At 32.1% G+C, this 71,089-nt stretch overlaps 8 protein-coding genes across 15 annotated transcripts in view; 7 read left to right on the top strand and 1 right to left on the bottom strand.

The window, feature by feature from the left end:
• The window catches only part of LOC114403297 (cell division cycle 5-like protein), a 12,063-nt gene extending 9,165 nt beyond the window's left edge, over positions 1-2,898 (top strand). The window contains exon 5 of the mRNA XM_028366162.1: positions 1,840-2,898. Within this exon, the coding sequence (XP_028221963.1) occupies positions 1,840-2,556 (717 nt within the window). The 3' untranslated portion in view covers positions 2,557-2,898. The remainder of the gene's footprint in view (positions 1-1,839) is intronic.
• A 1,636-nt stretch (positions 2,899-4,534) lies between these two features.
• LOC114401308 (probable low-specificity L-threonine aldolase 1) lies at positions 4,535-9,868 on the top strand. Of its 4 annotated transcripts, none has more exons than XM_028363799.1 (10): positions 4,535-4,787; positions 5,789-6,242; positions 6,660-6,771; positions 7,672-7,722; positions 7,923-7,994; positions 8,084-8,258; positions 8,331-8,389; positions 8,611-8,711; positions 9,431-9,497; positions 9,633-9,868. In XM_028363799.1, the coding sequence occupies exons 2-10, from the start codon at positions 5,800-5,802 to the stop codon at positions 9,675-9,677; spliced, it is 1,125 nt and encodes a 374-aa protein (XP_028219600.1). In that variant the 5' UTR covers positions 4,535-4,787; positions 5,789-5,799; the 3' UTR covers positions 9,678-9,868. The 4 variants fall into 4 exon arrangements, with proteins under 4 accessions (XP_028219600.1, XP_028219599.1, XP_028219598.1 ...); XM_028363798.1 differs by lacking the exon at positions 4,535-4,787 and adding an exon at positions 4,821-5,031; XM_028363797.1 differs by lacking the exon at positions 4,535-4,787 and adding an exon at positions 5,609-5,661 and having other exon boundaries at positions 8,084-8,216.
• A 9,242-nt stretch (positions 9,869-19,110) lies between these two features.
• Positions 19,111-20,799, top strand: LOC114402630 (protein LIGHT-DEPENDENT SHORT HYPOCOTYLS 4-like). The gene is made up of 2 exons (XM_028365277.1): positions 19,111-20,313; positions 20,471-20,799. Exon 1 carries the CDS (start codon positions 19,708-19,710, stop codon positions 20,287-20,289), a length of 582 nt encoding a protein of 193 aa, XP_028221078.1. The 5' UTR covers positions 19,111-19,707; the 3' UTR covers positions 20,290-20,313; positions 20,471-20,799.
• Positions 20,800-36,875: 16,076 nt separating this feature from the next.
• On the top strand, positions 36,876-40,029 carry LOC114403684 (RNA-binding protein 42-like). Its single transcript, XM_028366794.1, has 7 exons — positions 36,876-37,216; positions 37,313-37,490; positions 37,744-37,841; positions 39,071-39,167; positions 39,487-39,572; positions 39,665-39,742; positions 39,851-40,029. Exons 1-6 carry the CDS (start codon positions 36,986-36,988, stop codon positions 39,716-39,718), a joined length of 744 nt encoding a protein of 247 aa, XP_028222595.1. The 5' UTR covers positions 36,876-36,985; the 3' UTR covers positions 39,719-39,742; positions 39,851-40,029.
• A 1,981-nt stretch (positions 40,030-42,010) lies between these two features.
• Positions 42,011-45,617, top strand: LOC114401780 (pentatricopeptide repeat-containing protein At1g08610). Of its 2 annotated transcripts, none has more exons than XM_028364369.1 (3): positions 42,011-42,131; positions 42,545-44,478; positions 45,288-45,617. In XM_028364369.1, the coding sequence occupies exon 2, from the start codon at positions 42,652-42,654 to the stop codon at positions 44,419-44,421; it is 1,770 nt and encodes a 589-aa protein (XP_028220170.1). In that variant the 5' UTR covers positions 42,011-42,131; positions 42,545-42,651; the 3' UTR covers positions 44,422-44,478; positions 45,288-45,617. The 2 variants fall into 2 exon arrangements, with proteins under 2 accessions (XP_028220170.1, XP_028220171.1); XM_028364370.1 differs by lacking the exon at positions 45,288-45,617 and adding an exon at positions 45,064-45,275.
• Positions 45,618-46,428: 811 nt separating this feature from the next.
• LOC114401238 (pentatricopeptide repeat-containing protein At3g04760, chloroplastic-like) lies at positions 46,429-48,594 on the bottom strand. Its single transcript, XM_028363703.1, has one exon. The coding sequence runs from the start codon at positions 48,448-48,450 to the stop codon at positions 46,720-46,722; it is 1,731 nt and encodes a 576-aa protein (XP_028219504.1). The 5' UTR covers positions 48,451-48,594; the 3' UTR covers positions 46,429-46,719.
• A 2,351-nt stretch (positions 48,595-50,945) lies between these two features.
• LOC114403825 (probable serine/threonine protein phosphatase 2A regulatory subunit B''delta) lies at positions 50,946-60,148 on the top strand. 4 transcript variants are annotated; one of them, XM_028367006.1, is made up of 13 exons: positions 50,946-51,504; positions 52,328-52,567; positions 53,240-53,345; positions 53,589-53,685; positions 55,536-55,641; positions 55,890-55,980; positions 57,290-57,431; positions 57,542-57,689; positions 57,869-57,978; positions 58,591-58,747; positions 58,994-59,119; positions 59,227-59,378; positions 59,611-60,148. In XM_028367006.1, the coding sequence occupies exons 1-12, from the start codon at positions 51,355-51,357 to the stop codon at positions 59,365-59,367; spliced, it is 1,614 nt and encodes a 537-aa protein (XP_028222807.1). In that variant the 5' UTR covers positions 50,946-51,354; the 3' UTR covers positions 59,368-59,378; positions 59,611-60,148. The 4 variants fall into 4 exon arrangements, with proteins under 4 accessions (XP_028222807.1, XP_028222806.1, XP_028222805.1 ...); XM_028367005.1 differs by having other exon boundaries at positions 59,561-60,148; XM_028367004.1 differs by having other exon boundaries at positions 59,556-60,148.
• Positions 60,149-61,914: 1,766 nt separating this feature from the next.
• LOC114403826 (phosphoenolpyruvate carboxylase kinase 1-like) lies at positions 61,915-63,227 on the top strand. Its single transcript, XM_028367008.1, has 2 exons — positions 61,915-62,721; positions 62,810-63,227. The coding sequence occupies exons 1-2, from the start codon at positions 61,944-61,946 to the stop codon at positions 62,854-62,856; spliced, it is 825 nt and encodes a 274-aa protein (XP_028222809.1). The 5' UTR covers positions 61,915-61,943; the 3' UTR covers positions 62,857-63,227.
• Positions 63,228-71,089: the final 7,862 nt, after the last annotated feature.

Below are 71,089 nucleotides of genomic sequence, written 5' to 3'. Positions count from 1 at the left end.
GCCTTGCATTGTTGACTGAATGTTGTGGTCGGGTGTGGTGGTGTACGCCGGCATGTCCCTGTTCCCTTGCGACTTCCCATGCCGCATCAGTATTCTTCTTGGAAGCACACCAACCATATCTTCTCTTCTCTTTGCATTCATTTTCTTTCACCCTCACAATTTTGAAAATAAAAGAATTTCAATTGAAGTATTTGAAATTCTTAGAATTTAAAATTTCTTAGAATTTTAAATTCCCTCATCCAAACACACTCTAAAGGATTTAGGGAATTTGGATTATTTTCTGGGTATTGAAGTAAGACCTCAGCCTAATGGTGCCCTCATTCTAACTCAGTCCTAGTATATAAGAGACCTGTTGGCTAAAACCAACATGGATGAAGCTAATTCCATCTCCTCTCCCATGGTTGGTGGCTGCAAGTTAACCAAGTCAGGGTATGAGTCCTTTTCTGATCCCACCCTGTACAGATCTGTTGTGGTTGCTTGGCAGTATGTAACCATCACTCGACCTGAAATTAGTATTTCTGTCAACAAGGTCCGTCAATTTATGTCTGATGCTACTGAACAACATTGGGCAGCAGTAAAGAGAATCCTAAGATACTTGGCAGGCACTATTAATTTTTGTGTAAGCTTTCTCCCTTCCTCTACTGGACCTCCATTTTCTCTATATGCTTATTGTGATGCTGACTGGGCCTCTGATCCAGATGATAGAAGATCCACCTCAGGAGCTGCAGTTTTCTGTGGCTCCAATCTAGTCTCTTGGTGGTCTAAAAAGCAATGTGGTTGCTAGGTCCAGCACAGAAGCTGAATATCATAGTCTGGCCTTGGCTACAGCAGAAGTCACGTGGATCAAATCACTATTGTCTGATCTTCGTATTCCTCATGCAACTCCTATCATTTTGTGATAATATGAGCACTGTTGCTCTTGCTCATAACCCTGTGATGCATTCTTGCACCAAACATATGGAGCTTGATTTATTCCTTGTCAAGGAGAAAGTCATTGCCATGCATCTTCAAGTTGTTCATGTTCCAGCTGTTGATCAAAGAGCAGACATCCTAACAAAGTCCCTTACTATTGCTAATTTCACTACTTATAGGTCCAAGCTCATAGTGGTTGAAAAGCATTTTGCCAACCCCTAATGAGCTTGCGGGGGTATATGAGTATACTTACTCAGTGTAACTCTTCTTTTCTTCTAGTCATGCTGTTAGTCTAACTATAGTTGGTTGACATTAGTTAGGACATCTGTTTCACAGCTGTCACTAACTCAAGTTAGTTGACAGTTACTGTTATGTAACTGCTATATAAACTGTATTGTACTCAGTTTCACCTCACTTTGGGTTGAATACAATCAACAATTTCACCTCACTTCAGTTTTCTGAAATTCCCTTTCTCTTGGATTCTTTTACTACATTTCTGTTTCTTGTGGTGTCACCTTCAATTATCACTAGTGTTGCTATTTTAAATGCAGTCTGTTGCTGGTTGTGTTTTGTTGCTTAAGAGATTGCTAGCTAGCTTGTATTAATTTTATTATCTATATTTGAGAATCTTTGTTGTTTGAACGCCCTCTATAAAGTTGGTTTGTATTTGCCTCAATAAATAAACTAAACTGAAAAGTGTTGTGACTGAAAAATAGTTGGAAATCAACTCGTTAGTGGGACACTTCCATGTCGAAAATGGTGGGAAGTGGGGGAGAAAATGAACAAAGCAGAATTCCTTTGGTTTTGTTTTGCTCTTTGGACAAAATAGATATTTCTTGTAATTCTAGATATTCTTTTCTTTGTGTGGCCTGAGTGCTTGCATACTCAATCTTGAATATATTATAATTTGGCTATTGCATTTTTCAGATGAGAGTAAAGAAAAGCCTCTGGCCGCAAATTGAGGCCACTTTCAAGCAGATGGATGTTGCTGCAACTGAGTTAGAATGCTTTAAAGCTTTGCAAAAGCAGGAGCAATTAGCAGCATCACATAGGATAAACAATCTGTGGGCTGAAGTACAGAAGCAGAAGGAACTTGAGAAAACTTTGCAAAATAGGTATGGGAGTCTAATTGAAGAGCTGGAAAAGATGCAAAATGTCATGGACCAATGCAGATTACAAGCACAACAGCAAGAAGAAATTAAAGCCAACCATGCTCGTGAGTCAACTGAGACCCCTGAGACCAAGGCTGATGGAATTGATGTACAGGGTACAGCAAATTGTGAAGCTGTACCTCACTCGGTAGAGCATGGACGAGCTCTAGCAGTTGAGTCTTCTGCTGATGGAACTGCTGACCAGCAAGTAGATATTGTGCATGACCAGGCTACTTCTAGTGTCAGTCATGACATGGATGTGGATTCTGATAAATTGGCAAATCCTACACCAGCTGCAGAGAATGTCGATGAAAAAGTGGAAGGTACCGGCACCGGCACCGGCAGCTATACTGACGATGGGGAGACCATGCTGGAAATGGGTGCTGCAGTGGAAGTAAGTAGCCCAAATCATGATGTAGTTGTGGATGCTGTAAACTCACATGATAACAACAGCATGGAAGAAACCAATGCTGTTGGGGAGGAGACGTATTAGGCCAGACACTGCATAGCCTGTTCTGATTTAACTATGGGGGATGTTAGAGCGAATGTTTTAACTGTATAAATTGCTTGGAGAGTGAGTCCTCTTTTGTTGGAAGGTATCTAAAGATGAGTTTAGTTGATGGTAAGATTTGGTAATGATCCCTAGTCGAAGTTTGGAACATATTATGAACCGATAAATTGCATGAGCTTTTTGAGATGGTTGCCCGTTTTTATTTTTATTTTTTCTCAATTTTTGTCCTCTTCTATATAATGGATGTTGGTAACGTGCTCTTTACATTTAAGAATGATACATGATTTTATATCAATGAATTAGAGCTCGGTTCCTATTGTAAAATTGTGTACTATTTTTTACATAAATTATTCATTGGTCTATGTAGGTAAATAGTCATATACATTAGCATTTCAAATTTTAATAATTGAAATGTATCTAATATTTTTTTTCTCAGCAAAAATAGATAGTATATTAATTGAGAAGATAAAGTATAGTCAATTTTTTTTTAATAATTGAAACGTATCTAATATGGTATAGTCAATTTTATCTTATAGTTGAATAAAGTCTTTGTTTTTTTCAAAATTAAGAAGATAAAGTAGTAGAAAGAAAGTGTGTACATATACCCAATAAAAAGTGTGTACAATGTCTTGTATAGCGTGGATAAATACTTTCTTTTGGATTTAATTCATCCCCACTAATAACAAGACTAAGGGCAGACTTAGGTTATATATTGGGTCGGGTGTTGACCCCTAATAAAACAATGGGAGTAGATGAAATGCTTTTTATTTTATTTTATTTACCATATAAATTTTTTAAAGACTACTCTAAATCTTCCATAACTATGTAACTCAATCAATTCCTGATAACCTGATGGACATCATTTGTTTCTTTTTATTTGTTATGTAGCTTTATTTTTTTTATTTGTGTCACTTTGAAAGTTTAAGATAGTACCTACTACCTATTAGAGTATTTTTCGTATTTATTTCATTACCGTTGTCCATTGATTTCTTGTGAATGTAAAGGTCCCCAACAACTATTTACGTTTTTCAAACTGCAGTTATTGCTATTGTTGTGTTTGAAAATTGTTTGAGGTTAATAGGAACGTTAGCTTCACTAAGTCTCCCCCAAGGTTTATCTTTAGATTTTTCTTCACGATACCTGTCGCAAAGTTTTACAATGTAGTATATGTCTTAGCCGCCAAAATTGTTTACCTAACCTAAAAGGCTGCTCTCTAGTCGCTATAAAGATAGGAATCTGAGTTTGAGATGACTGGTACGTTCATTATTTATGGTAACACTCAAGTAGTCAAGTAGATGTGTTCATTCCAACAGCCCCCACTCACATAAATATAGCTAATGAGCTGCCTCCTTTAAAAAGGAACCAACAATATTGGATTACACTTATCCAAAATAATTATTGTTTAGCTAAAAAAATCATCATGCATTGCAAATTGTAATTAAATAATTGTATAAAAAATTATATATTGTCAGCACATATATTATTTTTCATTAAAAGTAATAATTTTGATAAAAATATAATTCGTATAATTGCAAAGTGTAGTATTTTAAGAGTTTAATAATAGTATATTGACAATTTTACAAAATGAGTATTATTTATTGAATTTTAAATTTTAATTTAATTATAAATAATTTTAAAAAATTATTATAAAAGTCAACATACAAAACAACAAATGGAATGGAATGATTATAAAATTATATTACAATATAAATCAAGTATTATTTGTTTCTCATATTTTAATATATATTAAAATTTTAAGAGAAATGTTAGCAATACAATTTTAATACATTATCTATCAATAATAATAAAGAGTGTTAAAAAAAAGTGTTGTTAACACTGTAATTTCAAATGAGATTTGATATTTTAATAGTAAGTAGGAAGATGAGAGCTACGTACATATAGCTGAGTGGATGCCAACATGCATAATAATTTGAAATAATGGCTAAGATGAGCGTTCTCTCAAAAAGTTAAAAAAGACAAACCGAAGGATGGGCATATTCATTCACGGCACGATCGTAAGAAAGCATCAGGTTTCAAAAAATCAAAGTAGTGAATAATTACAAAGTACAAAATGGTCCCTATATAACTGTCCTTCCTGGACTCGCGTTACGATAAAAGCTTTTGTTTCGTTTCCTGCGCTGCATGCACTTTCACTCCAAACAACTCAATCTGCTAGGGGTGCTTTGCTTGCGATCTTGTTGGAGGTTCTTCTGGTAAATTAACAATCTCCTCAGAAATTTCATCACACACTATCACGTTTTTGTTTGTTGATCCTTTCTCAACCACTGAAACCAAGTAATAATGGCGTGTATATACATTTCTGGTTGCTGATCTTGGCTTGCCTTATCCTAAGAACTGTTCAAAATTCTTTATAAGGAGAACGAAACAGTGTTTGATTTCTGTAGTTCACGCCTTCGTGGGTTGTCTTGCATCATTGCATGCGTAATGTCCTTGCAGGTATTGCGTGTGTTACTATAGCGTCTTTAACTGTGGTTTTTCATTCTTAACGAGAGAGAGAGAGAGAGAGAGAGAGAGAGAGAGAGGTAATTAGCTTTTCATAATATATATCTATAATATTTGGTTTCTGAAAGTAGGAAATTGGACAACAATTTGACTTAGAGAAGAGCCTTTCGTGTCATGCTCTATTTCGTGATATATCTTTATTATTATTGTAGTTGTTGTAATTTTTTCTTGAATTTCGTTCTGAGTGGAGACTATTTCAACATCATCATTCCTCCTCTCATTTTGCGGGAAAGGTTTCGGTCATTTCTTTTTTCCTTGCTTTTTCTTGCTAGAATTGTTCAATTCGGCTCCTATATTCTTGGGAATTTTGTAATTTTTTTTTATATATTAATTTAACGCGGATTGTGGAAATTACTACTGATACACCTGTGTTTCTGTCTGTAATTTGTTATTCATAGAATTTTGTGAATAGTGCTGTTATAATCGAAAATACTGATCATTTGTGGCTTAGGAAACTTGTTTTTTTTTTTTTTTTGTTTTTTTTTTCTTTTGTCACTTGGTAATTTGCTAGTGCTTCTCAATTATTGAATTTGAGTCCAACAATGGTGGCAGAGAAATGTCACTGTAAGCATCAGTTTGTTTAAAATTGGTGATTTGATTCTTTTGAAATTAAATTCGTGGAAATGATGAGAGACTGAGAATGGGGATTGACTTATTTTTTATTTTTTATTTTACTTTTTGCTTGTTTTAGTTCAAGAGAACATGGTAACTAGAATTGTGGATCTTCGGTCAGACACAGTTACAAAGCCAACCGAAGCAATGAGAGCTGCTATGGCAAGTGCTGAAGTTGATGACGATGTTCTAGGCTATGATCCAACTGCGTTTCGCTTAGAAACAGAGATGGCAAAGACAATGGGCAAGGACGCAGCTCTTTTTGTTCCATCTGGCACTATGGGGAACCTTATATCTGTACTTGTCCATTGTGATGTCAGGGGGAGTGAAGTTATTCTTGGAGACACTTGCCATATCAACATTTTTGAGAATGGAGGTATTGCAACTATTGGGGGAGTGCATCCTAGACAAGTGAAAAATAACGATGATGGAACCATGGATATTGATTTGATTGAGGCTGCTATCAGGGACCCAATGGGGGAGCTATTCTATCCAACCACCAAGCTTATTTGCTTGGAAAATACTCATGCAAAGTAAGCAATATTTTTTGGTTTACAACATTTCTCTTAGACTCGCTCTCATAGTGATCTTCATGCCACATAAACATGTATAACCTTTTCATAATGTGTATATTGGTTGATGAGTAGAAGTGCTGCCTATTACAAAGCCTTCAGTGATCACAGCAGAACATTTTATTTGTTTTTCCAGCACTGCATGATTACCCCATGTGTTGTTAATCAAGAAATGTGGCTGTGTTTTCATAATGCAGTGACTTCACTTCATTGTTCCGTTTACTGTTGCTGGTAATGAGTAATGACTACCATACAGCTACTAGAATGATTTCAGGCCTGGCAATTTGCTAAATTTTCTTTTGTTTTAAAAGTCCCATCCTGTTGTTAATTGATTCAAATTTATAGCAACATTATGACTCGTATTTTACCTGAATGCAGCTCTGGTGGCAGATGCCTCTCAGTTGAATATACAGACAGAGTTGGAGAGTTAGCTAAGAAGCATGGACTGAAGCTTCACATTGATGGGGCCCGTATTTTTAATGCATCAGTTGTAAGAAATTTTGTGTTTTACTTATGCTTTCTTAAAAATATTTATAATAAAGCTTTATAGTGGCACATTTGATTTTGTGTAAAAAATATCTCACAGCAAATGATCTCCAATAATAATGAACATAGAATGTGCAGAATCATGTCCTGATCTGGCATTGTTAACTGCAATGAAATGTTCAATGTCCAACATGAGCATTTTTGCTAGTGTGAATATTAGGGGGAAATTTTAAGTTTAATAACACAGCAGGGGTGTATAACCACGACCATAATTTGAGACAGATCAGCTGGCAATGACCATCTTGGTTATTGGTTCTGTGTCTAACAGAAAAACAGAACTGGGTAACATGAACTCCTTTTATACTCAACTTAATGGAACATCTTTAACTGCAATATTTAAAAAATGTCTACTTCTAAAATCTCATAATGATTAAACACCTTTTAGTTCCTTATATCTACATTGAACATTGTGAATACTGAAATCTGTTGGTTGCCAATGCCCCACGATATAAAACGGGCTAGTAGTTGTCCTGTGGAAAAGCCTATTGTGACTTTACTTTCTGCCATCCTATCTCAGTGCGTGGCTACTATTTATCTAAGATGAAATCTAACATTTACAGTAAAATAAAATTGAACGAAAAGGTTAGTTACCATTTGAATGATTACATGTGACTTCTACATTTGTTTAGTAAGAAGTGGCATAAGCAGTTAAATATGATCTGACCTCTTCACTGCCTATTTTCCCCTGAGTAATAGTATAATCTTGTTACTTTTTCTCAGTCATAGTGTGAGGTATGAGAATAATATCATGCCTTCAATTATATATCCAGTTTTTTGCTTCCTGTTTGCTTTTTATTTCTCCTTCCTGCTAACATATCCATTACTGAAAACTTTGGTTTTTTAGGCACTTGGTGTTCCAGTGGATAGGCTTGTCCAGGCGGCTGATTCAGTTTCCGTACGCTTTCTCTTTCTTTTCCTGTTTTGATACAATTCAGTATATCTTCTTGGCATTTGAAGTTTTACTTTTATCTGTCTTATTGAAGAAAGTTCCAGAGGACTAATTTTATTACCTATTTCAAATCAAACTTGCTACATCTATACCCTATTGAGTAATAGTAAAGCGAACTGACTTTATTTCTTTGAAAATATGATTAGGTTTGCCTATCTAAAGGTATAGGTGCTCCAGTTGGATCTGTTATTGTTGGTTCCAAAAATTTTATTGCCAAGGTAGTTCAATAATTTTACAGGGAAATTAATAGCAGGTAGATACTTCCTGAGCAACTGATGTTGAAGTCTAGTTTATTATATTTTTTTAGGCTAGACGACTCCGGAAAACCTTAGGAGGTGGAATGAGACAGATTGGCATCCTTTGTGCCGCTGCACTTGTTGCCTTGCAGGAAAATGTTGGGAAGCTGGAAAGTGACCACAAGAAAGCTAGACTTTTGGCTGGTAAATGTCACACAGTTTTAGATGATTCCATGCGGAGTCCTGGTCTGTTCGAGGAATTATAATTTTTTAAAACTCACAAACCTTTTTCTACTATAACTTTTCTCTTCATTTCAGATGGATTAAACGAAGTTAAAGGATTGAGAGTGGATGCCTGTTCTGTGGAGACCAATATGGTGAGTATTTAGAATTTAGTGTACTGTAACTTGTTTAGAATAGTGAAACTGCATTATTGCTCTGATTATTTCTGTTTTGAACGATTACTCTGTCTTGATTACGTTGTTATCTTAGTTCCTGTCCCAATATTGAGCCTACATTACCAAGTGCAAAGAACATAAATGACAATTCTTTATATATCATTTAGGAACAACTAAGTTTTTTCTTTCCCTGATACTAGGTATTTATTGACATTGAAGAGGGTACAAAGACTAGAGCAGAAAAGATATGCAAGTACATGGAAGAACGTGGTATCCTTGTGATGCAAGAGAGTTCATCAAGGTCTTGTTTTCCCTCAACAACATTTAGTCTGTTATAAATAATTGAAATAATTGCAAACTTTACAAGGAAGTCAAGTTAGTACTATTAGTTTTCTGAGGTTTAATGCACTAATTGCTGTTTTTGTTGACTGGTATCTCCCCTTATTTGTATGTTCAAACGTAAGAAGTGAATCAGGATGCTGATCTTTTCTATTTTTTTATTTTTTTTGTCAGCATAATGTCTTCTGTCAAGGTGGCAATGTTTATCCATCTTATAAGTTATAACTATTCAAATGTTGAAGAAATCTTGTTTTGCATCAGTTTAGAATAATTTTTGTAGGTGGACCTTTTCCCTAAGCTTAAAATTCACTCGTATTTTGCCATATTTTCAATTTTGACTGTGTGTATATATTGTATTTTCTTTATATTACCGAGTTAATGGATAAACTTGCAATATTAACGATGATATATAATGTATTACATACATTTTTTTAAATAAAAAAGGAAATATTTGCTGTGTATTAACATTTTTGGTGCACTAAGTCAGGCTTGGGAATAGGAGTAAGTTTGCTAAAAATGTTATTGATGTCCTCCAAAATCTTGTGTAGCTTGCAGCTTGGCCATTTTTATCTACTCTCTCTTTCTATATGTGAATTAATTTGTTCGTATTAGATAACCATTGCACGTTGTGGACAATGTGCTTATAAGCAAGAGACTGATGATAGTGTCTGTTAATTCCAGAATGAGAGTTGTTCTCCATCACCAAATATCAGCAAGTGATGTGCAATACGCCTTGTCATGCTTTCAGGTGATGTTGACTACAAATCAATTAAACTCTTATTGTTCAATGTATCCAATATGCATTTTTTTCCTCCTTCGACTGGTATATATTTTTTTACCGAATACTATATAAGATGAAACTTGCTTTTGTTACATGTTGCAGCAAGCTGTAGCTGTTAAAGGAGTACAAAATGAAATGGGCAACTAGTGGAAGAATTTGAATATGACACGTTGCTGCCATATTAGTCATTAAAAAGGAATTCTCTGTTTCATTTGCCTTTGCTCATTTTATTTTCTTAAATGTACCCTAAATAACACACAAGGATTTACATCTTTGAGGTTGTTCCCTTTTATGAATTATGTTGACTTTCATCGTCGTTCCCCTACTAATTTGGTTCATTGTTTACTGTCCCATTATTAGGTATGTTATGTATAATATAGGATATTGTGCAACGTTAGCAATATATTTTTAGTAGTATATCTTTTAGGTAAATGGTAACCAATGGCCTTAAAATATTGGTTAAGTAACTAAGAACAGTAGACAATTTTTTTTTTTTTAATTCCTTAGGACCCTGTCAGTAAGATCCTATCTTTTATTATTAGGTGAATTTGATATTGATCCCGCTAAAAAATGAGCTTAATCTCTCTTATTTTTATAGCTCCATACCGCATTTTCCACGTAACTCTAGCATTATTAAATTGATGTAGTAATTCATAACTAAAATATTAAAAACTTACTACTATAGGATGATTTCAGAAATTTTTCACAAAAATGTAGCAAATAAATTCTTTTTACTTCTCAAATCATGTATGTGAGACAGTGACGGGTTTGTAATACAAATACATATACGGTTAATTTTATATTGTTATAAAAAAAAGGTTAAGTTTATACCAACAAGTATTTTATATTTAATATGGGAGTTTTTACATTTGCATAAAATTTCAAATATATATTACTAATATATTTAAGAATAGATGATTTTTTAAAAAGATATATAATTAATTCAAGTTAAATTTAAAATATATAAATTTATAAATATATATATATATATATATATATATATATATACATATATATCGAATTTAAAATAATTAAAAAATCTGAGAATAAAAAATAAATTAATTTTAAGAAAATGTATCTTAAATTAAATACAAAATATGTTACATAATTTTATAAGTTTATATACTTGAATTATTGAGATTTAAATGAAGTAATCTTTTTCTAAAACAGAGCAGAAGTAGTATTACTACTCCATTTCGTTCTGATTGCCGCTATGATTCGTATAGAAAATGTCAAACTAAAATAATCCAAGACTGAAATTTTTCAGAAATTAGTTGAATGATAATAGTAGGAGACACGTACAAAAAAAAAGAGAGAGAATTATTTCTTGGACCACATGCTGTATAAGAGCTGTTGGACTTATTGCAGAGGAGGGACGGGCCCATGTTTTCAATTGTTTTAGATATTCTTTTATTAGACAATTGTTCTTTTTTTTTTTCCAAATTTAGGCAATTTTTTATATTATATCTTTGATCTCCAAAAAATTTATATTTCTGCAATTTTATAACTTGTACCCTATGATTTTCTGAAACTTTATCAAAGATACTTAGATATAAATTATATTAATGCCCGGACAAAATTCCTATAACTTGGACAATAGTGGTATCCATGACACAAACATAACATTACTAAATTGGACTCAATTTCTAACTATTTAATTAGTCTTACAAAAGTTAATTGCTTGATCAATATTTAATTTTTAGTTAATTTGTAAATTTAGAACAAATGGTCAACGAAAGTACTATTCATTTTTTTCATATTTTTTTTTATAGAAAATTCCACTCAAAACACTATAGGATATAGTTACATAAATATGAAATGTTTCACATGATATATGTGCATAACTTCTTATTTGATATATTTAAAATAAATAAATACTCTCTTCAATCCTTTATATAAAAAACAAATAACTAATTTATTAAGATCAATAGAAATAGTTAAGTTAATGAATTTTAATTAATAATATTAGAAATTTAAATTTACCCCAAAAATATCTATAAAGTTAATTAATACTTTTTTATTTGTCATATATTGTTGTTTGTCATGTGGTATTTAAGCTAGGATTATATGCTTTCTGTTAGCAATATTCCCCTTCTAGCTGAATGGTCCATCAATAGCATAGGGCATTTGCGATTCTTGGCTCAACTACTCGTTTAGCAGCTCCCAGTACAGCCCCATCATGGTTTCGTGCCACAAAACCCATAAAATTATAGGTTTAATAGTCATGCACCTACAACGGATCAATGATAACAAATAATCGTTGACATGACTTTTAAATAAGTTATCATTAAAGTAAGTAAATTTATCATTAGATAACAATATAAAATTCAATTACACGTTCAATATGTCGGACTATAACCTATTTTTTCATTTTTTAAAAAAATAATAATATTTAATAACACTACACATAATTTAAGGGAGTATTTGTAAATAAGTCAATAAATACAATCACACCGTTGAAGAATGAGTAACATTTCATTAATATATTTTATAATAAATTCAAAGCATAAAAAAATTTAACAATTAATAGTCTAAAAATAGATCTATATTTCTTATCATTAAGACAAAAAAAATAAAATAATTTGTTTCTTATATAAAAAGAACGAACAGAGGGAGTAATATTTTAGCCTATGCAATATAAGGACAAAATTTTAATTTATACAACTAAAGTTTATAATAAATAGATATTTTTAATATATAAATTATATTATAATTAAAATTTGTAATAAAGAAAAAATTGAATATGTAAGTTATATTTTAGACTTATAATGAATAATTCATATTATGATACAGAGTTATTTTTAATTATTAATAATTTCTTTTAAAAAGATATTGAAATTCAATTTAGATACGAAAATGAAAATAATAGATTGAAACAAAAAAGAAGTTAAGAAAAAATTATAAAAATGCTCTTAATGAATTAAAAGTTCTAAAAATAATTTTGTTGACTAATACCTGGTCAAATGGCTCCAAACAATATAGTTATTTTAATTTACATATAATATAAAATAAAATGAAAATGAAAGTTGATGTTTATGTAAGAAATTATAGTATGACCATTTATGTCTTTAGTATTTTTTAGGAGTGAGCAATGGATGGTAGGGATTGATTTATTCTTAACAATATATTAATATCTAATTCAAGTGAAATTAAACTCAAATCTCTCAAATAAGATTTTACGTTACAATGAAAAAATGTGATTTGAGAAATGATTTCACTAATAATGATTATTCACGTTCTTTTTACTTGAAAATTAGTCATCGAAAAGATATATTTCACAACATAGATCATAATATGGTGATGATTCAATATTCGGTTTAAGACAAATATACATTATTAATCAACTTACATTATATATGCTTCTGCTTGTCTTGCATGCGATGCAACCAATTAAGATAACAAATGAATGACATTTCCAATTTCATTTTTATTGGTATTATCGTGTTCAATTCACGCTGCTAATTACACATTAAAGTTTTGTAAATCTCAAATATGTATGATGTGCTAGCTGTTTAATGTAAATGGCATGAGTTAATTTGAGCTCTCCCCTTTGTCTTGGTGGGGGAAAGAATAAGTGAGTCCCGTGGTGGCTATAATCATGCTAATTTGTGGACAGTAGTATAGAAGAAATCTGAACTAGTTTTTGTTGTTTTTGCTCGTCAAGTTTCTTTCATATTTTCATTTTCACTTCACACTTGCTGCAATTTACCTCTGTCCTTAACCTGGCTCAGGTGTTGGTGATTGTGGCCGTTTGTGGTGTCTCTCTTCCTTGGTCACTTTCTTGAGGTAAACAAATGCAGGGACTTGTGGGTAGGGCTCTAACACTACTTAATTGCCCAAAATGCCGAGACTTGGTTCTGTGTGTATGAAAAATCATTGTCTGTATCCCACTCACGTGTGATGAATGTGTCATCATAACGTTGTCAGAGACTAAGTTTGAACCAACTCTCAACTCTGTTCTGTTTCTTTCAGTTACTTCAACTAATATTTCAATAAAATTTAAGAACTGCGTTAACATTAGCTAGCTTCCAGTTTATTTTTTTTTATTGGGTTGCATGCATGGTGTGTTGGTCTGTAAAAAATATTTGGCGAAATTTATTCATATAACTTCTTAAAACATTGAGAATAGGGTAACACTATATAAACTACGTTTTGGGACGGATTTGAGTGGCAAAAAAAGATACATAGAAAGAAAGAAAAATGTAGAGGGAAAAAAATAATAAATATGATAAGTGGTATAATAGAAAGAAGAAAAAAAAAGAAGTAAAATGTAAATGGATTGAAAATGAGATTTAAGAAAAAGTTTATATATGTATAATAACCCCTAACAATTTCCTCATAAACTGCATGACAGTGTGCGTCTTATCATAGACCCTCTCTCCACGTCTAACACTTCAAACACGCTGATAGACGTTTATCCATTCAACCAGAAGTCCTAAACACGGATCTGCTTAATTAATTTACAAATTTAACATTCCGGGAAATATAAAATCCTCTTAAAACAGTTCTAAACAGGCTAGTTGATATTTCATTGCAGTGCTTTGTTTTGACTTTTAATGTGTTATTTACTTTTTTTAAAATTTAAGTAAATGTTATTGTTAAACATATTAATGAATGTCTAAATTATGCAAAATTTGATATACATAATTATAAAGATAATATCCAAGATAATATCCAGTTATTCAACGATTAGATTGAATAACTTCACATATTGCATAAATTTATTAAGAAGTGTGAAAATTTCACCTGTTATCAATTCATCCTTTCCCTATACATATATAATGTCTCTGCCAAAAAAAATAAAAAATACATATATAGTGTCAGGTGTATTAGAGCAGCACTGACATCCTTATTTTGGCATCTTAGCTATTGATACATAAAATTGTTGTAAAAAAAATATTAATATATAAAATGGAAAAAAATCAAACTCTCCAGTTTTTTGATAAAACTGATCAGACATTTATTTTATAATACCACTATTATAATAGAATGTTTTAATTTAAAAATGAAACTAAAATGTCTACTGATCACCACTTTACCTTCCATTCCCATTTTACTTAGTTCAGTAACTATTATTTAACTCTGAAAAAAAAGCTTTTTAAATGCAATTAGTGACTGTGTCTACAATGAAGTGGACAAAAGATTTTAGGATATCAGATGTAACTGTAGAATGCATAATAAATCATTGCTGCAAAAGAAAGGCTTTCTCATTAGATATTTTTTCTCCATGTATAAGCACAACATTATTTAAGAGTAATATTATTTTGATAATAGATATTTTTACAAAACATTTTACAATAAAGAAAAATGAGAGAAAATAAAAAAAAATGCGAAATAAAATAAGTAATATAATAAAAACATAAAAGAGTGAAGTAAAAATATAAATAAAATAGCATTAATCTAAACAGTGGTAATTTCTACATATTAAATTTAAGTTTTATATTTAAGCATGATCCATTAGAATTTTTTTCTTAATAACAGATCCATTAGATAATTAGAAGGAGGGTCTAGAGATGTCGTATTCAATTTGACAATGGAGTGGGTCCCGCCAGGGATTTTGCCCTGTCCCACTTATCCCACTGACGAACAATGTACATGGTGTCATTAGTGTATCTAAACCAACTTCTTTTAATCCACGGTGCAATGAATTCAATTTCATTCCAAAAATAATAATAATTTTATTGAGGTTTCATTTCAGTTGAGTCATTTTCATGACTTTCTTGGGGGCACGTGGTCCTCCTGCTAGACATTTTACCGAATTCTTTGTCTAAGTTTCCTTAATTAAATTTTCCATCAATATTAACAACTGGATCCTACACGCGCTCAGAAGCCACCTTTAGTTTGGCGCCAAATCTCAATCATCTTAACCATATGTACATATTAACATTATTAATACATTTATACACACTATCTTTTTATTTTTAATTTTAGATTGACGACATATATAAGAAGGAATTGTTCTTGAGAGAGCAATCGAGAAAGTATTTGCTTGGATTAGATGAGGCACTAACAAATTTTGCCACCCTCAAAGCAAATGTAGCAACAATTAGAAACAGAGTATACCATACTTTGTTTCCCAGGTATGAAGGCGGGGACCATATTATGGGTATTTAAATGTTTTTATTCTTTCCATTTTAGGTGCAAAGCTAGTTTACTCTAACTACAAAACGTAGATCTATCTATTTATTGGTTCCCACCACAACCACATTGGACATCCCAAAATCACCCCCATGCCGGCCTGCCCCTATTTGTAGGTTTTGATATTACTAATGCAGGAGATCTGTTTCTTACCCTAAGTGGAACACAATAGATGCCAAGACTTATACCATTTATATAAACCAAATTCAACCTACCATAACAGAACATTTAATTACTGGGTCAACAAAGAAACAAAACCAGATCAAATTGCATCTGCAAATTACCTTGGTTAATACAACCTAGCTAGTATTAGTATGTAGGATTAATTATGATTGAGCAAATATATCGCTTAATGAGGGTTTATCTATATAAAAATCAATTGACTAACATAGCACTACAAATATATAGCTAGTGTAAGTTTTAAATTTAAATGTTCATCACAGTGATAATTAATATTGTAGCACAACAGAGAAAATTTAAAACTATTCACAGTTTATGCATTGGATTTTTTTTTTTTTTTTTGTGTGTGAAGGAAACTTTTATACACTGGATGATACTATACATAACTTGCTAAGAAGCAGTTATATAAATAATAACTCTTACATAAAAGATTATAGTCATTCTTATATTGTTAGATTTGCTTTTGTATTTTTTTTATCATCTCATTCAAATTATTTTTTCTCATGAAGGTCCGCCTGTACCATTTTTCTTGATAGAGATGTTAACAACATATTTTTCATTAATTAAAAACTATTGAAAACCATAAAACTTTGTGTGTCTCACTTTATATTTAATTAATTTTACTTATAATCTTTTAATTTCTAATAAATATTAGAAAGAGTGTATTAGTAAATGTATCATCTCTCCACCAAGAAAAAAAAGCATCATCTCTTCCTTAATTAAACGGATCGCTAGATATATATATGATACTGTGCCTCTGTTTATAAATGTTTTTCCAATAAACTGACGTCTATTATGAATTTATGATTAATTTTTTCAAAATAAATCTCAATATTTTAAAAGTGGTTAAACACTTCAACCCGTCCCAAAGAACCGTATATGCGAATTATACAGAAGAGTGAGAAATCTCTGGGTATCGCCGCGGCACCCCTGCCCCTCCTGTCTAGATTGATTGATAGAAGGTGAAAAGTTTAGGGTTTACCATTTCTAATTTAGTGTTATTAACATTAACTTCAGAATTTGCACACATATTGTATTAATATTTTTTTATATGTACATATAAATCTAATTTTTTGCGAATGAATTTTTTATTTCATCAATACATTTGGTATCATGTATTTATTTTAATTTTTATTTATTTTTGTATAGATGTATCTTAAAAATGTTTTACAAAAATTAAAAAAGAAATTTTTTTTTAAAAATATTATAAAAAACATTAAGCTTTGCAATCTAAATATAAAAAAAAAAAAAAACGCAAAAAGTATGACTATACTTTTTAGCCTTATCTGTTTTTTTTCTGTACTATTTACTTTTATATGCTTTTATAACATGTTAAATATACTGTAAAAAACATGTTAAATAAAAAATTATTAAACTTTTTTTGCACACTTTAGATTATATAAATCGTGAGAAAATGTTTTCTATTTTCTGATCCTAAAAGATAAAATTTTATATAGAAAATAGTAAATATAAAAATGATTTTTACTATTTTATAGACAATTTTTTAAAATAAAATAATATAGCATTTATCATTAAAAATAAAATTAAGAAGTAAAAATAAGAAACCTTCTTTTAAACTAATTCAACTTTAATTTTTTTAATAATTGTACTACGTTTTTTTATTTTTTACCAGTACTCTTCACCTTTACAGCTTTTAGGTATGCTATTTTATTAAAAAACATTTGATGAACAGCTAATATGATATCTAATACTTAGGGAGAGAAATAAAAAAAAAAAGAATATAAGTAAGATAGGATTTATGATTTGATAAAATAAGAGAAATAAAAAAATGAAAAAAAAAATTGATTGAATGTTTAAAATAAAGAGAGATTCATCCATCATTATTTTATTTAATTTAGTAGAATTGTTGTCGTTTATTTGCGTGAGTCTCTATCCCCCTCGTAAACTTATTTTTCTTTCCTTCTTCTGCTCTTTCAATTCGTTGTTGCTCTGTGAAGTGAACTTTCGATAATTCGTGACGGCAAATATTCTCACGCACAAGACACACTTCATTCATTCATTTGCATTCCATACTTGAACCACGACGCTTCTGGTTTGTACTCCCCAAAGTTACAAATTGTATCGATACAAATTATTCATGAGGTCAGAACTAGTGCTTCTGAACATCATTAAACTTCAAACATTGAAAAAGTTTCTTGCATCCCAATCGTAGATCCAGAAAAACACTTTGGTTTGAAACAATGTAAAAAGTTTGATTTTCATTAGCTGAAATTAGAAAATGTAAATTAACATTTCAAAATCCCCACCTCAAATCATAGAATCCAAAATGGCATGCCTTTTCTTGCTCATTGGACAGCAAAACTAATCAAGATGCTCATAGCATATAGAGCTTCAAAATTCTCCATTATTACAACAAAGAAAGCTGAAAATAGTTGAAATTAAAACTAGCTTCGTAGAACCACCACCAGCATATACCAAACCTTTGTTACAAAGGACAATGAAATGAAAACAATCCTGGATCTCTATTACTATGTCTGGATTACTATTAATTGTTTTTCATTAATATATCCATCATTGTCGGCAACCTCTATATTTTCAAGTAAGGTGATGAAGAAGAATTAAGATGGACTAGAATGCTAGTCAAACAACGTTTTGATTAGGGTGAAAACGATGTTATAGAAAGAATAAAGATAAAAAGAGTTATGCATTCATGTAAAATACATAATCATTCCATTATAATAATTCCATTATAATAATATATATTATAATAATTCCATTATAATAATATATAATATATATTATGTATGATAAATTTATTAATTTTTAAAATAAATTATTTTAAAATAATTTAAATAATAATTTATAATTGAATAATAACATAAAATTATTATTTTACATTGTGAATACATATTTATTATTAAACTCAAGAATAAATGCAAAATAATAAAAAGATAGTTAAAGAAAAAAAAAAATTTAACTTCAAAAGTAGTTTTACCTTCATTTTATATAAAAAAAAAATCTTCATTTATATTATTAAAATAAAAGTGGAAAGTAATAGAAAGTCTTACATTAGTGAATTGATGTGAAAATCACACTTTACATCTTATTTCAATTCAAATCTTTTGATTTTTTTACCTTTCATACTCTTTCTTTTTACGTTAAACATACCATAAAGAAAAAAAAAAGGAGTAGAATACGATAGTCAAGGGTTAAAACTTAAAACATGTAAGTCACGCGCTGAAAAGTAGAGTGAGGAATGTAGATAATTTGAAATGTCTGGTCATCTTTGGTCACCATCATCACTGCATACTGCCAAACTTTGTCCTCTTTGGGCACAACAGCCTCCTCTCCTTCATGTAACCTTCGGTTCTCTCTCTCCCTTCCGGTACGACATTACATAACTCTCAGTCTCTCGCGCTTTTCTGGAAACAAATACCTGATCCCCTCCTTTAGCTTTACCCAGGAATCATTCCAATTACCACTACACCAACATCCTTTTTAGCAACCATTCTTCCTTAAGTCCTACCCTAACCACACACACACTCTCTCTCTCTCTATAATAATGGAAACCACTCACCGTTCTAGCTTTCATCTGTCACTGCCCAGGTTGCTGTCTTCTCGGTCTTCCCTTTCCAGCAACACCCCCACTTATCTCAGGCAATCTTTCTTTCCCTGCATGATATAATAAATATATATAATATCCTTTTCATTTTTCTAATTAATATCACTCTCAAATCAAATCAAATATCAAATATATATTATAAAAAGAAAACCCTAGCCTATTCCCTGGAAGAACAACAAGTTTTCACTAGCAAAGTAGCAAAGTCAAACCAATCTCATCAGGCTCAGCAAGATCTAAAGCAGATCCAAGGGTTTAAAAGAGGATCATATCAGATCCATGGATTTGGTTTCGGAATCAACAAACGCTGTTTCAAACCCCAGCAGCAGGTACAAGATGGAGACGCCACCCACCCCAACCACGAATCCAACGACGGCGGCGGTGTCGTCTCCGTCTTCGGGAAGCAACAATAGCGGGAGCACTACTACTCCGAGCCGCTACGAGAACCAAAAGCGAAGGGACTGGAACACCTTCTGCCAGTACTTGAGGAACCACCGTCCCCCACTCTCCTTGTCCCTTTGCAGCGGCGCGCACGTGCTGGAATTCCTCCACTACCTCGACCAGTTCGGGAAGACTAAGGTTCACAACCACCCATGCCCGTTCTTCGGTCTCCCCAACCCACCTGCCCCGTGTCCCTGCCCGCTCCGACAGGCCTGGGGCAGCCTCGACGCCCTCATCGGCCGCCTCCGCGCGGCCTACGAGGAGAACGGCGGCCGCCCGGAGACCAATCCATTCGGCGCACGCGCCGTCAGGACTTACCTGCGCGATGTTCGCGATTTTCAGGCAAAGGCGAGAGGTGTTAGCTATGAGAAGAAGAGGAAGAGGCCAAAGCCCAAGGTCACTCATCCCACTCCTACTTAATTAGCTACCAATGTTTCACCACAGGTATCAAATATGCCATCGTATATTATTATATGGTGTGTGTTTATTTTTTTTTTTTTGGTTTTGTGTTTTGTCCTTTGTATGTTGATCTTTATGATGGGTTTAGTAAACCAAGTCGTCGATGTTTTGTGCTGATCTTTTTTTTTCTGCAATTTTTAAGGTGCTTTCGTTGTCTCTACGAAGACGTGCTGAGATGATGCCCTTGAAATTGTTCTCGCTTCTTGAGTCCGGGGGAAGTTGATAGTGGAAATTAAGTGCCACCACCCTCTCTGCCTTCAACTACTACTAGAAGATATCTTATCATATTTGTACTCTAATTAATATATTAATATATATCATGTTCATCGTCTAGTGTTTTTGTGAAGCGTGCACTTGAATTTCTACCCTCTCTCCTGTACGTGAGAGCTTTTTTTCAAAATATTGATTGAACTTTACTGTGGATTAATTAATTGGGTGTGGATATTGAATAAGCTGGTGTATATATGCGTATATATTTGTCTTCCATTACTTAATTTATATATGCTGCTAGCTGCAGGTAAACTACATGTATATAACATCTATGGTTGCATTGTAAAGGTGAAGACGTTGCGGGGATTGCGTGTGTGAGACCAAGAACGCGTGTTTTTTTTTTTTTTCTAATATTGATTTCTTCATTGAGAGTTTTAGTTAATAGCTGCAGGCTGCACCCTTTTTTGCGTGGCTTTCTTTCTCTGCATCCATGCATATCCAGAGGGACACAGGTTTAATTATTAAGAAACACAACTATTTATTGAGGATCTATCTCGAATTGAAATAGTGAGGGTAATGTATACGTATTAATTAAAACGTAGAGGATGTACACATACTAGCTGGAAAAATAATTGACTAGCTAAAATAATGCAAACAAAGCATTAAGTGGCTAGAGAGGATTCACAAGCCTAGAATGTAATTGGTCTAATAATCCTGTTTATTAGTTAATTAAAGATGAAAATAAGACAAATGTAGATTGTCTTCTCTATTATAGATGCCAGCCAGCAGCTAAAAATGAGTATGTAAAAAGTAATTGGATATGGCTATGGATGATTAACTTTTGGTGTCTATTGACAATCGGGGTAGGCTATTCACCTAATCCCCTTGTAGCTTGGAGAACGACCCATTTTTTGATATAAAAAGTGGTTCTTTTAGGTGTGTTGATGATGGACTGTCTCCATGTGAAATAGTTGTCTTGGTCATTTTGGCTAAAAAGATCCTTTATCCAAATTATCTCTAAAGATCAAAACCTAATATATTTTTTGTTAGCTTTTTGATTGAATGAGAAAAGGTTTACATTAACTACGCTTTAAAATGGAGAGAGCTTGACAAATGGTGATGATTGTAACTTCCATTGATTCTGCATAAGCCAATAAAATAATAGAGAAACATTGAAATTTTTAACTACTCATTAAGGTTTATTTACTTTGCCCTACCTTGCAAGTACCTATGTCATCTAAAAGCTTTCTTGACCGGACTCTGCAATTATAGAAATAATGCAACTTAAGCCATGACTTTCTTTCTTGGATATATTTTCTTGGATATAACTAAAATTGACACAATTTCTTAAATATTTTTATCTGTAAATAATTGCATCACTAGCCAATCGTTACAGTATTTAAATAATGGACTTTACTCTAGTTATCACATTTTATAAACAGGAATCGTGATTAAATTCAAATTTCATTACATTGGAATGAAAACTGATATGTATGACCAAATAAAATGGCATAACTAAACAACGTTAACTTTCAATTTCAAGATCTTATTTTAACTAGTTTTGATCATTTTCATTTTTTATTTTCTTGTTTAAAATTACAACTTTGCAGTTAACTATATTTAAATGTTAGACGAATGGTAGTCATTTGATTCCAAGTCTTTTTTTCTAGTTTTATAGTCATTTTCTAAAATGGTCTTAAATCACATGAACGATTCTAATTGATTAGCTAGCTGGATGGAATTCTACGTAAATTATAATATGCACCAAACATGAATGTAGCATGTGATCATTTAAATTCTAAATGCGCATATATATATAGCTAGATATATTGGCAATAATATATGCATAAAAAATTACAATAATATATAAATTAATTAATAATCTTCTTTAGGGAAATTAAATGTCATGATTTACTTTTTATTGTGTGGAACCCAAAGCCATGTTATACAGATTTGATTAATCCAAGCTGGGTAATTAGGTAAACTTTTTTTTTTTTACAGAAATTAGGTAAGCTTATTAGACACAAAGATTCCACCGCCTTTTTTATTTTTAATAAAAAAAAGTTTGTGATTATTTTTAAAATAATACTTCCTCCCCCGGAAAATAAGTGTCATGTTTCAGGAAAAAATTATTCCAATACAAGTATCACATTTTATTTTTAATGTAATATTCATTATTTGTTTGCTATTAATGTTTTTAATAAGTGTCACTTTAATTTTTCAAGGTAATATTAATAGAGGTTAATTTTGTTAAACTATTATTTTCTTTCATCTATTTATTAGATTTTTTTGGGTAAAATAACTTAAGAAAACACTTATTTTACAATAGAGAAAGTAATATTTTAAAACTTAAAATTAATTAAAAAATATTTCATAAAAACATTGATTCCATTATAATTGTCACTCAAGATTTTTTTTTTTTACAAATCAGGAAAAACTAATAAATGGATGAAAGATAATATTACTTTTACAAAATTAATTTTATCATTAATTCATTTTTTATTATTTATAGTCATATTATTAATTGATATTATGAGGGATATAAGTGAAAAATTAAAATTACATTAAAAAATTAAAATAATAATTATTTTAAGATAAATTTTTTTCTTATACAATAATTATTATGAGACGGAGAAAGTATTACTAAATTTTTAATTTGAGTCTTATACAATAACTATTAATTTTTTTTTCTTATACAATAACTATTAAATTTAGTAGATGGGAAGTTTAAAAAAGAATGGAACATATAGAGAGAGAGACAAAACTTTATCGACCCCAAACTAAGAGGGATGTCTATTTCTTACAGCTAGGCGTACGTGTGATGCATTATCATTATAATTATAATCTCTCCATGTTTTCAACTAATTTATCTTGTGGAAAGGGTTTATGTGAGTTGATATTATTCGATAACCTTAATCGGAGATTAATAGACCATTTCTCCAGGCCCTTATAGGGAAATATTAATTAATATCGATTTACAAGAAAAATGTACGGGAGTCAGTGGAACAGTGGAAGGATTAATGCCTATATAGAAACGAGAGTGAAAGCTTTTGATCCAATGCTTTTTTTTCTTTTAGGAAATGTGTTCTTCCTCAAACAATTTTTTTAACCCATAATTAAACATGAGAATTGGCTTATTGCTAACTAGGACTTTTACCGGCTGATGCGGGGGTCGGAAACGAATCACCCACCTTGGGTGTAAAGATTCTTCATCAATTAAATGTCTGAATACAACAATTACTGTGTCACATTGATGCACTGAAACTAATACTGTGAATTTTCTTTTGTTAACATTTGACTTTCTCATTTGAGTAAATACGCGAACGTGCTGCTGTAATTAGGGTTAAAGGAAAACAATATTTCTATAAAACTATTTTGTAAGTTACAGACAAAAGGACTCCCTAACAATCTAACATATATTCAAAACATAGAAATGGAAATAAACTTACACAAAATGAAAGTATTAATGTAGAGCATCAGTTACATTTACTTTGCCTCAATAGTGAGATGAGTGAAGCCTTTAACATGCATGTAGCCTATTATATATGTAAGACTCTGCTTCCTTCACTTCATCAATCAACTTTTTCAGTTTTGCTTAATAGGCTTATGGAGTATACTAATTAAATATATATTTTATTCTTAATCAACATTATTTTAATTAAGTTTAATGATAAATTAATTAAATACAGGCATATATAAAATATTTACGAATAAGGAGGAAATTTTGCTAAAGCGACAGACATTTTTTAAAAGAAAAATATCACTCTACACTATTACACAGTCAGTAACTTCTTTTCATTTATATACGTTTTAGGAAATATTAATAGTACATGAATAAAAGTTATTAGAGAATTAAAAATAAGGAACGTGTGAGGATGGGTATATAACACCTTTTTTTTCCTTGGAAACAAGATATCCTATGATTAAAAATATTAATGCTTGAGATGTTTAAAAGTAGATTTTATCTCTTCCAATAAAATTAGTTTCATACATATCATTAGAAAATCAAATATGTATAAGCATTTCTTAAAGAATTTAATCATTTATCAATTATGTTAGACCCTGGTGGTATATATACAATATATATATATATAGAGTGAGGTTTGTATAAAAGTAAAATTAATAAATGTTGACTAATAGTGCAAATTGTCAAAGTTAAAATATGCAAGTTACATGAGTAAAATAAATTTAATAAATTTATCTTGTAATTCAATTATAAATTACTATGATAAATTTATTGACTTTTATAATAATTATTAAAAAATATAATTATTTTTAAAAATATCAATAGTAATTAATGATTAATTGATTATGGATAATAATAATAATAATTATTATTATTATTAATATGTATGGTTAATTAATCATAAATTATTATCGATATTTTTAAAATAATTATATTATTATTTTTATTATTATTTCTGAGAATTTTTAAAAAATTGTCAAATGACTTATTTACTGCTTTCGTGGGAAATAATTATTTTTCCTCTAATTTACCGTGACACTTTGCCAATGAAAAATAGATATCGGGCCTATAGAGTACAGACCGCTTAAACATTAGTTCACACAAAAATAAAAAAAATAAAAATAGTCACGGTAATAAAACATTTGATTTTAGAAACATTAGTTCCATATGCTTTTGTTTTAAGTTTTAACAAAAATAAAATATTTCTAAAATCACAACAAGTAAAATCAAATCTATTATTGATATTAAGAATGTGTTCAATTTTTCTTAATTATTTTTTAAACAGTTTTCTTTTTGCTTACATATGAATTTTCTTTTCCCGTGATAAAAAAGAAGAAATTAAAAAAAAACTCAAAAAATAATTAGTTGTATAGTAATTTCTTGTTCGAATAATTTGTAATCCTCATGAGACGTACAATTTGTGAAGGTATACAATCTTTGCTTGAGTTTTCGTTGCTTTCATTCTTTTTTCCTAGTGAAAAATAAATCAATAAAATAAAATATGAAATCATTGCATTTATGATTAAAATGAATTAAAAAGTAAAATTGACTAGCTAAAAACTTTGAGTCTTTCCAATTGTGGATAAAAACATCCTAAGTATCCTTATTACGAAAAGGACACTCTTCAAGAGAATCACAGAGATGTAACTGCTGGCGAAATTGATCTTAAAAGCCTTTCATGACTTTTTACGTACATACTGAATAAGTTTTTGGGGCTTCTTAGTATTTTATAAATTGAAATATATTGTGGGTAGATTACAATAAAATAAATAAATCTAAGTTAAAAAATTACTGATTACAAATATAGATACAAGTCTCATACTTTGACATTCTTCCTAATTAATTTTCTCTCCGCATGCTCCTTTATGTGATCTCACTCATTTTTTAAGATGCTCAACATATTTTATACCAAAAAGAAAACAAAACTCTTAAAGCATATTTTGACCCTGGTGAGCCCTCAATGCTCAATTCACTTAGTTTGTTTTTTACCAAAAAAAAAAAAAAACGTTGACTACCAATGTAACATAAACTTAGAGAGCACCAGAAGCTGTGAACACAAAAACAAACAATAAAAGTGAAAAGAACAATGCTAACAGAATGAGAGCAATTCAAGTCACATATTGTATGTAACAATTGGACTAATTTGATCGATGAATTACAAATCTAAAAACTTTTTTTAATTTATTTAATTTCAGAAATTAAAATAACCATACTTGATAAAGGAATAAAATTAATATTTTACCTTATATTTAATTTTGGAAACGAAAAAATTGTTGTTTAACCAAAATCCCAAATCAACTTCTCACTAAAAAGAGAATCTTTTTCCCCAAGTGACCGGGGTCTGCCTAGGGTAGATAAGTTTTTAAGTGATCTATCGGTGTACAATGCAATTTTACCTACAATAGCAGGTCAATTATCGGCCAACATATATTTTCATTAATTGTTAAAAAATAAATTGTTATACAATTAAGTAGTTGATAAATAATTAAAAGTTTTATTTTTTTAAAATCTGAATCCACTTTCTCTTTCTCTGGACTTTTTCCAGATGCAATACGTGGCCTTCCATGTCCACAACCAACGATAGACTAGTTGAAACTTCTCTCCACTGTAGACAAATTAAACCCCAAGCGACCAAGTGTTCTTAGTTGTTAGATTCCCAATTAAAAACAAAGTTAATTTCCCATCATTGTAAAGTATTTACAAAAATGGCCAATATTGTACGGGCCGGTGGTGATGGGTTCATTTGAAATCTCCCCAACTAATTTTAAAAGTCTTGCATTATTGGACACCTTACAGGAAAATCTCTCAACTTTTAGGAACTAGTTGAATAACTTTATTAGATAAGACAAAACTAAAAGTGTCGTAATCCCTTAATAGTCTTTTGCCCACTTTTTTTTATCCCAAACATCCCCACTAACACCGTGTTTGATAACATTATGAAAAACTTCCTTTATTACCATTTTTATTCTCACAAAAAAATTATATATAGACTGAGTAACTTCATATATGTGGAGAGAGCAGTAGATTTTAAACGATCAGGTGACTTTTATTACAATTTGATTTATTTTCAAATGGACAAAAATAAATAATGATATATAACTATTTTTCTCAATATTAAATATGAATCCATTAAAATATTACATATCTTTGTTTGAGTTAAATTAAGGATTAACTGTGTTTTTTAACCCTGGATTTTTTATCTTTCTTAATCCCTAAACTTTTATTTTGTTATTTCTTTTAGTTTTTTACATTAAAAAATATTGACAATGTAACATTAATTTTTTTATTAAAATAAATTAAACAATTTATGACTTATAAACTTTAAAAATTATTTTTGCTTTTTACGATTTTCCTTTTTCCTCCATCAATCACTCTAGAGTCAATTCAAAGACAAATCCAAATCCAAAAATCAGAATAAATAGAAACATAAATACATATCAAAATCAAACACAAATCCAGCAAAATAAAAAAAAAAGTTCTAAAAAACCTTTCTTTTGTGTGTTGTAAGGTGCTTAGGGCACTTTAAAACATTCAAACTTCTGAGCTGACAAGCACAATAAAACAACGATACGTATTCAGCTGGAGTTGAAGAGTCATAATAGGGATGAAGATTTGTGTCATGATCGCAATACTCGAGGAGCAATGCACCCAATAGACGAAGCCCCAACCCTGTTATGTCTCCTTTGTGCTTTTCCTCTACGAACCAACCTTGAGAGTCGATGAATAAGGTCACCAAAATCAAGTCGAATGAGACACCAAAATCAATCAAGCATGAAGCATTGGGTTACCAAAATGTCACGCTTCACTTTGTGAACCACAAAAAAAGTTGGAGCAGTGGCACAACGAACAATCGAAGAGCTGAAAGGCATGTGTCACCAAGCAATTCTTTGCTGGAGGAGTCCATCTTCACCCCACCACCACTGTGCATGCGATCGCCACCTTGGTTGGGTTCTCTAGCGAGACAATTACAGTGATGTCGTTTTGTGTTGTCACAAACAGAAATCGTGAGTGAATATGTAGTATTAAAGAAGAATTAAGTGAGTGTGTTCTGTTCTGTTTGGTTGTTGTGTTGTGAATTTGTAATATGAATATGATGATATACTATGCAGCCACGACTTTGGTTTGGATTGAAACTACTAGAGGTTGGTTTCGTTCATTCGTTTGGTTTGCTTTTGAAGCTCCCACCCACACCCACGCCAAACTAAGAAGTATCTCACTTGAACAACAATAACTTTTCAATTAAAACTATTATTAATTATTAATGTGACTTTTTAAACAAGATAATAACTTACCAAGTTGAATGCCCCACAGTTTTCATCACTAGATCCAACCTTTTTCTCCGTGTGCAACACATTGAACCTAAAACTTTTGTGTTATTTTTTAAATTTAAAATGCGAACTACAATGTTGAAAACTATGATATGGTTATTTTTTGGCATTTTTTAACACTCCTGAACACATGTTATTGTAAGTTGTAACCATCGTAAATGCACACCCCTTCCCTGCACAAACGACAAAAATATCTATTTTTTGTATTTTGAGTCTACTATAATTTTAAGAAACTACTCGAAATTATGAGGTTATTTTTTCTTTTTATTTTCTTAAATATTTATTCTTCTTCATGTTATTTTTGTTATTGAATATTTTTCTTTAAATTATACTATCTTGTTTGGTTCATTTATAATTGAGATGGAGTCTTTCATAATAATGTATATCTTTTTTCTTTTATTTTGCACCAACCACTCTATTTTCCTTCATCTCTATCCTCTCTATCTTTTTCAATTTTTTCATGATTTATTTTCCCAAATTTTAACTTTTGCTTTTTTTTTCTGATTGTTTAGATGAAGAATCATTTTTTTCTGATTTAACCAAAGTATTAGTTTGTTACATAAATCCTGCCTAGGGTAGCTTTGCTATTCTTAGCCGGTCCCAAGCCCGGATAAAAGGAGAGGGTTGTGTTAGGCTTTCGACAGCCAACGTTAAACTTTGTCGAATCTCTATGACATGGATCAATTACGTAATAATGTGAATGCTAGGTCGTTGCCCGGAAGCAACGCGCTGTATGGCTCGAGTACAGTGTCAAAAGAGCAAGGGTCGCTGCATCGCCGCCCGGATGTAGTGAAAAGTAAGCAAGGGTTCCCACATTTTCGTGAACGGGTGTGGGTAAAGAAGCTAGTTCATGACAGGAGGATTCGCTTTGGTACATGGAATATAGGCACACTTACTGGAAAATCTATGGAAATAGTGGATGTTATGGTGAGGAGGAAGATCAATTTTATGTGCCTACAAGAAACTAAGTGGACAGGTGAAAAAGCGAAAGAATTAGACAACTCGGGATTTAAGCTGTGGTATACGGGAAAAATCAGATCAAGAAATGGGGTAGGGATTATTGTGGACAAGGAGTGGAAGAAGGATGTCGTGGATGTAAGAAGAGTAGGAGATCGTATCATAGTCTTAAAATTGGTAGTGGGACAGGACACCTTTAATGTTATTAGTGGGTACGCACCTCAGGTTGGGTTAGCAGAACACTTTAAGGTAAAATTTTGGGAGGATCTAGAAGGGGTACTTCAGGATATACCCCAAGGAGAGAAAGTTTTCCTAGGAGGGGATCTCAATGGACATGTAGGTAGCGTAGCTAGAGGTTTTGAGGGGGTGCATGGAGGTTTTGGCCTAGGGGAGATGAATGGGGAGGGTAAATCCATCTTGGAGTTTTCGGAGGCTTTGGATCTTTCTATAGCCAATACATGGTTTAAGAAAAGAGAGGAACATCTTATCACTTACAAAAGTGGAGGGACATGTTCTCAGATAGATTTCTTCCTTATCAGGAAGTCTGATAGGAAATATTGCTTGAACTGTAAAGTTATCCCGGGAGAGAGCTTGACTACCCAACATAGAGTTTTGGTTATGGATGTAAGAATTAGAGATAGGGCAAAGAGAAGAGGTCCTCTGGTAGCACCAAGGATCAAATGGTGGCACTTGAAGGGTGAGAAACAAGGAATCTTCCAACAAAAGATATGGGAGGGTTGGTGTGGACAATCACAAGGAAGTGCAAATGATATGTGGAACAAGATGTCCCAAGAGATTATTAAAGTGGCTAAAGAGACGTTGGGTGAATCTAGAGGTTTTGGACCTAGGGGTAAAGAATCGTGGTGGTGGAATGAAAATGTTCAGAGCAAAGTTAGAGTAAAAAAGGAGTGTTTCAAGGAGTGGTCTAGGTGTAGAAATTCTGAAACTTGGGATAAGTATAAGATAGCTAGAAATGAAACCAAAAAGGCGGTGAGTGAGGCAAGAGCCCAAGCTTTTGACGGACTATACCAAGCTCTAGGAACCAGGGATGGAGAAAGATCTATATATAGGCTTGCTAAGGGTAGAGAGAGGAAGACTAGAGATTTGGATCAAGTAAAGTGTGTTAAGGATGAAGAAGACAAAGTCTTAGTGCATGAAAAAGATATAAAGGAAAGGTGGAAGGCGTATTTCCACAACTTATTTAATGATGGATATGGATATGACTCTAGCAGTCTAGACACAAGAGAAGAGGACCGGAACTATAAGTACTATCGTCGGATTCAGAAACAGGAAGTAAAGGAAGCGTTGAAAAGAATGAGTAATGGTAAGGCGGTGGGGCCAGACAACATACCTATTGAAGTGTGGAAAACTCTTGGAGATAGAGGTCTTGAGTGGCTCACCGAACTCTTTAACGAAATTATGAGGTCAAAACGCATGCCGGAGGAATGGAGGAGAAGTACGTTAGTGCCAATCTATAAGAACAAGGGGGATATACAAAATTGTGCAAATTATAGGGGAATCAAGCTCATGAGTCATACCATGTAATTATGGGAAAGAGTGATTGAACGGAGATTAAGAAAGGAGACTCAAGTTACTGAGAATCAATTTGGTTTCATGCTAGGAAGGTCGACCATGGAAGCGATTTATTTATTACGGCGGGTGATGGAGCAATATCGCATGACCCAACAAGACTTGCACTTGATTTTTATTGACTTGGAGAAAGCGTATGATAGAGTGCCTAGAGAGATTTTGTGGAAAGCTCTAGAGAAGAAAGGGGTTAGGGTTGCATATATTCGAGCTATCCAAGATATGTATGATAGGGTATCGACTAGTGTTAGGACACAGGGTGGAGAGTCAGACGATTTTCCCATCACAATTGGTTTACATCAAGGGTCAACCCTTAGCCCCTACCTTTTTACCTTAATTCTGGATGTCCTCACGGAACAAATCCAAGAGATAGCGCCGAGATGCATGCTCTTTGCAGATGACATAGTCCTCCTTGGAGAGTCGAGGGAGGAGTTGAATGAGAGGTTGGAAACTTGGAGACGAGCTCTAGAAACACATGGCTTTCGCCTAAGCAGAAGCAAATCGGAGTATATGGAATGTAAGTTCAACAAAAGAAGGAGGGTTTCTAACTCAGAGGTGAAAATAAGAGACCATATTATCCCTCAAGTCACACGGTTTAAATATCTTGGGTCTGTAATACAGGATGATGGGGAAATTGAAGGGGATGTGAATCATCGCATTCAAGCAGGATGGATGAAATGGAGAAAAGCATCGGGGGTGTTATGTGATGCAAAGGTACCGATCAAGCTAAAGGGAAAGTTTTATCGGACTGCGGTAAGACGGGCGATTTTGTACGGAACAGAATGTTGGGCGGTCAAGAGCCAACATGAGAATAAAGTAGGTGTAGCGGAGATGAGGATGTTGCGGTGGATGTGTGGTAAGACTCGACAGGATAAAATTAGAAACGAAACTATTAGAGAGAGGGTTGGAGTAGCGCCTATTGTAGAGAAGATTGTGGAAAATAGACTTAGGTGGTTTGGGCATGTAGAGAGAAGACCGGTAGACTCTGTAGTGAGGAGAGTAGACCAGATGGAGAGAAGACAAACAATTCGAGGCAGAGGAAGACCCAAAAAGACTATAAGAGAGGTTATCAAAAAGGATCTCGAAATTAATGGTTTGGATAGAAGTATGGTACTTGATAGAACATTATGGCGGAAGTTGATCCATGTAGCCGACCCCACCTAGTGGGATAAGGCGTTGTTGTTGTTGTTGTTGATTAGTTTGTTACATACTTATTTTTAGATCATTTTTATCCTTGAAATTGAGTAAACACCCTTATCTTTAAAAGTAATCATTTTTATCTCTTAAATTAATTAAACATTTTTTTCACACAATCTGTTTACTAAACACTGTAGGGTGAGATTTGGCAGAGGTGAACGAATGGAAATTGTGGGGGATACAAGCCAAAAACGATGGGGTAGTTTGATATATATATATATATATATATATATATATATATATATATATATATATATGAAATTTTTACATAATAGTGATTTATTTTATTATTCATCATTAAAAATGTGAAGAAACAACTTAATCCAATGAAACAATTAACAAATATCAAGTGATTATTTTAATCATAAATATTAACCAATAGAACATAAAATAGATATTAGAAAAATATTGTTGTGCATAAATTTCCATGAAAAAAATCAAGAAAATCTCCTTTATGTTTTAAATAATTAAAGAATGTAGGATTAAATAGTTAAAGAAATATCATCCATGTTCAAATTATCCCTATCCTCAACATTTATTATGCGTAAGTTAATCCTAAATTAATTTATCTATGATTTATAACAATAGATAAAGAAGATATAATTTTTTTTCAATCTTTTTTTCAAAAACTTTTATAACTATCTAGATTATATACCATCTCTTAATATGACATGTCATCCTTACAAGAAAAATTATACATTTTTTAATTTATAATATTAATTTTAATTTATTTTATTAAAAATAATTTGATATGTCATCCTTATAAGAGAAATTGCAATTTTTTATGATAAACTACAATTGTTTTAATTTATAATATGATGTGTATATTAATTTTATTTATTTATATTAAAAATACATGTGATAACCACTCACATATATAACAATTACAATAATATTTTTGTATTTTGTATTATATAAAATTAATTTATGTAGTATATCAATGCTTATTTTCTACATATACATATTATATAAAATTTTATTCAACATATGTTATATATAACTGCATATATATTAATTTTAACACATTAATATAATAGCACAATAAAAACGCAGACACACATGTGCAACAATACTTATGTTTCTGTAGTTAATATTATATTAATTAAATAATATTATTTCTTAGAAATATACGTTAAATATTTTTCAGTTTTAAAATAATAAGCAACTTTTTGGTAGTTTTTATTTCTAAACTCTCAGGTAAATATTTATTAACAATAATGCTTTTTTAGGGAATATTAATAAGAATGTTAAAGCGTATAAACCTGCTATAATCAATAAGAAAACATAGGTGGAGTTCAGCAGAAAAAATAAAAAAGCAAAGGTTAAATAATGTCTTAAAAATTGCAACCAATATATAGATTAAAACGTTGTTACAATCACATTAAAAAGTAGTGATTAGACAACGAAATCAATGAGAGCCAGTAAAAATGGACAAGCAACCAATATATAGAGGACTAGCGTTGAGTGCCAATCACTATATTTTCAGTCTATATTTCTTTCATTAAAATTACAGCACTTAACATATAATTTTTTCTATCTTATTTCTTTTGAAATAAAATCAACAAAAGCTGACCAATTAAAAAAGTTGAGTCAAAGATATTAATAAAATGAAACAAGCTTAAGACACGTTTGGCATATGACTAGCTATAAGTTCGAAATTGATAAATATTTTTGTAACCTGAAGACTTCGAATTTTCTTGTCTTAGAATGGTCTAGTTGGATGAAAAGAAAAATAGATGAAAAACACAAATAATGAGATTTTTTTTATTTGATTAAAGGAATAAGAATATATATATATATATATATATATATATATATATATATATATATATATATATATATAACAAACATTTAGGTCATGTTTGATTCTTTTCTCAATTTTTTAATTTTTTTCTGAAACAATTTCACACTAATCAAAATCATTTTTTCATCTAAAGTCTATTCAATTTTGATTTTTTTAAAATCAAGCATTTTAAACAAAATAAAATTTTCAATTATTTGTTTAGTCTTCATAATTACAAAAAAAACTTTGTTTGGTGAACTTATTCAAAATAACTTATAGAAAGTATTTAAAAACAAAATAAAATAAGTTTTTCATAAGCTTTATAAGTTCAGAATCATCTTTGAGAGAGTTTCTACAAATTAATTTATAACTAATTTTAGTTTATATATTTTCTTTTATTCTACTAAAAGTGCTTTTAAATAAACTTATAAAAACAAAGTAGTTACTAAGATTAAATTAATGGAAGAGGAATGCTAGTGCTTAGCGGCACTTTCTCTGACATATTTTTTATATTCTTTATATAATTGTTAAAATTTATAAAAAAATTATCAATTTTGATGATTATATGATTAAGTCAGGACAGATAATATTAAATAATTTGTGAGGCACACAAAAATTCATAATTTTTTATAAATTTTAATCATTCAATCATAGAGAGAATATAAGAATGTAAGAGACACTATTATTAATATTTTTCATAAATGAAAATAATGACACACAAATTAGGGTTCATAGCTACTCTCTAAGTAAAACCTCAACCTTTCCATTAGAGTGAGTAAAGACTCCACTAAATAAAAAGAATTTTGAAGATTTGATTTAAGGGTATGCTGGTTTTAAAAGAGAGAAATAATATACAAAAATTTTATTTTTATTTTATCCTATGGGATCACACATCTTGCACTTTATTTCAATTCAAAATTTTAGATTTGATTTCTATCGTCTTTATTTTTCAACTGTAAATCAAAGACAGGTGGCGTTGGGTTATTAACGGTAGCAACGATAACAGGTACCGGTACCAAGCATATAATTAGAGTAATGTTTGGGTGGACATCCCCGCAATGGCCGGTCACATGACACGTGGAAATCCTGTGGTCGTCGATTGTTGAGCCTTTCCTTCAAACAGAAACGGTAACGATAAGGTGATTGTGCACTGTGTGTGCGCTCCCATTTTCCATATCCTGCTTTCCTCATCTTCAATGACAATGGAGCATATCTCTATGCAAATGCTGCCCACCTTCTCCTTATTTTTATATTAATACCTTATATAATGGATAAGATAACTTTTTCTTTTTATTTAATTAAAATTCAAATTGGTAGCATAAAAGTTTTCCCGATAATCTATGGGCATTCAAATTTATAATAATTATTTTTAAATATATCAATCATAGATTAAATAGTTCATACATTAATGGTATAAATGAATTTTACAGTAATTGGTTGAGCGAATAAAGACAAAATTTTGCATATGACAAATTAATGGTTCAAAATATTAAGATTTACATATGACTTGATAAGAATAAGAATAATTTCAATAAAACTATTACATTCTATTTTTTTCTAAAGCAAAGGAATCATCTTATTTATTTATTGAGATAACATTTTTTTTCAGTACTTTAAATTTAGGTCACATTTATTTTTGGTTCCCTCAAATTATTTAAAAATAACCCACTCTTGATATTTAGGATTATTTTTTCCATTCATTTAGTCACCTTGATAAGGATATAAAAAGTGGACTATTTTTGAATTAGAGGGAAAAAATCACTTTTAAATTTAGAAGACCAACAGAAAATTTGGCCTTGAGGGAAACAATACATTTCAGCCTTTATTTATTTCAAACTGGTCTGGCAAAACAATATATAGCGAATAGCCCATACAAGCTGGCACCAACATTTTCATTGGGCTTATAAATGCTTCTCTCATCAATTTTAGGCCCATAATAATAACCTCACCTATTAACTAATCAGATTGGCAATGACTATTTCCACCCCTTATTTTACTTGTACACTTCCCCTTATCATTTGTTTTCCTAAATTACCCTATAAAACACACTCACTCGTCTCTTTTCTGGAAAGCAGAGATCCTTGCCATTTTATGATCACACCACCAAAATCCCTAACTTTACAGCATTAGATTTTCCATCTTCATCAACAACTGAAAATACACCCGAGACTTGGATCTTGCATGCTTTAGACTTCATTTTGTTACATCGTATGCTTATCCTCTCTTCGGGTTTTGCTCTTATTAATTTTGTCTTCCTTTTAAAACAATATATGTGATTGTTGAATTTCCCAAAACTCCAATCCATGAGTGATTTTTAATTTTATTGCATGTTTAAATTTTGTGTTTTTCTTTGAATTGTACAATAAGTGGTTGCATTATGGAATTTTGGTTTTTCATATGGAATTGGGATGGACAGAAGTGGCACTAATTGCAGGAGCAAGGTTTTTTATCCCATGAGTTACTGGATGTTAGATCCAATGTCGTGTCTTGGGTATAAAGGCTGATTCGAATGATCAAATGGTGGCAGTAGTGGTGTTTATTTTCTACATGAATATTATTAGTTGAGACAAAGTTAAGTATTCTGTGGATGGAGTGAATTTTTGATGCAGTTGAGGTGTTACACATTGGCTTTTGGATTTTGTTTTGATTGATACAGAATTAACGGGATGAATATATGTGCAATATATACAATTTTTGTTGCAACAGCTACATGTTGGAGGCAATTAACATGTCACGGTTTCTTATATATATATTTGTAGGCTGCGTGTTATTTTTCCTCAAGGTATGTCGAGAGAGATAATTTATTTTCTGGAAGAGGGTTACATAACGAGAGAGACAAGGTGAGTGTGTTTAGTTGGGTAGTTTGGGGAAAAAAAAAGTAGGAAGGGAAGTGCACAAGTAAAATAGAGAGTGAAAATAGCATTTCCCTTCAGATTACAGGCAAATATTTTCCGTGTTGGGGTGGGCCCACCAGGAACCGATGGAAAGTCATGGAATCAAATGAATAAAAAATGGCGCAACCCAAACAAACAGAACCCTATCAAATCCAAACACAGCCTTTGATTCCCAAATCCCTCGTCCCATTGAACAGTGATCAGTTATATTCGCGTTGCGATCTATTCCAATTCCATGACGACACCACCGTCTTCCTCCTCAGCTTCGCACTCGCAATTCGCCTATTCAAACCCTTCCTCCTCCTCCTACTTCCCCGTTCCCTTTCACCTTCAGCAACCCGCAACCACTCACTACGCTGCGCCCTACGTCGCCGCCCCCTCCGTGCAAATCCCCGCTCCTCCCGTCGTCGGCCCCATTGCTCCCGCGCCGGTTCCCGGCGTGTACTCCGCCGTGCCGCAATATCAGGTCCGTTGAGAAACTGGCGTAAATTGATTGATTTTTTTTTTTTATAAATAAAAATGAGATTTTAAGTTGATTGAATTTTGTTATGTGATTGAACAGGCACAGCAGTTATTTGAGAGGGATGCGCAGATAATAACGCCGGAGGCTCTTGAGAATGTTAAGGCAGCGATTGCGAGCAGCGACGTGGAACACAAAACTGATGCCAAAAAGAAAGCGGTTCCTCGCAAAGCTGCTGGCCAAGCTTGGGAGGATCCTATCCTTGCGGAGTGGCCAGAAGGTATTATGATGTAGTCATTCCTATTTAGTATTTACTGATTCGTTAATTTAATTTTATGTATATTGAAAGTTTGCTTGTGTTGTGAAAGATCATCTATTATTCCTTAAATCAGTTTTACATTGGTAATTTGGATTGTATGTGTGTTTTGTTTGTCCTGAGCCTATATGGAATTTGTAATCATGATTTTGAAGATTTTGAAGTTAGATAAGAAATCGTGAATTGATTTTTCTTTTTTTCTATTTTGGATTATTAGATGATTATCGGCTCTTCTGTGGGGATCTTGGTAACGAGGTGAATGATGATGTTCTCTCAAAAGCATTTTCACGGTTTCCTTCCTTTAACTTGGCACGAGTAAGTGGATTCCTCATCTAACTCGAGTTCTCTTTATGTTTAGTTATGATTGTTGTGCTAGTGTGAGCATTTTTTATTTCCTGTTCAGATTTTTGTTTGAAGGGACGGAGTTGTTAATGTGTATTTTAAGGTAGGTGTTGCTTTATAATTTACATTTGATTAGACATTTTTTATGATTAAAATTGATGTGTTATTTTGTCATCTCAGGTGTCCGCTTTGTTGTTGCTCCTTATTCACAAATCAGGGGCAATTGAAATTATATGCCGGTGACATAATGCACCTTAATTTGAACAATCGATTCATTTAAATTAGTGTTGTGACTATTATTTTGTAGTATTATGAGATCTCAATCTCAACATTATTTGGAGTCAGGTTAATTTGGAAGAGTTGACATCAGGTTGATTGTAAGATGGAATCTTTCAACTAGATTTTGTTTTTCCTGTCCTGTCCTGCTCTATTCAACTCCTTAACCCATATAACTTTCTAACTATTCAGAATTCTTTCAACCTTTGTATTTTTTTGGGTATAAGTCTAGACACAAATAGTAATTTTCCTGAAGAAGCTAATGTCACTAACTGCATTTCTTTCAACAATATATGAGGATAAGTTTGTGGATGAAAATAATGGACTATCAAAGGGACTTTGAAATTTGGCTTGGTAAAGTTCCCACCCAGGAGGGAGGGCTGCACAGTTCTTTTGCATGTTAACCAGAGACAGCAGTGCATTTTTTTAATTCACTTGGAATGAGAAAATAGGTTAAATAGTGGTTATTGAAAATATGAACTGAAAAATTAGTAATAGCTCTGTCTATTAAGTATCGACTTACTATTGGGTTAAGAGTCAAGACCATTTCTCTACCTTCTAGAATTTTTGTGCATAATGAATAATTTGGATATTATATTAAGTTAGTGGAAATTAAAAGCTAAATCAGCATGTGTTTTATGGTTTGCTTTATGCATGTCCATTATTTACAAAATAAATATGTATTTAGTAGTTCCCATTCATCGAGACTGAGAAATTTGTTCCAAGATCCAAGTTATGTTGCTGGAAATATGAGGGCATGTTATTCAATAGTGGAGACATTTAATACCATCTAAAGAATTTGAGGTTTATAGTGGTCTGCTTATCTCTAAGCAAACTTAACTTTTATTATTTATGTGTTTGTGGTGCATGTATTTCCTTGTGATGTGTTGACAGTGTTGTGATTAAGGTATGTTTATCTTGACTAGGTTGTCAGAGACAAGCGGACTGGTAAAACAAAAGGTTATGGATTTGTGAGCTTTGCCAATCCTTCTGACCTTGCTGCTGCTCTTAAAGAAATGAATGGTTAGTCAGTTCAGATGGGCCTCTCTTTTAAGTATTACTCTGTAATGTCTAAATACATATTGACTCTTACGCTGTAATATCTGTTACTCTTCTGACTAGTGCTTTGATTTAGCATAAATATTTAATGCCAGATAATACTGACTAGAAACTGATAACTTTACAATCCCAAACTATAATCATGATGGATTATTGTTTCTTTTATACATGAATGTATTTAGGGCTTATATAATTTGTCACTGAATCTTGTCAACATATGCAGCAGACAATATAGTAGAAAATGCTGTAAAATGTGTATTTTGTCTTTGACTCTTGATTTCAGGTAAGTATGTTGGAAATCGTCCTATAAAACTACGCAAGAGTAAGTGGAGGGAGAGGACAGATTATGAAGCACTGGAGAAACAGAAGGTAGCAATTTTCTTTGTCAATGATTTGAAATTGTTCTGTTAAACTTAGCCTTTTGTATGTCCAACTTAATTCTTCTATTGTTTACATGGCAGAATCACATTCAAAAGAAACCGAAAATGCCAAGGAAAGGTGTGCTGCACAAGTGACATGCTGGAACCTGTGTAAATCAGGTTTACCAATTTGACTAAGCAGAACACTTTACAAATGCTATTTCTTTTTTGCATTTTAAAGTGTATGGCCAATACCCAAAAACCTTATTTCTGATGTTTACATTTCAGGAATTTGTGGCAGTTATTTAGTACGTGAGGAAGGAAACTCTGAAAATGTATAAAATTTGACTGAGGCTTATTTAATTGATGAGAAACTTTAGATTGTGTTCTCAAGTCCCCCGCCCCCAACCCCACCCCACCATATCATTCGTAATTAATATGATAAATGCTCTTGCCAGCTTTGTGTGTTGGATTTGCCTGTGGTTCTCATCAAACGCTTATACGTTAAGTTCCAATGTTTTATCAAATAAACACCCACAAATTGGTCATAAAATAATAACTTGCATTAATTTGATAACAGTCTGCATACATAAAGATTTTAACGTTTGTATACATTCAAAATAACACAATCTTTCATCTTGCATTATCTTGTGCAAAAAATGTTCAAGTCTTGTCATCTTTTTTGGAATGTTATCGTCAACCTGCAAAATAGGCTGAAACGTGGACAAGATAGCCTTGTCATCCGTTAACCAAGCATTGAAAACTTCAGGCATATTGTTCATAACATGATTACTCTTGCATACAAGATTATATGAGGGTCTGGACTTAATCAAACTCAAAAGGTGGATTGGGTTTATCAAAATCTTTTTTCTTACATTGTGAAGAATATTAAAATAGTATGAAGAGAAAACCTAAAACAATTCAATTAACAATAATCAAAGGAAACTATCATTCAAGAAATCACAATAAGGCAATATAGAAAGTGTAGGGATAGGGAAGGGGTCCGCCAAGAAGTATGCTTGTTCAGCCATCAATTGTGACATACATCCAGTCCATCCATTTAAGTTTTTTTTTTTACTAGTCGATCAAAAACTATATTAGTGTTTTACAAACAGAAACTACCAGAATGTTTCTCACCAAAAGAGGCCATGTTCATATTTTGGTATTTTTCTTCAATTAGTAACCAATATACGGCTTCATTTCATTGCTAAATTTTTTTTCTCGGTAAAAATTGTTTTGCCAAAAGCATAAACTAGTTATAGGGTATAACACATGCCCATAATTGAGAATTCATCATTAAAGATCTTAATCTCATTTTAAAATACAAATCTCAAGTCCAAATTTGAATGGTTAAAAAAACTTAATATTAAATTTACAAGCACCCACCCAAAATTTAAACAAAATTGATTCAACATTTACAGTCATCTAACAAGCATCAACCCAATATTATATTCCCAACTTAACTACAAAAAATATAAATCATTAAAATTTAAAATACTTTCATAAAAAATTAAAATATTCAACAAACCATCTTTTGTTACTTCTTAATCAGGCTCCACGCACTTGATGAGCATAGTTGCTTGCAATCTCAGGAATAGATTGAGATTGTTACTTCCACTTGTAATAAGTGATCCCACATTTGCAATTTCATTTCGAAATCTCCCTTTCTCGATCAAAAGCTTGCAATCAGTCACAATTTATCTACAGAGAACTTTCCCCTTTTGATTAACCCTAACCTGGCCTTTCTCACTCTTGTTTCTATTCCCTTCACCAGACCTATTTTGGAGTGTTAAGTGAATAAGGTAAAGCTGGTTTCTCACAAAAATAAAGGGGGTATTTTTATTCTTTAACATTTAAGTGTTATGGCAACTTAACGCCATTTCATTAAGTGGACACAGGGATATCAAGTGATATTTCACAAAATCATAAGATGATTCTGTAATTTACTCTTACTTGTATTTTGTCATACACAATTAATATAAATATTAATATGATCAAAAGTTACATTTTTATTGTTGTGCAAAATAAGAAATATGTAAATTATATTGAAAATATGTCTTATAATAAAACATTTAATAAATTAATTTAATGAATACAATTTATATATTTTAATCATAACTTCATTAAGTAATTCGACAATTAATATTTATCAATATAAATAAAAGTACATATATTATAATATTACTTATAATGAATCATTTATAATAATTATATATTAATAAAAAAATCATTTTTAGTATAATTTTATTTATTTAAAATAATTTTTAATTTTGATTTAAAATCATTTTTAGTATAATAATTATATATTTAAAGATTGAGTATTACATCTAATTACATCTTATTTGAGGTGTTGTTTATCTATTATATTATCGCAATAAAGCCAACTTGATCCAAATAGAGATTTAAAATAAAAAACAAAAAATTCCGCCGCTTCGGGGGCATTGCAGGGGTAGGCTTTTGGGTTTTAGATATATAAGAAATAAGAATTCATAACCCCCCCGACCCCTTCATGTTGTTGATGCCGCCTCAACCACGGTTCTCCCTCACCCCTTTGCTTCTTCTGCTCAGTGTGAGTCTTCTTACAAATTTCCTAGGCTTAAGATTCAAGTCCTGACTTTGAACCATAATTTCAATTTCTACTCTGTACAAATTAATTAATTTGCCCGAAAATGCTCGTTACTCTTTAGGAATCTATAACCACTTATTGTTATCATTACTCTATTCAAAATTGTCCTTCTTCTTCCCCCTGTTTCCTCTAGAAAATGTCAAGTTTTCTTGTCCTTTGCACGTCTAACATATACACACATTAACTTTCATTTTCAACCAATAACCCCTATATATATATATATATTTTACTTTACAATGTGCAAAGAAGCAGTGTTGCTTTTGTTATCTTCACTAGTTCTATGCTTCTTCTTCTTCTTCTTCTTTTGTATGTATTTATTGTAATAAAATTCATCTTGTTGTTTTGAACTTTCACAGCTGGCAGCCGAGTCCCTCATTCATATATAGTGAAAAGAGGATAGTTGAATGAAAAGTGCACTGTTTATAGCTTGAGAGAGTGCAATCAATATACCTGAACAACTAACATGGGACATATAGCTACTCTGCAACATAATATTTTCAGCTTCCATTCTTTGAATGGTCTGCATATTTGTAACAAACAAGAGAGCTGTATTTTGGGTGCTTGTTCTGCTTTGGATCATAGTTTAAGAAAAAAAACACCTACCCTACACCGAATTTGTTTTGGTGACTACTTTTCTACAACTAAATATTCTATTCCATGGAAAGGATTGCGGTGTAGAAGTTTTCAGCGAAGTGTTTTAATTGATAGAGCTAATGAAGTTGACCATGAAGATTGGTGCTTTGGAAGTGATTATGTTGGTGAAAGGAGAAATTCCAGGGAACTATTGGATTCAAAGAAGTCTATAAACTCTCCAACTTTGTCACCAGAGGCACCGTTTGTTCAAAACGATGAAATGACCAACAATGAAATTCTTCAGAGGCTCTGCAGTCGTGGAAAGTTAACAGTTGCGGCAAGGTTGATTGATGTCATGGCACGGAAAAGTCAAATACCCCATTTCCCTTCTTGCACAAATTTGATCCGAGGTTTTATTAGAAAAGGTTTTGTAGATGAAGCTTGCAAAACATTGAATAAAATGGTCATGTCTGGTGGCGTTCCTGACACAATTACATACAACATGGTTATTGGTGGCCTGTGTAAAAATGGTCGTTTAAGATCTGCTCTTGATCTGGTAGAAGATATGAGCTTGAGTGGTTGCTCCCCCGATGCGATTACTTATAATTCAATAATTCGCTGTCTATTTGACAAGGGGAATTTTAACCAGGCTGTTAATTTCTGGAGGGACCAATTGAGAAAAGGTTGCCCTCCTTATCTCATTACCTATACAGTGCTTATTGAGCTGGTCTGCAAATATTGTGGGGCTGCTCGAGCCCTTGAAGTACTGGAAGATATGGCTATGGAAGGCTGTTATCCTGATATCGTTACATATAACTCTCTTGTAAATTTGACTTCTAAACAAGGGAAATATGAGGATACTGCTTTGGTTATACTAAATCTTCTATCCCATGGAATGCAGCCCAATGCCGTGACATACAATACTCTCATCCACTCTCTAATTAACCATGGATATTGGGATGAAGTTGATGATATTTTGAAGATTATGAATGAAACTTCCAGTCCTCCTACACATGTTACGTACAATATTCTGCTAAATGGTTTATGTAAATCTGGACTTTTGGATCGTGCCATAAGCTTCTACAGCACAATGGTTACTGAGAATTGTTCACCGGACATTATAACGTACAATACTCTTCTAAGTGGTTTGTGCAAGGAGGGGTTTATAGATGAGGGCATCCAGTTACTTAACCTATTGGTAGGTACTAGCTGTTCTCCTGGGTTGGTCACCTATAATATTGTAATTGATGGGTTGGCTAGATTGGGATCTATGGAGTCAGCAAAAGAATTGTATGATGAAATGGTGGACAAAGGAATCATTCCTGATGAAATTACTCACAGTAGTTTGACTTGGGGGTTTTGTCGGGCAGACCAACTTGAGGAAGCTACAGAGCTACTAAAGGAGATGTCTATGAAAGAACAAAGGATTAAAAATACTGCTTATAGATGTGTAATCCTTGGATTATGCAGACAAAAGAAGGTTGATATTGCAATTCAAGTTCTAGATTTGATGGTGAAAGGTCAATGCAATCCAGATGAGAGAATATATTCTGCTTTAATTAAAGCTGTTGCTGATGGGGGTATGCTAAAAGAGGCTAATGATTTGCATCAAACGTTGATCAAATGGAAGATTCTGAAAAAAGAAATCATGTTGAATTAGTTGGAGTTTGTGCGTAAAGATTGGCCTGGCAAATTTAATACTTCTGGCCATGTACAGGTAATTCTTTTGATCCCTTTTAATTGTGGGATTTCGACCCTCTCCTGTTTGGATGAGTGCCATATTCCCCAAGTTCTCTCTATTTCTGTCTAATCATGGTAGAGACTAGAGTGAGATAGAGAACTTGAGGAACATATCTTCCCCTGAATAGAAGAGGATCCAAATTCTTCTTTGTGAGATCTGTTAATTGTCTGTTGAATGTAATGATGGCTACCTTCTACCTCCACTCCACTAGTTTTTTGGTTCTTTTTCATTAATTCTATGTTCGAACATAACCTTGAATTTTAATTTCATTCTCTGCTATCATCTTACCTTTTGATATCAGAATATTTGATTAAGTAGGAAGGTTTTTTACTAGATGTTTACTTCTACTCTAGTCTGTAAGACTGTAAGCATCAGTGAATTCTTTAACTTTACCTAATTTTTACTTTAAGTCATGACTTTCCAAAAAATGTTGTCAAATGTCTTTTATTTTAGTCCTTAATGCCACTGAAAAAATGTAGTGGAATAGGACTTCAAATAAATGAATGAGATTTTGTTACATTTTGCAAGGTCAGGGATTAATAGTTAAACTTGTAAAAACAGGGATTAAAGTGAAAGACACATACAATCTCGAGGACCAAAGTAGAGGTTACTAAATTTTTATTGTCATATTCTTACTATGTTATTCAATGGTAGAGTTTTTTCAGGTGCTAGTTTTATGTAATGAATCATAGTAACTCTCTTTCTCTCATTGAAAAACTGGAAGTAACATTGTATCTTGCAAGCCTAAGATTTACTAATTTTACTGTGGATATTTGCCAATCTAGGAAAGCTTGTTGGGAAGTTTTGACCGGCACTTGCGAGGGACTGCAAGGTCCAACAGTATTGGCTAATACTGTCACTCACCATGAACTAAAATTTCTGTAGTTGAAGTTGACATTAACATTTGCTCGTGTTATGTTATTTTTAATGTCAATCTAATCTTCAAGTTTGTAGATTTTTGATAACTCGATGAGGATAAACAAAAAGTTTTGGTCCTTGTGTTAGTTTTGGTAGTTATAAGTTCGTTTCTGTTGACTTGCATAATACAATCTATGAGCATTATTTTTTGTTTTTACCATCTAATTTTAGGGATTGAAGTTTGTTATTATGCGGCACACATCCATCTGATCTCGGGAGTTATTTTATTTTATTTCTGTCTTAAGAATTTTGTTCAAAGGTTGTGCAGAAGAAACATGAATGCGAACTTGTCCTGTTGGTTTAAAATTGGAGTTGTGCGGTATGTGACTCATCAATCCTGATACAAAAATAGATGTTCAGGTAAAGGTTATAGAGTTTATGATAATATTTTCGTTTAGAGAAATCGGACTAAGAATCCTCTTAAATATGTAAAGAGGAAGGGAAAGATTGACAAAAGTGCATTTATAAGAAGAAAAAAAGAACTTAATGAAGTGTAAACTTTTAAATTATCAAATAATAAAAAGTAATTATTTTTTCTAATATTAATTTTAGTTGTTAATTTATTAGTTTTTATTAGTCATGATCTTTCCCTCTCCTCCTTCTCTCTTAACTATCAAATGAATCTTATAACTTCTAATAAAAAACTATTTAGCATGATCCTAAGGTAAACTATGATGGAAGTTAACAAATTTATTACACATCTTAGTTTGTGATTAAATGCTAGTGGGCATAGACTATTTCCTAAAAAGAAAAGCTGCATTCAATATTTTGGGGGCCAACTTTTTGAGTTATTTAAAAAAAGAGTGCATTATCAACTTAGCAGTCGTCCTAATTATTTTTTGCTCAGCCGGCGCCTGCCATTCTGCGCTGATTTTTATGATATAGTAGTAACATTTTCTCTTAAGTTTATACACCCGTCATGCTTTTTGTGAATTTTCTTTTTCACTTCACTACATTATTTTAATTATTGCATAAATCTTTTTGAGGTCATGAAATGATACTTGTAGATGGTATAAATTGACAGATTGTTTCCTTTATAAGTCATTGGATAACAATTAGGTACAAACTCTGCGCATGTGAAAACAGAGACTTGGTCATGAGTTATAACATCTTCATCAAAATTAAGAAGTAATGACAGTCCCTTTGATATTCCTTCCCTTCAAACTACATCCCAAAACAGTAAATTAGAAATAACACATCAAATTGAGCTGAACAAAAATCTCAATTAGAGGACCCGAATAAATCAGCTTTATGCCCAAGAATTTAATGTAATCTAATCAAGCGAGCTCTTTGTACATATCAGGCACGGAAATGGTTTTGTTTCTGTAAACGTCTGAATAAATCTTGAGAAATAGCATTCATACTAACAAGGGATTTAGCTAGCTCCACTGCATAACTTCGCCATCCAGCATAACCAACCCCTTCCACCAACAACGTGTAAGTAGTTTCATTTGGCTGACATCCATTGTCAACCATGACAGCCAGCACCTCAATGGCATCTACGATTCTGTGTGCTTTGCACAATCCAAGAAGAACAATGTTGTAACTAATAACCGTAGGTTGCCACTCGGTCCTTTCCATGTCCACCAACAACCCAATGGCCTCATCCACCATTCCATCTCTGCACAAACTTGATATCAGTGAATTATACGTGATCCTATCAGGATCAACACCGTTGCTCAACATCTCCAAAATCATCGTCAATGCTCTAATTTTGTCCCCACTACTCCACAGCGCACCGAACATTGTGTTATAAGAACTTGCATTTGGCGGACAACCCACTTCCTCAAGCTTCTTGAAGATGTTCAATGCCTCATCAGCTCTTCCCTTCTTACACAAAGACCCCATGATTGTGTTGTAGTTGACAATATCCGGCAACCACCCAGCAGATATCATATCGTCCACGAACCCTATAGCCAAATCAACTTTCCCCTCTTTGCAGAAAGCAGAAATCAACGGATCATAGCAATAAGCATCAGGGTTCAACCCCTTCTCCTTCATAACCCTCAACACATCCACAGCCTCCCCAGCTTTCCCATCACGACACAGCGAACTAATCAAAACACTGTAGGTCACAATGTTCGGCTCGCAACCCTTCACAATCATATCGGACATCAACCTCTCCCCAGCTTCCCATCTGCCCTCATTCAAAAGACCCTTGAGCAGCAAGTTGTAGAGGTTCAAGCTTGGCGTCGTGTTCAAATTGGAAACAAACTCAAACGCTCGATCCACCAACCCGCGTTTGCACATGCCCCTCACAATGACATTGTAAGTGTACATGTCAGGCTGAAGCCCTCTTGACATCATCTCATCCAGAAGCCTCATTGCATCATCAATGCTGCCGTGTATAATAGTCGCTTCTATCAAGATAGTATAAGTAATCACAGTAGGGTTGCAATTATCTTCCAGCAACTGATCCATAACCTTCAAAGCCAAATCAAGCTTCCCCCTTGCACAAAGACTCCCAATGAGAATGTTGTAGGTAACAACATCAGGGGAGAAGCCTCGATACTTCATTCTCAGAATCACCCTATTGGCAGCATCAAACCTATCGCTCCTGCAGAACCCGCTTATCACTGCATTGTAAGCAAAAGAATCAGGGTCACCGTACTGTTCCAGAATCTCCATGACCCGCACCGCTTTCTCTGTTCTCTTGGAAGTGAACAAGCCCTTGATGAGTTTGGTGCAGAGAATGACATCGGGCTTGTAACCCCTCTTCACCATTTGCTCAAGAAAATAGAGGGCTTCGGTGTACTTGCCCGTTTTGCAAAGCCTGTTGAGGGCTTTCATGTGATGGGTGTCTCGAAAATCGTAATGTTGTTGTTGGGGTCTTGTGTCGGAGGAAGTGACCCTCGTGTGTCCCTTGTTGTTGTTGTTGTTGTTCAGTCTTCGCTTGCTGGGGTTGTCTTCATTTAGAAGTGGGATTCTGCAGGTGATCACGGTGTTGCTTGGATTTGGAAGCCACGCGCGCTTCGAATTGGTACCAAGTGGGAGGCAATGCGACAGGAATTCGCTTGAAACTGTCGCCATTAACGATGCTGTTGGTTGCAGTTGTTGCGGGTTTCGGAACTCATAAGGTAGCAGCGGAAAATTGAGGGGTTGCTTTGTGGATAAGGGCTTGATGAAGTGCAGTTGGGGCGTGCATCCAACACAAGGGCATGGAAACTTGGAGACCTCAATTATTTATTTTATTTTCCATTAATTAATTTTGTTTTATCCTATCTTTTGGCTGATGCTAGGTGCATCCAGCATTATTGCTGGTGCACTCAGCATTTTTTTAAAATACCAAAATTGTTCCTGTGCTTTCTTCGCATTTGTGCTGGGTGTGCATGAAGGTGGTCCGAAAATCATACTGATCAAATTAATCCGTAAGGTTGATACGGATCAAGTTGATATTAAGCATACGGAATAACTTGATCCGTAAAAGACTTACGGATCAAGGGTATTTCAGTATTTTCCCCTTAAGTGCTGGATACACCAACAATAATGCTAGATGCACCTAGCATCAGCCCTATCTTTTTTGTGTTCATGGATAAGAGGCCCATAGGATACGAGAAAACCAAGCCCACACCCAGCCCAAAGTTTGTTTGGAACCAAAGCAATGGCAATCCAAAAGGAAAGCGCTTGACCAGCTCAAAAGCTAAGGAGTACTTGTAAGGATATACATTCCATTTTGTGATGTATGTTGGTAGAAAAGAAAAGAAAGATAAAAGGAAAAAACATAATGAATAGAGAGAAAATTACACATGTAACAAGTGATATGACGGAAAATAAATATAAAAAAAATACAGGAAACAAGAGATGAGAAAGAAATATATGCTTATAATTATCCAAGGCTAAAAGGTAGAAGAAATTAGGAAAGACATTGGTAGAGAGAGAAGCATGAGAATCAATCTGTTTGCAAATTTATGAAAGAGAAAAAACCCAACGACATGACAAATTTGGGATAAAACAACCATCTCAAACGTAAACAATTTTGCAATACACATAGGGAGTAAAACTAATAAAAGAGATATTAGCAACATGCTTCAATACTTTATTTTTTACGCACAATTTTTTATGGGGTAAAATTCATGTAAATTCCACTTATTCAACACTAGCCCAAGATGAAGAATGCTCATTGCATATTTGAGAAGCTTTGATGAGATACTTAAAAGGACTTTGGCATTTAGGTTAATATTTGTTAGAGAAGACAATGAATGTAATGTTTGTTTACCTTGAGTACGTCAGACTTGCTTATAAGACTTTTCTTAAGTTGGGGTGGTGTTTTGTGTGATGATGTGTGTGGGTGCCTCTAAGATCAATCTCATGAATTGAATTATGAATAAATGCTTCGAAAGATGAAGAATGCTCAAAGCCTCAAAAAGCAGATTTGAGAAGCTCGATGAGATGCTTAAACTTAAAATGACTCTAACGTTTAGCTTAATATTTGTCAAAGAAGAGGAAGAATATAATGTTATAAAAAATTGTGTACCTTGAACATGTTAGGCTTGCTTATAATACTTTTTTTTTTTAAGTTAGCGTGGTTTTTTGTGTGGAGATGGTGTGGGTGCCTCCAAGGTCATCTCATGAATTGAATAAATGAATACATGCTTCACACCTATATAGGTCTTATTGCATACTAGGAACCTTAGGTGAGAGTTGGTTACCACCTAAGAAAAGGTACAATAGTGGTGGTGCATGAAGGTAAAAATGTGGTTAGGGTGTTTCAAGTAAATATATCGAGATGCAAATTCGGAAAATTGATGTTTATGATCATGGTTTAAGTCTAGTTTAAGATGTTCTCTGTAGGTTGCGCTTAATGATCAGGCTTTTTTTTTATTGGGCTTACAACTAATCTGGAACAATTTACATTCAAATAAACAAGAAATTAATTTTAATAAATTATTGATGTGAATATTTTTACTATTAACTAAATAATTTTTATCATAAATATATCTTAAAAATTATTTTAAAAATTGACAATTTTATAAATAACCAAGTAAAATGTTTTTATTATCAGCATATTCTTATTAATTTTTTTAAGGAAAAAGATACATAAAAGCTTACCCTACAAAAAGGAGATTTTTTAAAATTAGTATTTTACATATGACATGAACATGCCAACTTTTATTGGTCATCCTATCTATTTTTTTAATTTTTTTTAACCATACAATATAATTAAATCAACTATCAATATTTTTTATTAATTTTATAATTAAAAAATTCTCATCATAACTTGATATTTGTTATTAATTAGTTTTTTTATGGAGGTATAAATATAAGATTGTATATTAAATTAATGATATTTATAAATTATGAATTTAATTTAATTAAAATACAGCAAAAATATTTTTTATATAATTATTTATTTATTAATTATTAATTATTAATTATTATGCGTAATAAATTTATTAAGTTTTATAATGATTATTTTAAAATCCTAAATATTTTTTTTATTGATTAGAACCTTAAATGAAATTTTTCTTTCTGTTTTAATTTCCATTTTACTTTGCAAAAATAAATAAAATTACGGGCAACAGATCTCCCTCTCTTTCTCTTGCTTTTTCTTTCTGCACAATTATTTCTTCTTCTCTCCCAATAATTTTCTCGCATTTTCCTTCACTTTCTATCCATTCCACATCTTTCACCAGATCACCATCACCGTACATATCATACGTTGTTAATTGATTGATTCTAAATTACAATTCCGAAAAGATCTAGGGTTCTGCCTGAATCCGCACCTCCCAATCCAAATATCTCCACCGCATTTGTTCCCTTTTTGGTACAGTATCTGCTTATTATAGGTTCCGATTCGCCGGAGGCATTGAAATTCAACTTGCTGCAATTTTTTTTCTAAAGGAGAAAGGAAAAATAAAATTGAGGATTCGTGTTGATCTTCGTGCTTAGTGATTTGGTCTGTGAATGAGAGATAGAAGAACGAGATTGGTTTAGATGAACATGGAGGTCGTCACTGATGCGGCGTCGTTGGACGTCGAATTGTTGCAGCTCCCAGAATTTTCTGGTTTGGCCCTCAAGTCTAACCTCAATTTCATCGAGAAGCTCTTCAACCAGTGGTTGTCGCTTCCCGAAAGTAATCGATTGGTACGCTTCGTTCCGTTTCGGAATCTGAACATTGCTACATTGCATAATTTGAGGGCTCTCCTTAGCTTGCTTTTATTCTCTTTGTTGATATATCTTTATGTATACGTGTGCACGAAGAATGAGATGATTTGAACCACATGTGGTGTTGAAAGGGGTGAGATATTATCCGTGGTTATCAGGCAATGGTTATTAGATATTTAAGATTTAGGGGAAAGATGAATCACTCTTACATTACGTTTTTTTTTTGTCACTGTGACATTGCTGCGAATATTCAGACCAATCTCCGTCGGAAAATTTGACTGATCAACTTTAGTGGGTCTCCTTTCCCAACCATGTTTTTCCATCCATAAGGCTCGAATCCAAGACCTTGCTTAAGGGAATTGAGCCTAGTACTACTCAAACTGGTGACTCGTTGGTTCTTACATTATGTTTAACTCGTTAGACCATTGCCAATAGAGAATGCCGTTGTCACTTAAGAGTTCAGATTATAAAAAAAAAATGTTATTAAAGATTGCTACAGGTTTTGATGGCATTCCACACACCTGTGAGAATTGACTTTTCAAGTACGCCTGGGTGCTTCTTTATTCACCATATTATTAAGTAGTATTTTTTTTTTGTAAATCCCTGCTACACCCAAGAAATATAAATAAATAAGTTCCTAGTGATAGTTGAAATATATGAAAAGCTGTTTAACAATGCTATACCTTTTGTATTTTAATTTTGGGTTTCTTGAAATGGTTATGTTGCTCTCCTTGAACATTCACAGAATATCACATGCAAAGTTGGTGATATTGTTTTGATATTCCCCTTGTTAATTGTGCAGGTAACATCATTACTCAATGAAGCAAAGTCTGGTGTTCCCTTGAATGTCCCAGGGAATTGCTCTAGTCCAAATGCTTCAAGTAATTCTTTGCCTTCAATGTTTCCCGCTGGCACTGCTCCTCCTCTTTCACCAAGAAGTACATCTGGTTCCCCTCGCATTGTGAAACAGAGAGTTGGCCCTTCTAATTTGGGTTCTCCCTTGAAAGTTGTTAGCGAGCCAGTTAAAGAAGTGATACCTCAGGTTCAGGCAGTCTGATATATATATATATATATATATATATATATATATATATATATATATATATATATATATATATATATAGTTTTTTAATTAGTAAAATTTATTATAGAAGAGGGAAGTAAAGTATATCTAAAAGGAGGATAAGATATATTCGAGAACAGAAAAAGAAAATACATCAGAGAAGAAGAAAAAAATCCAGCCAAGTTGCCAATCCCATTGAGTATATGAAATGGAAACTTTTCTCTAGACAGCCATTTGTAGAACACCAAAGAAAGGCCATACACCATCCTATCGCATAGACCTATAGCTAGTTGAGGGACAGAGAAACCCATAAATGTGTGACTTTGCACTACACCTACAACCATATAGTCCAAAGATTTGCATGAACTGCAGATTGCTGCAAAACTTTTACCTTGTTTTGCTTAAGCTTGTCACTGAATCATGAGAAGCTGTTCCAAGGACACACCCAATGCCAGCTGCCAAAACCCCCATGAACTTGAAGGAAATAATTTATATCAATCCTATTAAGGACGGCTGTCTAGTTTTCTTAGTATTTTATTTGATGGCATTTTTATCCTGTATCTGGTTCTCTTTGTGTGTTTATGCTTTCTTTTTTCTCTCATGATTCCTGCCATGTTAATGTTTATAATATAAATATTTTCTCACTTGCAGTTCTACTTTCAACATGGACGTCCACCTCCAAATGAACTGAAAGAAGAATGCTTGTTTAAAATTGATCGGCTATTCTATGATCATATGGATGGCATGCAGGTGCATGGTGAGATATCACACATATAAGTAGCTGATAGCCTGAAGGGCAATTTTGTTGCAACTGGTGAAAAGTGATTTTAAACAACTTTCATATTCTAATTTTGTATATAATTATGCCCTCTTTAAATTGAGTAAAAATAACTGATTTAAATATTGCCTCATGATCTTTATAACATTCACTTTTTAATATATTAAAGAGTTGTAACAGCGAGTTCTGAGAATCATTTTACTTGTTTTCTTGGAATGTCAGAATTCAAATCAATTACTAAGGAAGTTTGCAAGCTGCCATCTTTTTTTTCCACTTCCCTTTTCCAGAAGATTGACAATGGAACTGGTGTTGTGACAAGGTGTGCAATTTATTTTTCTGGAACTTGTTAACTTTTTTGTGTCATGACTCATAGATTATGATTCTTGTTTGAGCTGTTGGGCATTTCAAAGTTTTAGGTCTAGGTGCTGGAGTAGCATTACAATTATCATAAATCTCTCAGAAAGATTTTTCACAGCTGAGCTGCTGATTATTGCATTATTTAATTTTGTAAAAGCATGTTTTGAAGTTTGACCCTTTACTTGGCTTGCTATCTACGTTATCCATTCCCTCTAGTTTGTTCTACTTTTTTTTAAATTTTTTTTTTCAAAATACAATCAGGTTTCTGTTTGAAATAATTACCAGCATCATGTTTATTATGCTTGGTTGCTTAATGAAATCTCCATCATAGCTTGAGGATTGTCCAAAGCCTAAGCGTTCCTCAATGCTTCATTATATTTCGTGCTTCTTGATTTCATTTTTTATACTAAGTTTAGTTTTAACAGGCCTTGCATTTCCTTTTCTAATCTTCTGTTTTAAAGCGAGATTTTTTTTTCTTTGCACCAATGTTTATAATGCAATATCTGACACTGAATCATCCAAGGCTCAAAGGAGGGGGAGCCAAACTCTAAAGAGGAGTGTCCAAAGTGAAGGAGGAAGCAACCCATATTATGCCATATAAAAAAGAGAATGGGATTACATCTGGGCTCAGTCTTGAGTCCTTGTTTTATCTAGTCATGGAGGTACTTACCCAGGATATAAAAATGATTATCCCTAACTGCATGCTTTTTGCATATTGTATAGTTTTGTTTGAGAAATCAAGGGAAGAGGTTAACTCTAAACTAGAGTTTTGGAGACAAACTTTGGAATCAAGAGGTTTTCTCTTGAATAGGAGTAAGACAAAGTATATGCATAGCAATTTTAGCAAGAAATAAGAGGAAAATGAATTGGAAGTAAAAATGGGAGATGCCATACCATAAGTTTCTAAGTTTAAATATTTTGAACCAATATTACAAAATAGTTGGTAAATCAATGAAGATGGCACACACAAGATGCAACTTGGTTGCTTAAAAGAGGCAAAAGCATCGAGGATTAATTGTGATCACAAAGTACCTACCAATATCAAAGCACAATTTTATTGTACTGTTATACATCCAAATATACTCTATGGTAATGAAAGTTTGTTTTAAAGAGACAACAAAAGAAAAAGGTGGAAGTAGCAAAAATGAGAATGTTAAGATGAATGTGTGGCTGCACAAGAAAAGCCAAGATACAAAATGATTGTGTAAGAGAAGACATTGGCGTGACAGCGACTGAGGAAAAGATGACAATAAATCGTTCAAGGTAGTTTGGACATGTGCAAAGAAGGCCACTGGAAGCATTGTTGAGAAGAGTAAATTGTATGGTTTTTAGCTTTGTAAAAAGGGGAGGGGAGGAAAAAGACATTAAAGGAAATTGTTAAGAGGTATCTCATGGTGAATAATATCCTTGAGAAATTGGTCTTGAATTGAGTATAATGACGTTGTCCGATCCATGTTGCCAACCTCACCTTGTGAGATAAGAATTTTGTTGTTGTTTGGCTGAAAGGTTCCTATTGTCATGGATGGAAATACACGAGAAATCTTCTTTTTAAATTGCTGTTTTAGTTGAGCAGTATGCTTCCGGTGCAAATATTTTACTTTTTATGCATTTAACTTTCCATCTTTTGGCACCATATGTTATGCAGGTTGAATTATTGTGTGAAAAATTTTGTATTATTAAAAAAAGGTAAATATAGTTGATTTGTTTCTCTCCTTTCCCATGATGTAGGCAAGTATTGATGAATGGTCTTGTTCCTTGTAATTATTATTTCCTTTCACTTATGCTTAAATTTGTGATTTAATGTTCCTATAGGAAAACATTTATTGAATATTGGATTGATGGCAACATGCTGGTGATGGATATAGCTGCTCTAATATTCAAAATATTAAAGCAACCACAGCTGAATTACCTTACTCAGGTTTTTTTTTTAATTTTTTAATTCTGTTTCTTTCTTTATGCTTTTTATTTCATTTAAATTCCTTCTACTCTTCCCAAAGGTACATTCAGTCTTGGTCTAATATTTATAAAAATGTCATTTATTCAATTCCAGTTTCATTCTAGGATGATTTATCCTTTTTAGGGACCTTGCTTATTGATCTCCTTGGCTTTCATATTATGTTCATATCCATCTTTCTTATATTAGAGCAACACTCTACTACATGTCAGGATGATTTTAAACCTGTTCTACGTGAGCTTTTAGCTACTCATCCAGGGCTGGAGTTCCTGCAGGGCACGCCTGAGTTTCAAGAGAGATATGGTTTGTAATTGTAGATTAATGATAATGAGTTTAAATTCTTCTAGCGCATAGTTCTTTAAAACTTTATTTTAGTTGAGGAAGTTTTGTTTCACTTATGAATCATCAATTTCCATGAGATGTACTCAGGTGTGGTCCTTGTGTGACTTAAGATGGTATCTTTGTGATACATTCCTAGTTCCTAATAATAAGGATAACTGCAGGCATTAAAATAAGTAGGATCAACAGAGTAAGAACATGCATATATGAAGCATAGATTTATGATCTGTAGTAGAAAGAAACAGAGTTTAAGATGAAGGTATAAATAGTACTAAAAAAGAGGCATTTTTCTTAATTATTTTTGGCATCTTGTATCAGTGATTCAAAATAAAAAGAAAAATGGCATTGGATTTGGAGGTGCATCTCTTTGTCATAGAGCTGGTTCGACAAAAAAGTGATTCGTTATTGGCAGTCCTAATGCTTAAAAGCTAAAGCAATGTGTAATTTTTTATATAGGCTTTTGAACTCTAGTTGTTAGATTGGTCGGGGATTTTCTTGCAGAAAGAGCATTCTTATATTTCACACTCTATTCAGGGTTCTCATGATACCCAAATAACTAGCTATTTCACCAATTGAAAGCAGTGGGCATTGGCTGCAGCTGCACAGATGCTTATAGACAATAACCAATGGGGTTGGGCAATTGATTTTTCAAATTGGATCTCTGTAAAGCTGTGTCATCTTGAATAGATTATATGTATATTGGATATCTAAACATTTTGTTTTCTCCCACATTAGCAACCAACTTTTGTGCCTGATCCATTTGTTGTTCATCTTTACTTGCTGAAATGAGATGTTTGCCATTTATACCTGTCTCACCACTATGTTGCCACCATAATCTATTACCAAATCTATTAAGATATTAAGATACTATATGTATGGATGATGTGCAGAACTTATGTACTACACATTCTACTGAATAAGAACCTGTTCCGTTGCCTAAGTTCTGTCTTCTCTCTAAATTCTCCAAATCTCCCCCCTATTTAGGTAAATAGATTAATTAAGCACTTATTTATGAGTTCTTATCACATGATAGCTTATATCATAAATTTGACCATAAAACTAATTCGAATGAGCTAAAAGGAGCTTATAAACCATTTTCATAACTCCAAATAAATGCTGTAAAAGCTTTTCTAAATGCCTCCTAAAGTTGATTGTTGAAATTTGAAATCTATGCTAGTTTGGTTTCAACTGGTATTTGGTTTCTGCTGTAATACTTTATTTTATTTTTTTGCATCTGGTGCAATATTCTTAATTTGATTTTTCAACGTCCCAGCTGAAACTGTAATATACAGAATCTATTATTACATTAATAGATCTGGAAATGGTTGTCTCACCCTGAGGGAGCTGAAGCGTGGAAACATAATTGATGCAATGCAGCATGCTGATGAAGAAGAAGACATCAACAAGGTTTTGAGGTAGATATACTATATTATCATTAAATTCACACAATGACTCTGTTTTTCAGCCAAAATATATTCATACCAAAATGCATTGTGTTTTTACTTCACCTAATAATTGTCTGTAGGTACTTCTCTTATGAGCATTTTTATGTTATATACTGCAAATTTTGGGAGCTGGATACAGATCACGATTTCTTTATAGACAAAGAGAATCTTATCAGATATGGTAACCATGCGCTTACCTATCGAATTGTTGATAGAATATTTTCTCAGGTTTGTGTGGATTACTTGTTGCTTCTGTCTTTGAGATTTAAATGTTTATGACTTCAGCAACAGACCCTATACCCCTTCTCTTTCTAACGCAAGAAGTGTTTGGTTCAGTGTCCATCCACTTTTGTTTATCAGATCATTTATTGAAGTGCAGATTCTGACTTGCTTCAGTATTGTCTCAGGTCCCAAGAAAGTTTACCAGTAAGGTTGAGGGAAAGATGGGATATGAAGATTTTGTTTACTTCATACTGTCAGAAGAGGATAAATCATCTGAACCTAGTCTTGAGTACTGGTATTTATTTCTCATTCATTATCCGTTTCATTTGTTAGTTTCTTTTCTGAAAGGAGTTACCAGATTAGTTGCTCAGGGATGGTGCTTTGTGAAATTATGCACGTGTAAAGTGTGCTTTATTTTATTGGTTAATTTATTTATTTGTTACCGGAAGTCTGGAATGTTATGTACATAATCAAAGGTGAGTTGCAAAGAGAACAGTTCTGATTGAAATAATGTTGATCCAGTCCTTTGTGCCAAGTAACCCATGTCCTTGAGAGCATGGATATGCTATTGTAAGTTTTTGTGTAACTGCATTCTATGCTTGAGCAAGTGTAGTGTCAACAACACTTAGGCCGCATTGTGTGGAACTAATGAAGGAAAATTGATAATGAGATGAACCTTTTCACTTTTCTGTCTGTTCTTTAATTCGGAAGTTGGAGCATATTCCAATCTTTGTACTAAATGTCAGGGTGAAATGAAATGCTTTACATTGTCACTGCTCTCAGCAGTGTCTTACTTCACCAGAAAGCATGCTATTTGGTAAACAGTGGATATTTGACATTGTGGTTGACTTGTTTTCTGATTTTTAAGTCGTCAAAGTACGAGCTGACTTGAAAATGTCACTATTAGGTTCAAGTGCATAGATTTGGATGGAAATGGAGTTCTGACAAGGAATGAACTGCAATTTTTTTATGAGGAACAATTGCATCGGATGGAGTGCATGGCCCAAGAGCCTGTGCTTTTTGAGGACATATTGTGTCAGATAATTGACATGATTAAACCTGAGGTTTGCCTGTCCATCTTTCTTTTGATGATTGTTTGATCTTTTTTTCATTGTGTTGTTGTGAAATAACCTTTGCCTGGAAAAGAAAGTACAACTCTAGTGAGCAGTTTATAATTATTTTTTTCCTGGAATATAGCATATCCCAAACATATTGTCCCCCCTTTTCTGATTATATCTTTGGTCAGTATCATGACATTATTGATTTATTATCTTATATTTTTTAATCATCTGAAATTCTTTGCTCTGCAGGATGAGAGTGTTATAACTCTGCATGACCTGAAAGGCGGTAAACTTTCAGGAAGTGTTTTCAACATCCTGTTCAACCTAAATAAGTTCATGGCCTTTGAAACTCGTGACCCATTTTTGATCCGTCAGGTGCATGAAATATTTGATAAAATTTATTGCATTGTTGAGTTAGTATTTATGCTTGGCTACTGTTAGTGACTTCCTTGGTAATTGGTATGCATGTCTTGTGGGAATAGGAACGTGAGAACCCAACATTGACAGAGTGGGATCGATTTGCTCATCGAGAATATATTAGGCTTTCAATGGAAGAAGACATAGAAGATGCCTCTAACGGAAGTGCAGAAGTCTGGGATGAATCACTAGAGGCTCCCTTCTAAAGATATTTTCAGTAAGTGTTTTTGAAATGAGACTTTCTTCTGAGACTGCTACATGCTTAGAAGTTTGATTTATTTTACTCAAAAATGAATTCAGGAAGTTGAGGTCTCTGTTCACTGCAGTGTCCATTCTCCCCTTTCTTCATTTTTTAAAACTCTAAACTTATCTTATTTTGGGCATTCTATATTAGTACAGGGATGAAATGAAATTAATGCCCCCTAACTGATGGACTGGCCATTATTCAGAGACACTGGGCTCAGGATCAGTTTTTAAGTGGGGTTGTGCCAACTTTGCTTCAAAGAGTGAGAAATTCCAAGCTAAGAAAATGTGTTTTTGACGGACGAGTTGCAACAATATTCTGATTTGCTGGTAGTCATATGCATCGGGGCCATTATCGTGGAAGTTTTGCTGCCTTGTATCGCTATCCATGCAAAGTGAGGGGTTTTTCTGAGAAGCAATTAGTCCGGTTGAATTATATTGACAACAGTGAGTATGTTATTTGGGGGCACCCAAGTTGTTAAGGAACATAAATAGCAAGATTTTCTCACCTTTGGATCTTTTAGTAGTTTGCTTCGACGATCAACTCCCTTTTGCCCCAGATCTGTTGAGACATTTGTTTCATCATCTGTGCCTCTGGTTGCTGTCTTTCAGTGAAATTTATCTTTTGTTAGGGATTAAAGAATTTAACGAGTAATCCAACACATAAGATGTCACATTTTTTTCCCTGAACAATTAGATTTATATTTCAAGATATATGCAGCTTTATGTTGGCACTTCCGCATAGGATTCTATTTAATGATATCTTTTTTTTTTTTTTTTGGGGGGGGGGGGGGGGGGGGGGGGCAGTGGGCTGAACTGCTGAAGGGAGTATATATTTTCCAACCAGTCGCTTTCTACGTTGCATTTAGTCGGATATTTTCTTTTTTTGAAACTATTCTGATATTTTCTTTTTTTTTAAAACTATTCTGATATTTTCTTAAAGAAAGCTTTAGTGATCTCCAGCGTTATTGCTGTCTAACTCGTACTAATATTAAATCCAGCGTTATTGCTGATAATTTTTTTTTATACTATTTAAGGTCAATCAATAGGTTTGGGATTGATCAATTGAACGGTTGGTAATTTTATTGAAACTATTTATAGTCAGTATTTTGGGCTAAGTTTTAGTTACTTATTAATAATTTGATTGCATATGGTGCAGGCTTTATTGACTCATTTTGAATTCTATTTCAACTTGAATAAGTGCATTTGATTATCTCGAGTGGTGTTAAATTTGGAAATTTTGGTTCAAAACCACAGTTCACTTTAACCAGAGAGTAGACTTCTAATCGTACCCGTTCGTAGAAAGAGGGAAATTGGAGTGGCATAAAGGCATGCAACGTGTTGGCAATAGTACTCTTCTCTCTATTATCTCAAGTGATTGTCCTAGCTTGTACCTTCCACTGTCCGGCAAGTCATACGGGCCAAGCCATTTAAGCAAAAGAAATAATCCTAACCTTTTTTAAGGTGCTCTTTTCTTAATGGCTACATATCCGGAAAGGTTTTGGTTCATATCCTTATCATGATTTTAAGTTGGACCCCACGTAAATAGCTTTTGTTTAGTTTAGTTTAGTAAAAGAAAATCGCGATCCAGTTCTTGGATTTAGGCAAACTTAAATTGCTGTGGTGGAGAGAACACTAACTGAGTACCCCACAAATCCTCAACTTGTTTATTTGAAAGAAAATATTCTGCGTATTTTTTTATAACTGGAATTTAATTTTTGTGGACGTCTTATTGTTAGAGTTCATGGATTCGACAGAACTTCATTCCCCCTATTTTTTAGTTAGTTAGATTCACTATCATATTTTGAAGAACAAATGTTATTAATATATCTTTTTTTTTATTAGACTGTTTCTCATATTTGTATGATAATTTAAAACCTGTTTCTATTCCTTTCCCACTTCTTTTTAAGATAGCTTCACACTCTTCTTTTTAAGATAGCTTCACACTATTCAGTAATCAGTTTCCCATATAAAATCTATTAATTTTGAAAACTATTTTCCAAACAAATGTTCTAAAAACATACAACAAAAAAAAAACTAGGATATGTTTTCTCATCTGTTTTAATTTGGTTCCATCAATTGTTTGACCAACTTTATTTTGTTATATTTTGAAAACTACAAATATTTTTGCTTTAAATAAAAATCAAACACGCCCTTTAAAAGAAATTTTAAATTTGTTATAGATTAAAACAAAGTGATTTTGATGTAAACTAGTTTAGTTATTATTTTTTATACTTTTTTTATGATATATATAAGCTAATTTATGTGTGTTTACAATCATAATCCTCCTTTTGTAAAAGTATTAAAATAAGCAGTTGCAAAACAACTAAAGAAAAGAAAGAGATTCAACATGGAGAAGATCAAACGAAATTGATTAGTTTTAACAGCTAATTAAATTGGTATCTTTCTAATTTTACTCCCCGTGTTCAGGCGTGGTGATAAGTGGTGTGGAGTGAGTGAATGGCATCCAGCGAAGGAATATTCGGCGGCGCATTGTCTATAAAAAGGAGAGTTAGAGAGAAGAAAAGTATTGAATAGAATGTGGTCAGCCCTAAAGAGGAATTACGAGGTTAGCGAGGAGATTGGTCGCGGTCGTTTCGGCACCATCTTCCGCTGCTTCCACCCACTCTCCAACCAACCCTACGCCTGCAAACTCATCGACAAATCCCTCCTCCTTGACTCCACCGACCGCCACTGCCTCCAGAACGAACCCAAATTCATGTCCCTCCTCTCTCCTCACCCCAACATCCTCCAAATCTTCCATGTCTTCGAGGACGACCACTATCTCTCCATCGTAATGGACCTCTGCCAGCCCCACACGCTTTTCGACCGCATGCTCCATGCTCCCTTCTCGGAGTCCCAGGCCGCCTCCCTCCTCAAGAACCTTCTCGAAGCCGTCGCCCACTGCCACCGCCTCGGCGTCGCCCACCGCGACATTAAGCCCGACAATATTCTCTTCGATTCGGCGGACAATCTTAAGCTCGCCGACTTCGGTTCGGCGGAGTGGTTCGGCGACGGGAGGAGCATGAGCGGCGTGGTGGGGACGCCGTACTACGTGGCGCCGGAGGTTCTGTTGGGGAGGGAGTACGATGAGAAGGTTGATGTGTGGAGCTGTGGGGTGATTTTGTATATAATGTTGGCGGGGATTCCCCCTTTTTACGGAGACTCTGCTGCTGAGATCTTTGAGGCTGTGGTTAGGGCTAACCTCAGGTTCCCTTCTAGAATCTTCCGGACTGTGTCCCCCGCCGCCAAGGATCTCTTGAGAAAAATGATCTCTAGGGACTCTTCTAGAAGGTTCTCCGCAGAACAAGCCTTGAGTAAGTTACTACTTGCTTCTTCTTCTTCTTCTTCTAAAAATTCAGTTTTTTTGGGGGGTTTGTGTTGATGGATTTTTTGTTTTTGTAGGACACCCTTGGATCTTGAGTGCGGGTGACACGGCTGAACTGACTTGAGAATGTAGCTACATGCTGTAGTAGTAGTGTAGCTAATTTTGCCCCTTTGTCTTTTCTCTCTACTAGCTTAATAAGGTCTACTCGTGGTGGCAGAGGAAGGAACGCTTCTGTAAATTTTCATGGTGCAAGTAGTTTTTTTTCTTTCTAGGAATCTTATATCTGAGACTCTGGGTATGAGTCGAGAGAATCTTGTTTTCCACTCTCGGTGATTCTCTCTTTTGTAGTAGAAAGTGAGAAAGTGGGTGATCTCCCAGACTCCCTCCCCCTAGTACAAAGGAGGAGTTTGATTCTACTATCCTTGTAGTTTTTGTATATGTAAATCATAATAAACAATCATTTTGAATGAATGTAAATGGTGTTTAATCTTCTGATTTTTTGGTTTTGGTTTTGATTTCTGTTTACTTTTTGGGGGGGCGATTTCTGTTTTTTTAACCAGCTTAATTGGGTCTTTCGTATCCAAAGGATATCTACAAATCTTCTAAATCTTAGTCACATTTAATGTTCTTTATTTTCACCTAAAGAGTGTATGATGCGGAAGTTGAAGGTTCTCTTTCACAAATTTAGCCATCAAATCAAATTAAATAGAGAAAAAAACAAAGTACGTCGAATAAGCAGAGGATGAAAATTTAATAAGGGTGATTCCTATTATTAGTTGAAATTAGATGAATTTTTAATGAACATCTAAAGTGTTTATTTTAAATTTTATTTAATTCAAATTTTAATTCTTGACAGCATAAGTGAGATGGTGTACCACGGGAAGAACTGTTACTAAAATTAGGAGTAAAGAATTAGAAAAATGTTTGATAAACACCTACTGAGTTATAGAATCTTTAAAATGAAGAGTGGTAATGTTCTTTAGATAAAAGTATATCGAAAGGGTCTCCTTTTAAATAGAGAAAAATCAGAATAATAGTCAAGATACCGAATAGTTATTGAAATGTGTGTGGACCTAAACAAGAGAAGGTAAAATTGTGTCATATCCTTTCATTCTCATTCTCTTGTGAAGAGGCTTATTAATCTAACAACAATTTAAACTTGTTGAAATTTCAAGCGACAAGCGCAGCAATCATAGGTTGACACTTGACTGACTATCTAGTACGACGAAAGACTATCAAATGGGAAAATTGCAGTCAATAATAATGATATTGGACTATTTAGAAAAATTATAAATATTAACCCAAAATAGGGTGCAGAAGTAGAAGGAAGTGAGAGATGAAGACTGATCCTTCGATTGAAATGAAGGAAAGAAAATAGGGAAGAGAAAAATTTAAATTGAGAGGAAAATGAAAGAAAAAGAAATAGTAATTTTTATCTTTACAAAGTTAACTTTTCTCTTCCTTTTTCCTTTTCTCCCATCTAACACAAGAAAATATGTTTTTTTTTAACTCTTCTAATTTTGCTTTCCTTCACATCCAAACATACAAAGAAAACAGATAAAGAATGAAGATATGAAAAATATATGATAAGAAATGAAAAGAAAGTATGTAATAATAATCCTTGAATTTATCTTTGAGACCCGTTATATATAAAGTTAAAAATAAAATTCATAAGAATATAATTTATGATGATATTTTCTTTATAGTTCTGATATTTATTTAATTATGTAATTTTCTTTTTTATAGTACTTTTAACAATTTAAGTGGTCTTTGCTAATACTTTTTTCTTGATAATCACATGTCTACCTTAACATACCTAGTTTTCTACTATTATTTTTTCTGTTACTTTTTTATAATTTAACATTCTTTGCAACAAAATAAGTTGGTTATATTATAAAAAACTTGCTATACTTTGTTCACTTTAGTCATCTAACTAATTGTGAAGACTATGTGCACAGTCAACAATAACATAATGAAAATTTTTGCTTTAAATATTTAAAAGCGAATTCTGCAGAAAACTGGGGTGCTCCGTCTTTGTGGCATTTGCGACAAGTAACCAAGAAAAACCACGTGGGATGCCATGCCAGTGTTCTGTTTTTAATAAACTCCATTTATTAAATCAACTGTTAGGTCTGACTATAAATAAAGTAGGATGTTATGTTTCTTTTTCTAAAGTGGCTCTCTGGAAGTTGTGTCAATCTTACTCACTTGAAGAAAGAAACAGAAACTCAACCGTTAAATTTGATTTCTAACTCTTTTTTCTTATAACAGATTTCTAACTTAATAAAATATGTGTAAAAAATAGTTTAAATAATTTTGGGTGATAAAATAAGTCGAGTACTATTATTTTAGTAACACTTTCCCACGCTACTTTTCTACTAAAATTATTATGGGAAAAAAATAAGAACATATCGTAACTGATATTACCAAAAAGTTTACTTTCTATATATTATTAGCATAAAATGGTTTATAACATCAACCAATGATTTTTAATATAATCATTATAAGTATTTACAAACTTAAATACATATAACAAATATGATTAAATGATAGTATAAATTATTATATTATAAAATTGTTAAGTGTAAGTAATAGTATCCTTTTTTTAACTGTTAAGAGGTTCAGATTCCTCCTCAATTATTGTGCCATTCATTAAAATAAGGGAGAGTATAAATTGATAGAAAAGTAGTCTTGCTTATGAGTATAGGCTTATACTATTACTTTATACAAGCAAGCAAGCAACGTGATATGTTTATGATCAGTTATTAATTTTCATACAGTATTATTTATTGGATAAATTGCTGAAATAAAATTTTAATTTTATGTAAGAAAAAAAGGATAAAATAATATTTAACAAACTATACATGAATTTTGTCTTTATTTTATTTCTTCTTCTTCGAATTTTTTAATTGACTATATCCCATAGCTCGGGTATCAAGAGCTCTATTGACATAAATTTTAGATCTTATTCTAATCAATTTCTGAGTTTAAATTTCATGCATTTTTTAGTATTTTAATTAACCTTTTATTATAAAAAACAATATATTTATTATTCATAGCAGCATGCGATTAGAATACAGTATAAAAATAGTAATCAAATTCTTAGTTTAAGCTAAGAAGAAAAATCCGAGATAATATACAAATAATTGAACCTATGTAAAATTTATACTACTAAATTTTATTTTATTTTATAATAAAAAATATTAGTTTAATCACATATTCAAAAAAATGATCCAATCCATTAAGGCATTGGCCATTGGACCACTATGTTAATGGTCTAATGCATAAGTTACTAATTAATTCGTATGATATAATCTGTATAAAAAAAATATATAAATTTTTTTATACATATCTTAAAAAAATGTCTAAAAAGAATCATTACTTTAGAACACAATGATAATGTTAAGTACCTAAAACAATTAAAGCATAAACATTCTTTAAACACAATAAATTGGACAGGTAATATAAAAAATAAATTAATAATCACACTGTAACAACAAAATAATGTCATTTTGAGTAATATGAAGAAAAATAAACACCGAACCTGGGTCAATGGATTAATTACGCATTGATTGATTACATGATTGGTTTAATATTCAACACAACTCGATCAGATTAGTGGTATGTCCAGATTTTAAAACTGAGTCTAATGATCCGAACTGTTATATAAAAATTTACGTAAGTACATATATATAGTTTGTTTGGTATAGTAGGGGCACAGGATATATTAGTATCTTGTAACATACTAAGGTTCGGGGTTTGTTTGGGTTACTTTTTTATAACGTGTAGTTTTGCGTTTTGAGGAAGTATATATATATACTTTTGATTGCCGATTAAAAAAAACGCAACATACTAACATTCGAAAGAAGTTATGCTTTGGTGTAGTGATTAAAATTATTTTACGCGCAAAAAAAAAATGTAACATTCGAAAGTTTTGAACTATATTTAATATTTCATTCAATTAGATTATTTAATTTAAATGGAAGCATGGTTTGTCATATTCCCCTTAACAGTGAGAATGAACTAAAATCTTGCCGTGTGTTTCGATAGGTGGAAATTTGAAAACATGAAATTGGCCATGGATCATGACTCATGACGTACTTCCGGTCAAATCTTTAGATATTTCATAATTATATTATACCATATAACACTAAAAAGTTAGTCAATTATACTCAGTAGCCAGTACTCCATTCAAGCAAATTAGTTTAATTGCAATTATGATTTATCTTAATTTTCTTGAACGAAAAAAGAATGGATTAAAAATTGCCGTATGTGTTGATAGGTTGAATACAAGAAATTGGCCATGGGTCATGCACTTCCAGTCAAACTTCATATATTTCATAATTCTATACAGAGATTCATTTGAATGGGGAGAAAATAATGACTACGAAGTTTACTTCGAAGACACGTTAACTTAATGACAATGTTCATTTTAACAGAACTTAATGACAATATTTGTTTGCAGAAAAAGAGAATATAAAAGAAAGAAAATAGTAAAATGAGGTGGAATTTATATTTTATATTTTATTTTAATTTTAAAATTTTATCTCAATTTTTTTCATTATACCAAACAGAACTTAATGATAATATTGTTCACTTAAAAAAATACAATGTTGTTGACCAGTATCTTAGATGTATTAATAAAAAAATTAAAAAAAAAATAATTCACTTTTTTAATTAATATCTTTAATTTACTAACTAATAATAACCCAAATAATGATGATGATAAGAAATATTAATAACATATTTTTTGTTATTAAAAGAAATATATTTTAAATAATACAATTTATAAGTTTAGTTTCTTAGTTAATAAATTTCGTTTAATTTTATAATTTAAATATTTTTTCGAAAGAAAAATTTAAATAAGTTTTAATTAATAATAATTTTTTTTTAAAAAAAAAAGTGATATAAAGTGTTCCTTATGACTAAGGGGTAGACATATGTGAAAAGTATGAAAGTATGAATGTGCTTGAGAATGGAATGGCGTATGTATGCAGTGATGTGATATTGTGATGTAGTCCATATAAGTACTTAGTAAATGGTGAATTTAACGCGAGAGAGATTTAAGATAAGCCATGGCATCTATATCGATTCCCTTATCAGATATCAATTCATCGTGGCCCATTGTCAGTAGTACAGAGAGTATGACCACTTTTTATTTTTTGGGACCAGCGTTCACATGTCAAGTAAATTTTAGCTGAAAAGACGTTTTACCACCTTCATGTCAAGTAAATTACTATTTTTACTATATTTTTAGTACTAATTTATAATGTGTTTATAAATTATTTATCAATTATAAACTCAAAATTTAAATTAAAAAATAAATTATATAATACACATAATTTAAAATAAATGTTAAATATTAAAGTGCAACATAAACATCCAAAAAATCCCCTAACAAATCGATTCATAAAGAATAATTTACTCAATTATATAAATATTTATCATATTAATTAACCTTCCGATTGGGAACTCACAATAATAAATTAAATAATCCCGTTGACATATGTGAATTTGAATCAATTTTTTATTTATATAAAATTAAGTAAAAGACGTATTTTTGTTTATGTATTATTATTAGATAAAGTACATTTCATTAAAAAAATTAAAAGTGAAATGAGACAAATGATCGCACTTTTTTATAAATTAAATCATTTTTTTGTTTTTTAAAGACTAAATTATCATAAGATTATAGATTTAAGGATTAAAATATCATTTATTCTTAAAAAAATAAGTTGAAAAGGAAAGTTAAAAAATAGAATAAAAAATTAATCTTGAAAAAATATTAATTTAAAAAAAAAGATAAAGAAACTGAATTTAATAAAAAGTTATTTCTTTTTAAAATTAATTAAATTTTGAATTAATTAATGTTTATGATTAAAAAAAATTCCATTACTTTAAAGAAATTCCTCCTAAAATTACGTGTCTTTTGAGTGAAGCAGATAGAGATGTGGGGGAGATTAATGTGATAAGGTGTTGAATGCTTATCAAATATGACTTTGTCTCGTACACCTTCGTATTGGAATCCATGACATGTGTTATGTGTATACTTATTTATGTTTCAAATTTTAATAGTAATAACTGTATAACTGTACGGTCGGGGCGGCTGTCCCCACAGCACGTGATCGTGTCTCAGCCCAATAATTCATTGGATGGCCTTTTTGTTTTCTTTCTCATTACCTTCGATGAATTGATTACCACTTACCAGCTATTTTGTTTATTTATTTATTATTTAAGGTTATTTTGTACAAATAAAAAATAATAATATCTTTAGATTATATTAAAAAAATTGTGTATTTTTTTATTTTATTTCATTTTTTTCACTCCACACTAGATGTGCGTGTAAATTAATTAAATATTAAGAGATAAAATAAGGATATAGTTGATAAAATAATAATTAATATGATGTTAAATTTTAGAAACGACAAATAAATAAAAATAAAAAAAATTCCCAAATACAATTATTAAAAAGGATTAGATGGATTATTTTTTAAAAAAATAAACAAAAATTAATATAGTAAAGAAATAAAAATAAATTATAAAAACAATTTTTATTGTAAAATTAATAAATACATATACATTTTTTAAGAATAACTAAAATATATTAACAAAAAAAATATTTTTACATTTTCATGCAACTATAATTCATCATATAGATATATAATAAGTTTGGTTATTTTTATAATAACTAATTTAAAAGTCATATGTATATATTATTTATTAATTGATAATGTAAAAAAAAATCAAAATGCATAAAATCACTCCTAATTTATTTTACAGTGTAAAATTTAAATAATTTAAATAGTATCTCATATATGTTTTTAAGAAAAAAATAACCCTCTCTGCACAAGTAAAAAACGTTCACCTCTTTTTGGGTGGATTGAGATGAAGAGAGGAGAGGGTTAGAAATAACTAAGAAAAAAGTGAGGAGAAAAAAATAATAGATGTGATAAAAAAAAACATGTAGAGAGATATGAAAATAGGGATGAAAGTGAGTTGTAAGAGAGTGAAATGTATGTTTACAAGAGAGTGGAATGAAAGAAAATTGATAAAAAAAAATATTTAAATTAAAATAGTGTAATAAAAGCGTTTGATTCACACTACATTTTTTTTTTATTTCTTAGCAATTTGAACGACACAACCAAATCAACCCTTAGATTTTTTAGTCCAAAATATATAAGAAGGAAAAATAATTTCACATTTGTTATGAAATAATAAATTATTAATTCCATGCATATTTTTTTACCTAGATAAATAATAATTTCATGTTCAACTAATATTTAATCTCAAGAAAGGAGCTAGAGAATATTTATTCTCATTGGATAAAAATTTTCTTTTACGAACAAAAATTCACATATATCTTCTTCATATCTATTATCACACTTCCTTTTTAATGATCACTTAATTTGCGTTTTTTATGTTTTTTTAATTTTTAAATTTTTTGTTCATGTATTAAATTTTATTTGCTGTCAATCTCACAAACTTTACTCACAATGATATTTTATTTTTCCTCTAATTCTCCTCTTTTAATAGATAAATCTACTCCTCACAGAAATTTCTGAATGGGCTTGATTTTATCTTTTAACATATATGCAATATGTGTATTCGTATCAATAAAATTAGAGTTAAAAATTCATTTTTTCGCTGAGTCATAAATAATTATTTCTGAGAATATAAAAAAATAACTAATTTTATAGTTAATTAAACATATTTTTTTATTAAATATTTAGAAATAACATTCTCATATTTTATTCACAAAAATAATATTCCTAAGATTAAAAAAGTTATCCATGAAACAAGTGTCCTTTGAGAGTAATTTGATTGAAGAGAAAAAAATATTATTCAATAAGAAATTTTTAAAAAATAACGTGAATCTTACACATATTTTTCTTTATTTTAATTTAAATATTTTTTAATTCTTTTCTTTCTTGCAATCAAACACAGTCTAAATTATTCTACCCCTTTAAGCTTAGAAATCATCCGATGGAGGTATGGACTATAGGTTGGGGAAGGATTCAAACATGTCTTGATGAGTGAAAGCACTTATTTAGGAATGGGACCCAATCAGTTGTAGCAACCCACGTTTGGCAGTTGCTAGCTATTGTGTGATAAGTGATAACTTATCTTTGCTTTACTTTACTTTACGTGATTCCTCGTTCCAAGCAAATACACAAGACTAGTATCCTAGTGCATATACAGAGAAAGGAATAAATCATATTTATACAATTTGATAAATATTATATTATTTTTATAATTTGATATAAAATGTATTTTTATTAATTTAATTATAAAATTATATTTATATATTATTATAATCATTTGTCTCAAAATTTATTAAAATTAAATAATAATGAAAA

This window comes from Glycine soja, chromosome 20 (assembly GCF_004193775.1).
Source record: "Glycine soja cultivar W05 chromosome 20, ASM419377v2, whole genome shotgun sequence".
Lineage (NCBI taxonomy): Eukaryota > Viridiplantae > Streptophyta > Magnoliopsida > Fabales > Fabaceae > Glycine > Glycine soja.
The sequence above is the reverse complement of the archived record's forward strand: the minus strand, read 5'-3'. Positions and strand labels throughout refer to the sequence as shown.

Coding starts and splice junctions, on each gene's coding strand:
- LOC114401308 (XM_028363795.1), top strand. CDS start 5,640: ATGGTGGCAGAGAAATGTCACT. Junction 7,995..8,083: donor CCAAAAATTTTATTGCCAAG/GTAGTTCAATAA, acceptor ATATTTTTTTAG/GCTAGACGACTCCGGAAAAC. Junction 8,390..8,610: donor GTTCTGTGGAGACCAATATG/GTGAGTATTTAG, acceptor CCCTGATACTAG/GTATTTATTGACATTGAAGA.
- LOC114402630 (XM_028365277.1), top strand. CDS start 19,708: ATGGATTTGGTTTCGGAATCAACAAACGCTGTTTCAAACCCCAGCAGC.
- LOC114403684 (XM_028366794.1), top strand. CDS start 36,986: ATGACGACACCACCGTCTTCCTCCTCAGCTTCGCACTCGCAATTCGCC. Junction 37,491..37,743: donor CCTTGCGGAGTGGCCAGAAG/GTATTATGATGT, acceptor TTGGATTATTAG/ATGATTATCGGCTCTTCTGT. Junction 39,573..39,664: donor AAGCACTGGAGAAACAGAAG/GTAGCAATTTTC, acceptor TTTACATGGCAG/AATCACATTCAAAAGAAACC.
- LOC114401780 (XM_028364369.1), top strand. CDS start 42,652: ATGGGACATATAGCTACTCTGCAACATAATATTTTCAGCTTCCATTCT.
- LOC114401238 (XM_028363703.1), bottom strand. CDS start 48,450: ATGGCGACAGTTTCAAGCGAATTCCTGTCGCATTGCCTCCCACTTGGT.
- LOC114403825 (XM_028367006.1), top strand. CDS start 51,355: ATGAACATGGAGGTCGTCACTGATGCGGCGTCGTTGGACGTCGAATTG. Junction 57,690..57,868: donor TTGATAGAATATTTTCTCAG/GTTTGTGTGGAT, acceptor GTATTGTCTCAG/GTCCCAAGAAAGTTTACCAG. Junction 59,120..59,226: donor ACCCATTTTTGATCCGTCAG/GTGCATGAAATA, acceptor TTGTGGGAATAG/GAACGTGAGAACCCAACATT.
- LOC114403826 (XM_028367008.1), top strand. CDS start 61,944: ATGTGGTCAGCCCTAAAGAGGAATTACGAGGTTAGCGAGGAGATTGGT. Junction 62,722..62,809: donor CTCCGCAGAACAAGCCTTGA/GTAAGTTACTAC, acceptor TTGTTTTTGTAG/GACACCCTTGGATCTTGAGT.